Source organism: Plectropomus leopardus, chromosome 21, assembly GCF_008729295.1.
Source record: "Plectropomus leopardus isolate mb chromosome 21, YSFRI_Pleo_2.0, whole genome shotgun sequence".
Lineage (NCBI taxonomy): Eukaryota > Metazoa > Chordata > Actinopteri > Perciformes > Serranidae > Plectropomus > Plectropomus leopardus.
Window position 1 is genome coordinate 25,268,586 of NC_056483.1, and position 63,306 is coordinate 25,331,891.

A 63,306-nucleotide genomic window follows, 5' to 3' on the forward strand; every position below is an offset into this window, starting at 1 on the left:
AACCATTTATGTGTGATTAATGGGCGAGCCATAGCCCAGTGTGAGTAACCAGAGGTCAAAGTGACATCAAAACCTATGTAAATCACAGCTGTCTGTCCATGACCATGAGTCATCTGTGTCCTGGGATCCTGATTTCCAACCTAGTCAAGTTGGCATTTATATATTTTTACTTATGTTTTTTTTTTTGTCATTGTCAAAGAGTCCTCAGGGTCTGGCAGAGAACAAAACTGAGCTAATAGGAGACTGAATGTAAAGCTTTTATAATGTTTTCCTGTTGTTATAAGAATGGACTATGCCAAAGACTATACTAAAGACTGTGAAATGTCGATAATGAATTAGTAAGTGGACTATTATGCTTCTTCGCACTTGGCGCAGTGGTTCGATGTGATATACATGATCATGATAAATGATAACTATGCATCCACAGTTCTTCAACATATTTGTTAGTTGTGTCTAAACAGAGAGGAAGAGAAATAATCAGACACACACGCACGGACACACAAGCAAGCAGAGATAGCTCTTCATGTGATCAGAAAGACAGGAGGAGCAGAATTGCTTTCCAGTGTGGAGAAAGGTGTGTGCTGACGACAATTGTAGTATTGGGATTCTTTGTTAAGAGGTTAATTTTCTCTGTTAATAAGAACATCAACAGATATTGTAAACCATCAAATGATAACACCATCTCAGAGCTATGAGAATTCTAATACATGACAAAGAGCTACAATGTAAAGTTCATCATGACTGTATTGCCTTTCCTTGGGTATGTAATATTCTTAAAGGGACTCTAGAATATTCAGATTATTATTTCAGCAAACACCTATTTTCTATGTAAAAATATAGTGCATTAACACTATAAAATATAAAGGCAATAGAAATGCTGAACCTAAGATTTTGGAGAAAAAAAAAATTAAAACTGAACTAAATATCTGAAGCAGGCTTCAACATCTGAAATTTGTGCATGGCATTGTAGTGAGTTAAGTACAGCATAAGAAATAATAAATAAGCACACACACAGGTGCTTTCTGCTTGTTATGTTTTAGTCGCCACTTCTCCCCACTCATTTCCACCCCTTTGAACCCTTTGTTGTTCAAAGCCACGCCTCTAGTCCAGCCCACTTTCATGTGAAGGGGAATTGCAATAATTTGTCACTGTAATCTGCTGGATGGCACAGAGTTTGGGGGGGTGGGGGGAGTGTGAGAAGACAATCAAATAGGAGGAGGGACTTTGGAAAGAGAACAAGTCAAGGATTTTGATTCATCGCTTTGTCCGAACAACAGAGATTAATATTTGAATGTAATTATTACTTCCTTGGCCATTACTGACCATACTAAATGAAATCATCTGTGTAAGAGAGAGATTGAGTAAAACACATGGATTTCATTAAAGCTTCGACAGAAGTGAAGGCGGTGGTATCACTTACAGGCCAAATGAAAGAATGATTGGATATGTTGATCGGTTGAGGACAAGGTGGTCCTGAGCATCCTAATGAGGACACATGTCATTATCTGGAGCAGGTGCTCTGCCTGTGATTCATTCGACCACTCTGCTATCATTTGGCTAACATCAAATGAGCTATAAAGTAATGGCAAAGTGGAAGATTGTTTTGTGTGATTGAATTGGATTTAATATAATCACTTCAATCACTTCCTGGGCTCAAATCAAATCCAAATGATGTCAAAGTGAAAATGTGTCAGTCGATTGTTCTGAGAAATCTTTTAAATTTGTGAAGCAATTTACAATGTTGTAGACAAACACAAAGCTATTCAGTTTTGCCACGTACAACTGCCAAGTACAGTTATGCTCCTAAACGCATACACCCCTGACAGAATTTGTCCAGATCCAAAATATAAGAGACCAAGCATTAGCCATTTATTTTTTTAAGGGATAGAGGTCAGATAATGCCATTTATTATATTATTATTGGTGTGCACTTTGTATGTCATAATGATAACTGCAATTACACAAATGACTCAAAAGTTTACCTACCCTTGAATGTTTGGCCTGATAATATACAAATAAGTTGACATGCAAGGTTAAATTGCTATTAAAGGGGGCCATTTTTTAGAGATTCATACATCTTATACCTGTAGTCTAAGACATGGTGTCTGATAAAGTTTAATGTTTTCAATCTAGTGTATCATTTTTACTATTTTATAACACATCCATACGTTGTCGGCTGTAAAGCCTGTAATGGGGACGTCTTACCGTGTCTGTATCAGAGATCGTATATACAGTCTACGGTCTGTATTCAAACTACCAGTTATCAATGAGCTGCGCGGAGCACTAGTGACAGTTACTGAAAGGTACTGAATGTAGTATTTACTTAAAGTTGAGCTGTGTAATAAATAACGGGGCAATATTACAAGGCACCACCTTTTATTACCTTTTTATGGTCACAACACATTCCGATTTTGTTAATTTGATTTCTCCGGTCGTGATTACGATATGTTCTCCGGTCGTGATTACAATATGGTTCCCTGATAAGTTGTATGCATATTTGTGTGTGTGTATGTGTGTGTGTGTGTATGTAGAGAGAGATAAATATACCATTATCTGATTATCATGTAAATATTAAAACCGACAGCACCGCTGTCGTTATACCGCCGTTTAGCTGCTGTTGCTAATAAGCTAAGCTACTACGAGAGGAATGCTCGTGAACGAGCGCTGTTGGCTTTGAGCACTCGCTCGGGTACAGTTGGTCACACTCGGCCGCGTTCGGCTGTCGTTAATCACTTCTAAGCATGCTCTATGGGCCAGTAGATCCAGGTATTTTACACTTTTCTAAACCGAGTTTTCTCTGCTTCATGCGCCACTGAGCAGCTCTCATAGGAATGAATGAGGCCCCGGCCCAACGGCTGTATCTAGATTTATAATAGATCCATGGTGCTTTGGGACAGAGGAGGGGCTCACAGCAGCATCCGGCACCCGCTACTTTTTGAGGACACTAACTGCAGAACATGTCAGAGTCGTAGGTGGAACTACCGTTTAAACAATAGTGCTCCATTTCAATTGATGGATAAGTAAACAAACCTGTGTAAACTTATTTGGTTTGTTCTGTTAGTCAAGCCCCTTGCATTTTCGCCATGGAGGGAGCTTTCACTAACCAGTGCCAGGTCCACGACCCTTTTTCTCCCTCCGTCTGTGATGATCGTGCCCCACCGGGAGAGTGTTGCCCCCCACTTTGAGAACCACTGGATTAGACCAATCACAGTACAGTTTGCTTCAGATGACGTGTGGCAATGTAAGCGGATACAAAGAGTCGGACGGTCTTCCGATTGGTGGACAAGACCAAAACATACCTCTGACCTCTCTCCAAAGGAACTATGGGAAACCAATATGGCGTTTAGCATCGATGCTAATGCACTTTTATCATCGAAATATGTATAAAATATGGACGGATGACAGCCAATATTGGATCTGTCATCATGGATTTATTGAACAACGTCCCGTAAAAACACCCAATTTCCAGGGCTGAATAGAAAAGGCCTCTAAAAGAGCTATGATGCATTGGAGACATCCCTCTGCATGGCGCAGCCGGCAGCTTTATACTGCTGAAAAAAGTTAGACGATCCAACCTACGGTCGCAGAGTGAGGGCAACTTACATAAGTGGAGCACATTTTAGTCGACTATGCCGGGCTCATGTGGTGTCAAAAAGATGTATCCATAATTAAGCATTCTTATTCGTAATTTTAACAATTTCTATGTCAAAAAAAGTTGTTTTACACAAAATTCTGGGAACTGGGATTAGAAGTTGGCCAGTGCTAAGTTATTTTCGTTAGTTAGCACTGAACTGCATGATATGAAACATATAACGTTACCCAAAACATAATGCACTGTCCCTATATGTTCATCACTACAGCATTAACAATCATGCCACATTTGGGATGAGTTAATGTGAACCAATAACTTTGTGATAACATGGAAGGCGTGAGAAGGTTGATATGAAGAAATTAACCCCGACATGGTGAATTATCCTGCTTATTACATTTAGTGAAATTATCAATTTGAGACATAATAATACATCTTTTTGACAGCTATCTTACACCATAGGCTCAGAGGGTTAAATCATAATGCTCCGTTTTAACTGATGGATCAGTAAACGAACCTGTGTAAGTTTATTTGGTTTCTTCGTGTCAGTCCAGCCTCTTGCATTTTCACCATGGAGGGAGCTTTCACTAACCAGTGACATCCATGACCCTTTTTCTCCCTCCGTCTGTGACATCGCGCCCCACCGGGAGGGTGTCCGCACCCCCCACTTTGAGAACCACTAATCTAATACATTCCAGTCACATTTTAGTGCTGCTTATGAATGTAAAACTACATCTTCCTTTGACACTAAAGGCTGTCATGAACAGAAATCACTGGTGCAGAAAAGTTGCAAATGAAACTACTTCATAGCATGCATGCATTAGTGGACGTTTTACATCCTGCATACAGAATCAGATGTTCCCAAAACAGAACAAACTGATGTAATGGTATTCATTCGTCTAGTGTCCAGCACAAGACTACTGTCATTCAAAAACACACACAAACACTAATGGCATCCACTGTGAACACAGAGGCAGTGACTGGGTCATCGTGGAACTTCATCCCTGTCTTCCTGCCATCCTCGGCTCAGCTCATGTTCTGTCAGGATTAATGAGCTTGTTGAGGGTTGAGTGATGGATCAGAGCTGTGCTGCAGGGATCCTGCTGGATCCAGCTCCACTGCTTAACAGCCACTAAAGGACTCTTGAATAATGAGCAGAGACTCAATTTCACAGTTTTGTGTTATACGAGCTGACTTCACACACTGTAAGTCCACCAAATGCAGACTTCACCAGTTTGATCCAACAGTTGCTCCTTTAGTGTTATCATAGTTGGTACTGTGGGGGGCATGAAAATGTTGCCAAACGTAATGCTGTGGCCATTTTTTTTTATTTTATTTTTATTTATGTTTTTGTTGTGTGTTGCTTTAAGACCAAAACTAATGTTGTAACCATTTGCAGTGTTTTTCTTTCTCTATGGTAGTGAGACGGGACCTGTTGCGTCCACATAACATACGCATGGGTGGTATCACTTGAGAACGCAATCAGACAGAACCTGTTGCATGTGAACAAAACATGATAGCAAGGTATCAGAATTAAACCTACATTATCCATAATGATGTGCTATAACGAGCGGAAGGGCACCCATAGGGCAAGCAAGAGGAATTTTGGACAGATCCAACAAATTCTGGACATTCACCAAAGAGTCTGTTGTTCACTTCCCGTCTAAATGTAATGCTTTTTTTCAACACCTTACCATGTGCCTTCTTTCCCCAATCCTAACCATCCATGACTTTGTCGCCTAATTGTAATAATCTGTTCCAGCATGTGCTTTTCTTGATGTCCTGGCATTGGTTGCTATGTGCTTTTGCTGCCTAAACATAACCACATGCAGCATCATGTGTTGTGTTGACCTCACGGAAGCAGCATCCTGGAACATAAAGAACAGATGCAGGGGAATACCTAGAGTATAATATGTGGAAGAAAAGTCCACTGCTATGGGACAAGGACAACTTGGGACAAGAACATGTTGCTCATATACAGTCACACACTTGTGACAGATACATGTATGCTTGTAGGCTACCATGCAAGATGCCACCTGCTATCCAGTATTTTAAATGGTAAATGGACTGTACTTGAATAGCGCTTTGCTCGTCTTTTTGACCACTCAAAGCCCTTCACACTACGTGTGACATTCACCCAGTCACACACACATTCACACACTGGTGGCCAAGGCTACCATACAAGGTGCCACCTTCTACTCAGTAACCATTCACACGCACTCACACTCCGATGACGCAGAATCGGGAGCAATTTGGGGTTCAGTATCTCACCCAAGAATACTTCGACATGTTTACTGGAGGAGCTTTCCGATTAGAGGACGACCTGCTCTACCTTTGAGCCACAGGCACCCCATTTTTCGCATGCAATCACAAACCAATGAAACAGCCATCAAAAGCAATTTGATGTTCAGTGTCTTGCCCAAGGATACTGACTGGAGGAGCTGGAAATCAAACCAGTTCCTACCTATTAGAGGACAACCTGCTCTACCTCTGAGCCACAATTTAGTACTATTGAAGATTAATACAAAATGTTCAATACATTTCACTCACTGCAGTTCATCTGAACGGGGTGTGTATGTTGTACATTACAATACGTTCTCACTCCAAACTCCTCACATGGTGCCACTCCGTCAGGACCTTCCACATAAACCTGAGGTATCCTGTGCATCAGCTGTTTACACTGCGGGATGCTGTCAAGGTGGTGTCAACAAATGCATATGGTGGGATAAAGCAGCATGATCCTTATATTTACACAACAGTGCAGACTGTCATAGTGGTTGGAATTAGGGAAGAAAGTCACAGATGGGTATGTTGAGGCAAAAGAAGCACATGGTAAGGTGTAGAAAAAAAACACAACACAAAACCACACAGGAAGTGAACTCTGAACTCCCACACAAAAGTCAGTTGTTTGTGGGACCTACCCACCTTCTCACTGTAGGGACAAGGGAATTCCACATATGATTCGTTCATTTGGACACTTGACACTGGGCATTTGTCACATGTCCTGTGAGTTCCTTCTTCAAAATTGCTACTGTTGTCTTCTTTGTTCCTCAAACAAAGAACAGCCATTTGAACTCCTAAAGTCCAGAGTGCCTGAGGCTCTGACACCTATGTGTTAGATTCTCCCAAGGATCTATCTTCAGACATGATTGGTCCACCACTGTGACCCCCTAGGATTTCACACAGCCAATAAGAGACACATCTGCTGATCTTCTGGCTCTCCCTCCCAAACCTTCTCCGAGGAAGGTTGTAGGTTCTGGAGGACCTGCGCTACCCTTCCCCCATCCACACCTAAGCTCTCAGCAGGAGTTGCAGTCTTGTCTCAGCTCTACTTTCCAAGTTTAAAGGGACTTTGCAGAAGTTAGAAAGCCACAGCTGACTTCCCAAGCCAAAGGAGAAAAGAACTTAGATAGCATTGAACTGTAAGGACTCTGTAAGGACACCAGGACTGGTCAGCCTCCTCCTGGATCCTGGGAACTGCACAGAAGTGAGTGAACCAGAACCTCTTTTCTTCAGCCAGCAACCCAAAGAACTCTTCTACCAATCCTGGATTGGCAAGTAACATCTGGACTTAGCGTTAGGACATAAATACAGGCAGGCTTGTATCACTCTGCTTCATAGCTGTTCAAAATCCCTTAATTAGTGTTAGAGTTAAAGTGGGATATGTTTTAAAAGTGGGATATGTTTATAGTATGATGTAAGCACAGGTTCAAACAGCTAGTTGGCGCTGTTTACGTAGCATTGGAGTTACTAAAAGTTATGAGGAAGCCTAGGAGGGGGCAGCTGTGACGGACGGGTTTTAGTAAACCGCCGTTCACTGGGGAAAACCAGCTGTCACAGATGTTACAAGAATGTGCACTGAGACAGGGACACACTCGTCGGACAATATCCACAGCCTGAGAGACACCGACACACACACACACGCTGTCTGATATGGGACTCGAGGTGACGGAGATCACAGCAGTGAGCGGACACACGCTGCAGAGATGAACTGTCTGATCAAACTAACTCATCTGAATCACACAAAGTGTCTGTTACCAGACTGATTTCACTGAAAACACAGAGATAAATGTTCATGATACTAAGCAGCTGGTCTGTTCATAACATGAAGACCGAGCTAACACAGATTAGCAAGCAGCGTGCAGGAAAATGTTTATGCATTGCTAGACAACGGCTGTCATTCAGCAGTTGCAATAATATTTGTGTTGGCCGGAGCCACAAAAATCATTAAATAAACAAATAAATCATAATCTGTTGTAGCTTGTTAATATTAACAAATAAAAGATGCTTGTTGAGCTGTTATACAAAAGCAATATCACACTCGAGGTAGTGCGTTGTGCTGTATATCATCACGGCTGTGATTCGGCCTCATGCCGAAGATAATCTCAGCCGTGATGATATACGAGCACAACATCACTCCGTCTCATGTGATATTGCTTTATTAGATCACATACATGCACTCAGAAATTGGCTCTCAACAGAAGCACACAGAAGAGGAACTTAAAGTTCATGCCTTTTCTTTGTTCCTTTGTCTGACCAATCACATGGTAAGCTAAGGCCTTCTCAGCTCTGCGCCCATCTTTGATCCAGCATCTTAAATTTCGTTCTCGTTGTAGCTTCTGTTGTTAGTCAGTCCACCTCTGCCTCTTGGTGTGTTCATGCTCACAGCAACACACACCTTCTTTTTGTCTCTCTCACACACACACACACACACACACACACACACATACACACACACAGACACACACACACACACACACACTTGTATATATACTCATATATATATTAGCTATTAGGATATATTGTGTGTTTTGTTTAGCATTGCTTTTCTTTTTGAATAAATGTTTTTGGAATCATACTTGCTGTCTGCTTAATGTTGTACAAAAGTGAGTAAATCGCCAACTACTGTGTCAAGAGCTCCGAAATCCTTCAGTCTTTACTATCAATATGGTAATTTTGGTTAGTTAATTAAGTAATTTACTTATTGATCAGAGTTCCAAATTGATCATTTAGTGTATTTTATGAGACTGTTCTTATTGATCGACTACATTCCGGGAATGGTGCCCCACAAGGTGATTTAATGTAAATTAAGTCACATTATTTAACATAATTAATAATTATTTTTAATTTTTAATAATAATCATTATCATTATTTCTGCTAGCCATACTTTAATAACTGGTGACCCTTGTGTGAGGCGTAATCACAGAAAGGGTTGACCCGTGTTAAAGCCAAAATCCCGACACCACCCAACCGCTCACCCTATGAGCTCACTTGCGCTACTTACATCACAGTGTCCTTCAGTGTTTTAGGTGCACATGACTGGTTTCATCCAGCTGTGTTGTCAAGTAACTCTGTCAGTGTGTGCTGCATGTGGGTGTGCCTGCTCCCCTCTGGCTATCCGCCATTGCATGATAACAACACCACTGTGTAGCGGTTATTAATAACTACGTTAGAATTTGGATTTTGCACTCGTTAAAGTAAAAGGGGCACCATTCTCCATTCAGGAGAAAATTAAATCTTAAATTGTGACAGTGTTAAGACATGTCATTACTTTAATCAATCTCATAATCTGGTTATTCTGTTTACATTGATCTTGTTTCTCTCATGAAATAATATCCACAGACAATGACTTGGCGATAAATGAGAATAATTTATTTAGACTAATAAAATGATGAGTAAATAGAGGAAATAGTATGACTATACAGGACAGTGAACACATGAAAGGGAACCTACGTGATGTATGTTCAGGTGATGTAAATAATTAATTATGGATGATAGTGGGTGGAAATACGTGACCATCTAAAGCGTGGATGTGCACTGAACGGTGACATAGAATTTAGAAATTTGGCATTAAAGTTTCGCTATACGACATCAACTCTGATCACTAGAAAATGTTATTCTGCCTACTTTTGCCGACTTGATTAGACTTCTCCGCGGAGGTCCAGTTCCTCGCATCACTCCAGGGAGAGCTGCGGCGCATCTTCCAGATGAGGTGACCCGCTGAATGGTGGCGGTGGCCGATCAGGTGGAGTCAGTGTGCGACGGTCTTTAACTGGCCTCGGTGTTCACCTCACGAACCGGTAAAAGTCTTTAAAACAAAGTCTTTAAGGGCAGGCAACTGATGCTGATAGTTTGTGCAGCAGGTGTTGCTTCTAGATCCGTGTGTGTCCTTCTTAATTAAAACTCGCAGAAATAATCAAAAGTAGTCCCATTGGTCTGAGGGAGTCACTTTAAATTACTGATTTGAGTTTACTTAAAAGGAATTACAAAAGTGTCTTGACTGACCAAAAACTGGTATAAAGAAAAGCATCAAAGAGATTTAAAAAGGAAATGGCTTCAAAAGTAAAGTTCAGCAAAGCTCTGGTGAGCTGTTGTGGCTTCGCTTATATAAAATTGAAGAAAAGAAAAAGTTGCGAGCGTGCGATGCATGAGAAGAGAGAAGACTTGAGAAGCCTTGAGAAGAGCGAAAACTTGAGAGAGAGGAGAGCTTGAGAAGCTCATTCAGTTTTTTATCTTTCGATTTGGGGATGCGGATGGAAGGCGGAGTTAGCGAACTTTTGCACCGAGCGATCGCACATCTGGAATTAGTTTCTAAAAGATCTAATGTAATTTAGGAGACATTTATGTCTCTGAACTTTATGACGAATTACGCGATCTAACCCCTGGTGTATAAATTCACGTATCTCATCACCACTATAGTCTCAACACAGTAACTTCAAATACATGTTAGGAGACCTACAGGTAATTTATAACGTAACACATCATTCTGAAGATCCTTTGCTCAATTCTGTTAAATGACCACACATAACATAACATTGTACCATGGATCCTAACAAAATTGGTGATTATTTAGATATAGGATTACTTTTTAACATTATACAATGAATGCAAAATAAGATGGAACTATAAAGTTGGTTACGAGATTAATGATAATTAAGGTCACAAGATGGCAATAGGGCTCCATCACAAAAAGGGAATAAAAAATGCTTTTACCTAAATCACTCAAATTAAATGATAAAAGAATGGGAGTTTGTCTATGTACTTCTTCATCAAAGTACATAGACAAACTCTTACCTACAAAGAGAAGGATTAGAGAATTAAGTTAAGCTTTAACTCACAACCTTGGTCCAAGCGATTCTGTCAGATGTTAGTCTCAACACAAGGATATATAATGACTTTACAACATGTCCTGCCTTTTGTCATCTCAGCAGGGAGGCAATGAATGATTGTTGCTTCATATGCCTGAGTGACCCCAGGAGGTCATTCAGATGTCTTACATCCTGTGGTATGCTGGATGTGGCCTCAAGAGTGCCTATCTCCCACGCATCTTGTGATGGAAAGGGCCAAGTACTTATACAAGTACTGACACTTTCTGTGGCTTAAAAGCAGAATGTGTTTGCAGATACCTACATGGAGTATCAGTTAAGTTAATAACAACCCTCTGTTGGATGTTTTGGGTTGTAAAACAGTGTCTCTTGACGTGTCCCCCACTTGTCCAGGGGACGTTGAGCTCTGGAGTTCCTCAGAGGTAAAATGTAATAACCACGCCAAGGCAGTCCACTACAACTGGTTCTGTCTGATCATGTCATTATCTGATGCTTCTGTGCATGTTGCAAGTGGATGCAGAAGGTGGCACTGACAGAGCAGTGCTTTTTGACAAGTTCAGAATGAGAATGGGTTGTACATAACCACTTTATATATATTTATATATATGTGTAAATATGAATAGACTTATGTGTAGAATATTCAGTAACATTATTGTTTTTTACTATTTGATATCTCTCATTACTTTTTGCACTCTCACTTTTTTTTTACTATTTGTATCTTGCTACAGTGAAAACACGTTCATGTATGTTTTGCCTTGTTCAGTGGCATAATGGCTGCTGCTGGAGGCCTTGACCACAGATTATACCTCACTAGCTCACAGCTCCATATTGCTGTAATATTTCTTGACAGAACACAAAAATATTTACTCTTTTTTTCACCCATTTCTATTTATCTCTCCCATGTTTCCTCAGGGCTCTGTGTATCCGTCTGGTTATTATGTCTGCAAAACATGGTTGCTCAAAAATAGACATTTGTAGAATAGGTGTCAGTGAAAACAGTCTGTTTTATCATCTGATTGCAGTAATTCTTTGAACATACATTTTTGTGTCTATTTGTTTTGGCTTCCTCTGTTTTTGTGATTTTCTCTGTGTGTTTCCTGCTCCTTCAACCAGCCACTGTTCTTGTCTTCCATATCAAACAAGTCAATGTCTATTCACTGTTGCAGGGCTGATTTATGGCCTGCTATTGTTGTTCCTCTCAGATATTGTTGAATACTGCAGACTGTGATTGCCTCTTCAGACCCCTTGCTACTCCGTACTCTGTACTGTCACCGCGGGGCCCCCCTGAGGACCTTACATACACTCTAATTGGTTTGGGAAGGATTTGGCAGCCTTTGAACTAAAGAGAGACAGAGAGGGAAGTAGAGAGTAAGGCAGAGAGATAGAAAGAAAGAGAAAGAGCAAGAAAAAGGGGAGAGGTGGAGAGTGTGTTTGTGTGGATGGGTGTGTATTTTGGGGGCAGTTCATTGTCCTTGTTCCTGTTGGGTGAAAAAAGCAAACAACAGAAACACATGCAGCGATAACACTGACATATTAAAACAGTATCCATTTTACTCTTGAATAAACAATATTGACATGCGCAGTAATGCCCAACGCATGCAAAGCAGCCCTCAAATTGGACAGATTGGGGTGGAGTGAAATGCATTCACATGCGGACACAGAAGGGGCAGATAAAACGTGTCAGTCAGACAGAAAACTGTCAATTAAAAATGATCTCTGAAAGCCGAAGCTATTTTGAAGTCAGACCTACTACTGCCCTCTCCCAATGTAAGTCTGATGAGTCAAGTTAGTTAGAAGGCAAGATTTCTGTTTTATCATTGGAACCTTTTAAAGTCATAACGTAAGAGAACATTATAGGAACATTAGCTGTACGCAGTTGCATGAGCATCTTTAGCTGAATGAAAAAGACTTGATTGTGATTACATTAACAGGATCCCCGACAGACATTTAAAGGGACAAGGCTGCTGAGATGCCACACCATCACGCTCACTCAGGGTGTGTCTCAGACAGTTCCCTGCTTCAGTGAGCAGTGAACTGGCCATTTCCTGAATGATCCAGTACCAAAATTATAGTGGATGTTCAGCCTTTGAGAGAATTTCCTGAATGCAGTGAGGATGTTTGGAAGAAAATCTAATGGAATTTTGTGAGCACTCCCATTTATCGCAAACAAGTTTTTACGCTCGCTTGGGGTGGTATTTCAGGTGATTCCAAAAGCCATAAAGCTCTGGATAACCAAACAATACATTCTAACAGCACTCCAAATTTAACCACGGTCCAGTTTGTGCGCTAAGACAGTGTGTGAGAGTGAGTGTTTCTGAATGCCTCCTATTGCAAGGAGGGTTGAGGGATTTCAGTTTGGCATATTAAATTAGTATCAGCTGACAGATGACTTTGAGTTTTTGATCGGCTTTATTCGTATTATTGTTCATATTGTAGAGAGCTTCTGTGCTGCCAAGGGGAAGATGTGTGTGAAGCATTCATGTTTTCACAGACATGGATTGAAACTGTGAGTGCAACTTGAGTGGTGCTTGGAAGCATACTACTGCATGTTGGTAATTCTAGTTTATTTTTTACAGTTAATATTCTCCCCAAAAAGATACAGAAATAAACATAAACATGACATACAGCAGTAAATACAAATTGTAGTAAAGATACAAAAAACAGCATCATCTGCCATTATGTGTCGACCTTAGTGCAGTGAGGTTAGTACATAAACAATACAGGGGATTACATGGCATTGCAATGACTATTAATAGTAATACCTAAATTATTATGCTATTTTATTATATATATATGTATATATATAGTATTATATATATATATATATATATATATATATAGAGAGAGAGAGAGAGAGAGAGAGAGAGAGAGAGAGAGAGAGAGAGAGAGAGATTTTTTGCATTGCATAATTATGGCCTTGCAGCCATTCTGTTATGACACAGTGAAGGTTGGGATGTTACAGGTGCCTGCCAGTCAGTAGCTCAGCCCTGAAAGAAGAGGCACCAAAGTCCACGTGCCTCCGCCACAGAGTGTATGTGTGTGTGTGTGTGTGTGTGGTGATGTGTGTGTGTGTGTGGCGGGGGGAAGCAAGTCTTAGTGATGGATGGCAAAGCCCAGCTGAGCATATTGCTCCCCTTAATAAAAGCTGGCCTGCAATCCACACGCAGCTATGGGTGTATTTTCTCTTGGTGGCTCCTCACTCCACCATCATTTTAAGAGCGAAAACTGGTTTAGGTGTCAGAAAGAATGATGCCCCTCGTCAGACTGCGACTCACCTCTGAGCGGTATCCACAGCTATATTCACACCAAGTGGCTCTCTGTGGTGTGTGCTGTTTTCTTTTTCACTCTTGTTTTTACCAAGGGCCCAGAACAAACAAGGAAGACAGAGGACATCATCAAACTTTCACCTGGTGACTTCAGAGCCAAAATGATGTTTCAGTCTTTATTTGGCTGTTAGCAGACAGACAGAACCACAGCTCAGCCATGACAATAATCCATGGTGAGCTGGTGGTCATGAACCAGGAAGATTGATAATCATTTCTAAACGGTGAAGCTGGGCCTTGTTTCTTCATGTACGCAGAACTAAATTCCACTTCGATTTGATTGTTAAACCTCCATGTGACCATGTTGCCTCAAGGTAATGTGCTCATTTTTGGCTGTTTACACTTGCACAATATATCATTTACTATGTTGCAATCCTTTTAACAAGAGCCAGGCCCTTAAAGAAACCAATAGCACAGATTATATTGTACCATGACTTTCAGGAGGCCATGTTGACTCCCTTTTCTGGGGCCTTCCTCACAATGTCAACTCAAATCTCCACATAAATGGCCTGAAAATGTCTTTTTTTCAGTCATTTTACAATGTGGGAAAGATTTGATTTACAATTGAAGCAACACCATATGTTTTAAAAAAATAACTTCTTTTTAATAAAATTGAAAAAAGGGGGTAGGAATTACTAAATCAAAAATAAATATTTAAATATTTTCATGTCAGTGCGTGACACAAACAATGAAAATTTGGTGTCAGGTGCTACGATGTCAATATGATTATCAAAAAAAAACATTTTTTAGTACCTATTTTTGCTAAAAACTGTGAGACTCCTCTCCAGATGTTCGACCAAAATTAGCATGTGAATCTTTTATATACCGATAAAACCCGAAAAAAAAAAAAATAGGTAATAGGCTGATGAATATGAATATGAAGATGAGTATGTTCTGTGTGTGTTCTTGGTGGAGCTTTTTGGTGTGTGTGTGTGTGTGTGTGTGTGTGTGTGTGTGTGTGTGTCATGTTAGACATCACTGACAGCCTGGAGAAGAGGTGAAACAGCAATAAGCAGCATGGACAGAGATCTGTGAGAACATCATGGTGGTAATGGTGGTTACTTCTCTTTATATCTCTTACTTATGCAGTCTGTCTTTCAAACAGTGCAGACTAATTTGGATTGGTGCTGTAGGATGTTGCTGAAGGAGATGGACAGTATTTAGTGTTGGCGTGTCATTGCATCTTACAGAGCCAATAAACACCTGTGACTACTGCAGAGTCATTTCATCTAGGTGTGAATGCAGATTAGCTTTCTCATTATATTAAAAGGCTAGAAATCAGCAAGTGCTTGCAGGTTTTTTGTGCAGTTCTGGATGACTTTAAGTAACACAAAGCAACATTAAGCATGCACCATTTTAGAAGATTAGATCATTGTTCCTCAAACATCCACACAGGTCAACAGTAACCAGAGTTCTGAGGAATCCCCACCTTAAAAAGCGTTTTAAAAGAAATTCCATTCAATTTACCTAAATCCCAATTGCATGTGAATGAGGGGCCCAGAACATCAAGGAAAGTATCTGTGCACAAAAACATCTGTGTACGTGGGATGTCCAGTAGCTCACCTGGTAGAGTTTGTGCCCATCTACAAAGGTTATGTCCTTGTCGCAGCGGCCACAAGTTTGAGTCCAGCCCTGGCCATTTGTTGCATGTCTTCCTCTCTCCCTCCCTCCACTTACTCTAATAGTCTGTCCTGTCCAAAACAAATTCTTAAAAGCCTTTGAAAATAATTAAATAAAATAAAATACCTGTATATGTATAGACAGGGCACAAGTCCCCATAATTACACTGTGTGTATGTACTCCTATCTGTTAGCTATTTAGGCAGATTTCATGTGATTGCTGGAATAGTGTTTGGTGTTGCTGAACTTGTATTTACTGAAAATTCATTAAAACTGTTTTTACTACACTGAATGTAGTAATGCAGTAATGTTTTAATCAATTTGTTGCATAAGGAAAACAGACACTGAACCATCAAATACAATAGTAGCAAACAGATACTGTCATGTTTCTTCCTCAGCCATTCAAAAAGAAGGAGCCGATCAAAAATTCTAAATTGTAAGTGATTACTCTTGATGTACCATAATGGTCTGTGGTCACCACCAATATTCAGTCAGTAGACAGTGCAGTTAGCAGTGGACCGTTGGGTGCAGAGGAAGTCACTGGTGATCTCTCTATAACCTTCAACTTCAGTTAGACCACTTCCTGTTAAATAAATAACAGGAGACACAGGTATGAGGAGCATCTGTACACAGATGAAGACAAGAACTGGCAGAGCTGTGCAAGAATGTGCATATACTGCATGTTTAAAAACTGGTTAATATTGTGTAAAGCGCTTCGCTAACAAAAACATGCAGGTTTTTGGGCAACATATGCTGCCATCCAGATGACTTCTTTTTCAGGGACATCCCTGCTTATTCAAGAAATACAATGTCAAGCTAGATTGTTGGTTGTCTGCATTCTGGACCTGTATCCCATTTAAAATATATGGTGTACAGAATACGACAATGGAGACAAGACTGTTGAGACACTGAAGTATAGTAGTGCTAGACGTAAGCAACAATGGGGAAAGTATTTCCATTTCAAAAAACTTCAACAACTAGTGTCCTCATTCCCAAACACTTGTAGACAAAGTACTAAGTTTTGCTAAAAGAAAAGGTGATGTGACACAGTGGTAAAACACCTTGTCATAATAAAACATACATGCTTGTGATTTAGACCCAGTGTTGGTGAAGCACACCCATGTATCATAAGTTATGATTTAGCCTGTTAGATATTTTGTTGTACATGCTCCTATCCAAACTAATTTGGAACTTTTGCAGGCATCATATACAGATGAAAAGTATATTTACAAAAAAAAAAAAAAATGCAGTTTATCAGTTTGAACATGAAATATCCGTATTCAATAGAACGTAGTTCAAAAAGAATTTGCAAATCATTGCATTCTGTTGTTTGTTATGTTTTCCTTAGTGTCTCACCTTTTCTGTAATTGGGGTTGTACTTAATGTGGAGTTCTTGGGTAACAAATTTTATAAAGGAGCTAATCAGTATTTAAAGTGATACGTTTTCAACTTTTCAACCCCAAACCTTGGTTCTTCATGTGATATTATTGTTGATGCCATTGTTGCAAAGACCAGCAGGATCACTTTCCGTTATCCTCAGAGTTTAGCAACTATCCACAGATGATTGACCAACACCAAACAACATCATCAACAATGAAGGGGTTAAGTTATCTTGTTTATATTTTAGATAGTAATATTTTATTTGTTTTAAAATGAAATATTGACAATTGTTTCATCGTCACACCCTTGTCTGATCTCACCTTCCATGAGGTTGTAGAGGTTGCAGTAGTTGGTGCCATGGTCTTTAATGGCATACCAGGTCTCAGAGATGGACATGGCCTACAGACAGAGTTCCAACAACAAAAGTAAAGACAAGGCTTCACAGAATCAGACCGAAAGAGACAGTAACATGAATAAGGACAGATACCAGGACCGGTAAAACTGTTGTTTGGTATGGGGACAGTGGTTAACTAGCTAGCTAGCTACAGCATAAAGCATACTCACTGCAGATTTCAAGGGCTGCAACAGTTTCTGTCCACCTCTGACACTGCAAGATCACCAGTCTTTGTGAAATCTAACTCTGTGGCTAAAAGCTCTCTGACACAGGGTCAAAATTCAGTCTTTTTAATTATAATATAATAATAATATTATACTTCTACTTATTATACTTATACAAACTTCTAGTTTGTAGCAAGTCAAGAGCATCCATAAGACCCTTGCCACTTATTAATCAATATAAGTCAAATCTATAATGGTTTATGACTATTGATATAGTGCATCAGTAAGCATTATATGTGTTTCTGATTGTTTTCATAAAGCATTATGAATACATTATAATTCACTATGAATGCCTTCATAATGCATTAAAGATTTGGTCTTCATAGAAAGTGTTACCAATGTTATTGTCCTATCTCAGTCATATGCCAACACACAGTGACAGACAATAATTTGCATTAGGGGAAGAAGGCACATGGTAAGGTGTGGGAAAAAAACATCACATCTACATAGAGAGCAAACACCAGACTCCTACATGAAAGTCCAGGGTTTGCTGAATCCATTTACTGCACCTCCTGCCTGCCCTAAGGCACCCTCACTCTTTTTTTTACGTTACATCATTATTGGTAGCAGTCCGGCCACATTCTCATCTGAAGATGCCCAGTGGTGTATCAGACAGCTGCAAAGGGTGGCTTTTGATGTTGGGATCCGATGCCAAAATCACTGCAGAAGTGGTGTTATTCAATGGTGGCTTCAGAATGAGGACGGGCTGGTGGTGTTAGATAAGTAGTGATCCCTCTTTCAAGCTCCACCAGTTAGACGAACAAAAAGTGATACAATGTACGATGAGGGTGGTATATGACCAGCGCATGGTGGTATTTTGTGTGTTGCCTCAGTGGGTGCAGACACTAACTTTGTTTTCCAGCTTTTTGGACCTTTGCCAATCACATGTCTGAACATTACAGTACAGAGGTTGAGACTGAAAGGAAATGCACTGTAAATGAAATAAAGAGAGGAAGAGGGCATATAAGGAGAGAGAAGAGAGGGTGGAACAGAAAGGACAGACACTCTGAGAGAACCATTATTTTCATTTGCAGTCGGTGGTTGAATGACAATGGACATTTAGCTAGTCTGCTTCTCCAGAAACTGTCATATAATGAATTAGAGGAAAGTGAAAGCCTACCGAAACGTGACAGCAAGTGAAGAAGTGATAGGAGGCCAGCCTGAAGTTTATGTTGTCCACATACTTCTTAAAGGGAGTGGTGTGTTTGGCTGCTATGAAGTGTACAGAGGCTGATTGCAGCTGCAGAGGGAACAGAACAAAATGGCTTTTATTTAAAGCCATAAAACATCACTGATGATTTCATTGTTGTTATTAATCAAACCCATCCTTACAAGGAACACAGAAATTATAGTTTCCGTTGGCTTTACTAAAACCCCTCAAATGAGCAGGCCTTGTTAAGACTCTCACCTTAAGTGACTCCTTTCTGACATCAGTCACTGAAAATACAAATATTACACCAACATTTACACCATGTTCTATATTCTAAATAACTTAAATAACTTCTTCTGATTCAAAACAGTCTATTTATCTATCTATACAGTGTATATATATATATATGTGTGTGTGTGTGTGTGTGTGTGCACCATTTAAAATTATTACAATTATTAACAACAAACAACAAAGGAAGACAGAAACAGAAGAAAAGTCAGTAGAATCACTAAAGTCAGCTGGACTGATTATCTGAAACATGAATGTATGCACAAAATTTCATTGAAATCCATCCATTAGTTTTTGTTTCAGAGTCTGGACCAAGATTGTGGGCTGACTTACAGACTGATTTTGCCATAGAGCCACCAGCAGGGCTGGAAACCTAAACAAGTTTACTACTGCTGGGTTCAAACATTTATTAATTTAAGTTAGTCAGCTGTCCCCCTGTCAGCTCAATTGCAGTCTGTGACAGTTTTATGAAGTGAGAGAAACAAACACACATACACACACACACACACACACACACACATAAGGGGTGGGGGGAGTAAAGCTTTCAATATTAGTGATTTGAGCTGCACCTTCATGAGGTGTCGCCAAAATTTTGGTCAGAAAAAAGTTCTAGTGACTCAACACAGTCTAAACAATGCGTGACACGCAAGAAGTTTATGGAATTTTTTACAATATATATTGATGAAGACCAATCCAATGCCCCTCATTGTAAAACAAATTGTATTCCAAAAAACATCTTGAGAGAATGGATTGTTCATAGCTGTTCACAGAATTGTCTTAATATAGAGGGATGAAACGATATTTTCAAAATTCTAATTTGGGGACAACTAAAATCAGGCCTCTTGCTGCGTTTCAATAGTAGTTTCACTCCTCTCAATCACTTCATCTGAGCCCTTGATATAGAGTGACTAGGGATGGTATTTTTTTGTAGTCTAACTCGAAAGCTAACTTAGTCCTCGTGGCCTCGGGACAGCCTTAAGGATTTTTCATTGGATTTAAGATCATAGCAGAAAATAAACTCTTTGGTAAACAAACCTTAACGCTAGGTTATGAATGGACTACACTACAGTGATGTCGCCGCAGTTACGAGACAGTTTGGCTTGATGACATTCTATAGTCTCTATCAGCCACTTGTTGGAAACTGTCTTTTTTAAGACACATACATGCTTCATAGTTCACAGTGGAGTATATACTGAAGTATTTGATGCCGCTGAACAAAACCAGAAAGTCTCTTGCCCTTGTGTTAACGACAGACCTTATTTGAGGCTTCTAACTAAAAACCCATTGACTTTGAGATGACTGGACTGGAGCTGCTGAAAGGCTAACTCATTTCCAGGTTTTGTCTGTGATGCATATACCATCTAACATCATTTTACATGTAATCTGCAGATTATCATCCATTCTGAACAGAACAGTGTAATCAGTGGGAATAATGGAAGAGAAAGTTCTATATATATATAAAATGCAACTATCAACATAAATGTAAACCCAAAAAGTCAATAAGATTAATTTCTCTCTCTCTCACACACACACACACACCGTGTACAGGCACCTCTGTCCCCCCATGCTGCAGCCAGCCATGGTTCTCCACTTCTTAATCTGTGAGACCAGAGATTCATAAACGTCTTGGCACGGGATCGCAAAGTACCTGCAGGAGAGCAGAGTCAATGAATGCGCACTCAGATCCATTTGACTTCACTGAGAGTCTGGAAACACTAAAGGTGCCATTATAAAGGAAAAGGTGCCATCTAGTGGGCATTAGCTGTGAGTGCTGTTCTTTCACTATGAGGTAGCATCTTGTTTTTCTGAGGCCTTTGAAAGGCTGCTGTTATAAAAGTGCTTCTACTGCAGAATTTTATAGACAATTGTATTTACTTTTTTGTGCTCAACATAATTCTATTTCTAATTTTCATAAATAAGATCAGATTCATGCAGATGCAGAAAAGCTGCATAATTCTATTATTTCCATTCACAAAGGAGCCTGTTTTTTCTCTTTCTTCTCTTTCAGCAGGACATCTAAAAAAATCATGTCAGGATGGTCTGAGACAAATAAAAAGTGTTTAAAAGTGAAATCAGTGCTTTAATGAATACTGCCTGTTGACGGCTTTAGCTCAACTGACAGGACTTTCGATTTTCAGAAGAAATCACATTGCAGCATCCTACTCAGTGATTCAACCAGCCAGATAAATTAATTACAGCTAATAAGACGATCATATGATTTCATGTTGTCTCCAAACATAGTCCAAAATGCAAGCTTTTGTTTTGGCTGTGAATGTTTTGAGTTGACAAAGAACCAAATGTACATGACTTAAATCTAATGCTGCGTAATACACAAGCAGACGTGAAGATTACAATGTTGTTTTTGTTAAGAGGGTGTCACAGAGGAGCTTATCTCACTCTAACATAATTAGAGTGTAACATCTGCACGCATGAGAATAATCAATTATAATAATAAATAATTTGTGTGTTTTGTGACTGATGTATTTTGCTCATGAGAGGAGATTTTGTGATAATACTCATGTGCTACAAATGACCTCAGATGCCTTTTGGAGGCACCAGCTTCCATCATGCATCAACAACAAGCATTATATAACAGAGTAATGTGTATAAAGCTACATGGAGAAGTGGAATTACAGTGATCACGTTCACACCCACACAATATTTGTTGAATATCACAGGTACCTGAGCCCCAACCTCTAACACACACACGCACTCACACACACACAAACACAAACACATCAAACACTCAACATTTCAAACTTGTCAAAGGCAGAATTTACTAGCAGTGAGCCACAGTAGTATTAACCCTCTGAACTTTGAGCAGATTTCTTTCAAAAACATTGGAGGAAGGAAACAAGCAATTTAACATGTGGCCCAAAAAATCAAAAGAAATCAGTAATGACTACTAATATATTTTTTTTTAAATGTCAAAACCAAAAACAAACAAGAAAATGACCTGGAAACAGTTCATTAAATCAAAACATGTATATGTGTACATATATTATATTACATTGTTAGTTAATGGATTCATTACCTTTTAATAATTTCTTGCAATTTTATGGGTAATTTATCTTTTTTCCTAATGTTTTTAAAACAAATCAAATCAATTTGCTCAAGTTTGAAAGGGTCAGATAGTTTTTGAAAGGCCTCTGAATGTAACACAAGAAAACTGATATGGAACCAAGTGTTAAAGGGTTAAATATAAACTCAACACTCTGGCAGAGAAACTACCTGTTCCATCCTGGCCACTGGAGTACAAAGTCATTGCAATTACATGAAGCACAACAGGAATACTTAGAGAAAGTTCATACTTAGTACATTTAATAAATGTTCATCTGTTTCTAGATACAATTTAATAAATAATGAATTAATTAATATAGTACAGATACAGTAACAGTTATGCAATTTTAAGTACTTTTTGCGATGAAAACTAAACCTCACACACATTTAATCAAAGTAAAGACTTGAATCATACCATTCTACACTGCACTGGGCATGCAGAGGTCCGCCACAGCAAAGCTCAGTGGCACCAGCTGTCAGGAGTACTGCAAAGAGCCAACGGACTGGATACATTTTGCTTCAAATTGTCTCAGCAAAGATCAGTTGGGATCAGATACTCACACTGACAGAAGCTCAGTGGAGTGAATGACAAAATCACAGGATGGTCATGCGCTTTTCTGAAAAGGAAATAGCCAAATTCAATTTACTTCACAGACAGACACAATAAACAGAGGACACAAATATATTTGATTTCCAGAGACACCTAGAGGCAGTCTTTGACAGAGCAGAAGAGACTCCACTTCCTGCCTCTGACTGTCCCTCCACTACTGCAACTAACACTGTACTGACCACCACCAACAGCATGTCAGCGTTGGTTGTTTTTTCTTTTTGTAAATCCTGATGGATTTTTACACTAAATGTTAGTACAGCTTGTCAACTTCTTTGACACAGACCTGTTACTTGATCAAAGAAATTAAGACATATGAAGTCATTTAGCCTGTTCCACCAATAAGCTCAGAGCAGAGCATACTGTACAACTTCATTTCTGCTCAAGACTCTTGACAGTCTTGTCTCACAAAAGACACATATTGATTTTCAGGATATACTAATGTTTCGATTTTTCTGTTCTTCTTTAAGGTAAAAAAAGAAAAACAATGTTAGAGTGGTCCCTAATTGCCCCAAGTGGGATCAAAAGAAGTCACTGATTAATAAAGTTTAAAATTGAAATCTTATCAAGATAAGAGAAAAACTTATCTTGTCTTGTCTTCACAGTTCACAAAGTGTGAGAAACATTAAAAAAAAATGCATGAATATAACTGAATCAAATTTAGATCATGTTTCAGAGTAATTATAATGATTGGATTATTAAATTTTAGGGCTAGATAAATAATACTATACTCGGTCTATTGATCCCAATGACTGTAATTTCAGTTGCTGTGTGTCCCTCAGTTGACAAGAGCTGTAATGTAACTAAGTACATTTACTCAAGTACTGTACATAAGTACAAATATGAAGAACTCTTGTTACTTGAGTATTTTAATTATATGCCACTTTCTACCTCTACTCCACTACACTTCAGAGGGAAATATTGTACTTTTTACTCCACTAATGTTATTAAATGATTACTTTACAAATTAAGATATTTGCGCACAAAACATATGAATGTATACAAGTGCAGCTGAAACAATAAGCCAATTTATTAGAAGATGAACTGGAAACTATTTTTTATAGTTGTTTAATTAATTCTTAATAAAAAAAAAAAAAAAAAAACATGCCATGTTCCTAGCTTGTCATATGCCCTGTATGTATAATGACTTGCTGCTTTTTCTTCTAATTGTTAATTATTATTAATTGCTTTCATTTATTAAATTTATTTAAACCTTTTTGCATGTTTACTTTTACTTTTAACACTTAAATACATTTCCCTGAAATCTCATGTACTGTGTTTAAGTTTATTTAACAGTGGGTCTACATCATTTTCATCTTCTTACAGCCTTTTTTTGGTGTCATCTCTTCAGTTTTGGCTATGTCCCAGACTATTTGCACACAGCACCACACCTGCCTTTATAGCATTTAGCATGCATTACTTATACTCATCGGTGACTTATAATCAAGTGGGTTTCATCAGTGAGGCAACATTGAATTTCGCCAAAGTTCAATTTTGAACAAAGATTTAAAACCCTATAACAGAATTTTTTACCAGATTTATTTCAAGACCGGTTGGAAAAGGTTCCCGAGGGAATCAAGAATTGCCAGCACATTCTCAACCCAACTCATCACATGGTGCCGCTCTGTCAGTGACCCTCTGTGTCAATTTATGACATCTTAGGTATCCTTCTGCATCAGCTTTTTATGCTCCAGGATGCCGTTGCTGTGATGTCAACAAATGCACATGGTGGGATAAAGCAGCATAGTCCTGATGTTCACACAACAGCACATGACAATCAACAAGGACTGTCACCTTGGTTAGGATTAGGCGACAAAGTGACAGATGGTCAGATGTAAGCAAAAGAGATACATGAAAAAAAAAAAAAAAAGAAAAACACATCCACATGGGAAGCAAGACCTAGACTCCTGCACAAAAATCAGCTGTTTGTGGGACCCATCCACCCTGTGAGCACAGTCATGCATCTTATATTATGTGGTTACTGGCAGCTTTATTGCCTGACGCTTTCCTTCAGCTTTTCATGTGCATGCGACCGGTTCTGTCTGGCTGCATTCTCAACTGATGCTGCCCGTGTGCATTGCATGTGGACGCAACTGGCACCTTCCGGCCGTCCGCTGATGTAGTGCCAACAGTTCTATCTGAGCGCGTTCTCATCTGAGGCCATCCAGTCACATTCCGGTAGGACCTGGAAAATGTCTTTTTTGCAGAAAGCATTGACACAGCAGCTCTAAAAACAGCCAAAAATTCCCAGAAGGTCCACACATTCTGCAATATGGGACAAATGCATCTTCTGAAATATGCACTGCCTGTCAGCTATATTTGTTTTAGTGCATGTAGCCTACTGTACAAACATGTCCCAACTCACCTTTCAGGGTTATCTGAAATATTGGTAAATATATGAACTTCAACTGCAATAATTCTCAAAGACCTCTTGTATTTATAATTTAACCTTTGAAAACGATTTCATCTGCCAGCAACCTGATTATAACCAAACATACCCCCAAAATACTAACTGTATACTAACTTAGTTACTTAGCTAAACTTAGTTATTGGAAGGTCGGCAGTTTGATCGCAGACTCCTTCAGTCAACATCAAATATTCCTGGACAAGATACTGGAATGAAAGTGCTCCAGATGGTTGTTCCTTGGGTTTGTGCAGGTCCATTGTGCTTTCCAAATTGATTAATCTTAAAACAGTGTGCTTAGACCTCCCATCCAGCTACAATTTTCTTTAATTCTATGTATTTAAGGTGAGATTGTGTTGGGCAGAAGAAAGTTGTATTTTTCTGTACCTTATTTTTAGTGCTGAGAAACCTTTTTCATATTTGTATTGCACTGTAATGTTGTGCGTAATGTTGTATATACCATTTTATTTATTTAACCATAGGATTAAACAGTGAAAGGCCATAATGTTGATGGGTCAGCTTCTCCTCATTAAAAACTGTCTGGTGGACAAAGACTGCCACTAAGCCATATGACAGAAAAGTTCACTTGCTGAAAATTGCTTATCTACCAAAAAATAAATGTCTGTGCCTGATATTAATGATATCATGTACCAATTTCTGAGCACCATCTTTCAGAGTGCATATTTCTATGTTTCGTTAGAGAGTTGTGTACTGACTAATGTATCACATCCAGCATTATTTCCAAAATTTTACCTATGGCATGTTCTCTCCATGGACAGCAGTGCAGCTGCAGTGCTGGACAAGACTAACTTTATCTACAGTTTAAATTAGCAACAAAGGATTAAGGGTGTTTCTGGGGCACATAGCATATTTATCATTTATTTACCCACTTGTTTTTATGTTATTTTGAATATATATTTACGTTTTTAATGATAAATAAGGATATTACGCTTTAATGTTAAGTTATGTTTGGTATCGGTTAATGTTACAATCACTAACGGGTTGCGCATCTTTGGGAATTTTAACTTTTATTTATTTTATTTCGACAATTTGGCCTGTAACAAAACACTAGTTAAGGTTTGGAGAATTGTAACAATTGTTAGATGTAATCAATTCGGTTTCAAAGTCTCAAATTATAATGTTGTGACTGATTGTTTAGCGATTGGGGTAAGATTAGCCCCAGTAGCTAAGACCTGTTGCCATAGCAACGATTAAAATCCAGGTCAGGACCTAGGCATGAGAGGAGAGGGCAGAAATTGTTTCATTGTAAATAGAAAGTTGATACATTGTATTTAGCATAACAATATGCTTAAATAGTAAAAGGAACATGTAGGAAATTATTATTTTAATCTGTAGCATTTACAGTTTAGTTTAGCATAATCCTTGAAATAATTTAATGATCTGTAAATAGCATGTATAATTGTAATTGAGTGCAGTCTTAGAATTTTAAAAGAATGTGTAAATAACTTTTGATATATTGATATTGATTTGGGCCTGATCAGTTGGCCATTGAACAGAGAGAGAGCAACTGAAGAACAGCAAGTGATTGTTTTTTTTAAATATATATTTCTGGATAAATCTTTGATGCTTGGATATATGTCTACCCTTAGTCTGAAGTGATTCTTGGGTGCAACATTTGGATACACAAAGATAGATAACCAATGCCATTACACATTGACATCAGTATAGCTGATGAAGTCATCTGTTCCATGAATCCCACTGATTACGCTGTTCTTTTCAGAATGCATTAGAATCTGCAGATTTAATGTAAGATGGTGTTAGATGGTATATGCATCACGGACAAAACCGGGAAATGACTTACCACCAGCACCTCTGGTCCCCTCGTCTCAAAGTCAATGGGTTTTTAGAATGGGTTTTTTGTTAGGGGCCTCAAATAAGGTCTGTGGTTAACACAAGGACCAGAGACTTTCCGGTTTTGTTCAGCGCCATCAAATACTTAGAAGCATGTATGTGTCTTAAAAAAGACAATTTCCAGTCCAAGTGGCTGATAAGACTATAGAACATCATCAAGCCAAACCGCCTTGTAACAGTGGCAACGTCACTGTGTTGTAGTCCATTCATAGCCTAACGTTAGATTTTTACTGGCGATTACATGTAGGCTTTAAAAATCCTGGAAGTAGAGTTAATTTGTGAAGATTATCTTGCTGAATAAAACATGCAAGTATCATAAAAGTTTGTTTACTACAGAGCTTATTGTCTGCAATGATACAAAATCAAAAAGAAAGAAAGTAATACACTGTTTAGTTGCATGTTTCCAGTTTTTTTTAACATTATTTCAGGCACAATGAGTTAGAACAACAAATTTTATTTTGTCTTTATTTTCAAACATCAAAACAAATATCTAGCTATTTGGGGCCCAGGTGTGTTGCTCAGGACCCAAAGTAGCGCAGTGTCAAGGGCAAAGGTGTTTATATGAGCAGTTCTTGAGAAAGCCACAGTAGCAAGGACCAAGCAATCAGCCGGTTCTGGGCAGGCATGTTTTGAACAGGCACTGTACAAGTCCACATGAAACAAAATTATAGGCACAAACAAGTTAAGGAGAAGTGTTCAATCTGTGTAAGAACCTTTGAACATAAAGACTGACACGGTTCAAAGCTGCCATACGAGACACACGAAAATGAAAGGAGACGGACAGGTGGATTACAGTTCTGAGAAGACACAAAAGGAGGGAGGCGGGGACGTAGAGAGGGGGTATAAACAAGCAGGTTGTGAAGGAGGAGGAGACTAATCAACTCGCTTTAACATAGATGTGAGTGAAGTTAGCCATATAGCAGACCACAGGGGAAAAAGAAATACGTCTCCTGCTGAGTCAGCTGTGAGGGATGGAGAGAGAAAAAGGAGAGCGACAGAGTGAAAGAGCTGCTATTGTGAGTGCTCCTGCAGGATCACAGTGGCCTTGAGGGATGAAAAGCAGGCAGGAGGAGGAGGAGGGGGTGACAGCATTCCTCCTGAACACGACTGCTGAAAGCTCGGCAGCACCACCAGCCTCCAGCGGGACTTCAGCACTACCAGGGATACAGGCACTCAGAGGGGACCAGCCTCTGGGTTCACTCTTCTCCTGGGAAACTGTGCTCTGCTCTCCACACTCAGCTGCTGACACAACAGAGAGCAGAGACGAGCACATCAAGAGCCACGATGACAGAAGCCACGTCTAAAAAACAGGGATTTAAAAAGTGTCGGAGTGCCACTTTCAGCATTGATGGCTTCAGCTTCACCATAGGTAAGAGACTCTTTGCTACAGAGTGGTAGGATTTCTATGTGTGTGTCTGTGTGTGTGTGTGTGTGTGCTTGATTATGGGTGTGTGAAAGAGAGGTTTTGTTTGGTACTGCTGTGTTGCTGAACAGGTGGCATTCTTTACTCAGGGTTTATTGTATTTGCATAACAGGTGCTTACTCTCCGGGTACATTCTCCCCTGTCTGTAACATGTACTCCAATGCTCATTATGTGGAGAACTTGTACCCCTGGTCAGTCTACATTTAGATTGACAAAAGCATAACTTGATGTTACCCTTATTTGAATGTGGAAATATATATGTTTATTATAACACCAATCTGGTTAGAGAAGATGTTGGTACTCAGCTTTGTACCGTGTGCCCCACATCATACACAGTCATGTATAATTATTACACCTGGGAGAAAGCAAAACAGTGATGTGTAACCATGGTTCCAGACTACTTAACATGGGAGTCGGGGACATCTGCAAGGTCTTCTTCTTATCTTAACCTCCAGACACCCAGAGCAAAGCCACATTAAGCACACCAAGGGTGAAGAAGCTTAAGATCTCCCAAAATACCAAACCAAGGCAATACACGTGCCATGCATTTGTCAAGTTCAGTAAATGTTTCTAGCAGATGGCTGACAGCTTTAACACAATCATTATTATTTCTACATGATCCAGTCTAAAGTGTAGTTATCCAAATCCATAACACAACTCCTTTAAATATTATGTTATGTTATTATGAATGTGAATCAGCCTATATTCTGGGACCCCTTAAAACTTTCTGCTGGTTTTGGCTCCTTGGTTCCAATGGAATTTCCAGCCTGTTCTCATTCTGAAGTCATCAAATACAGCCACTTTTGCAGTGCTTTTGGTGAGAGATCCTGCAGCCAAAAGCCAACTTTTGCCGCCGCCATAATGCTGTATGGCAACTGCCGTGACAGCATGATATTTGGAAGGTCTGCATCAGTATACAGTAGAATGTTGTTGGACAGAACTTCGTATGATATTGCACTGGACAGGGTCAGCTTGAAACACTGCATGAAGGACGTAGTATAAGGAACACCAATTTCCTTAGTGGGCAGGAAGGAGGGATGATGGATTCAACAAACCCTGGACCTTCATGCAAGATTCCGGTGAGTTTTTTTTTTTTTCTACACCTTACCAAGTGTCCCTTTTTCCTAAACCAAACCATATGTGCCAGCATGTGCTATTGGTGATGTCCTGGTGTTGGTTGCTGTGTGCTTTTGTTGCTTAAACATAACCACCTGTCATGTAATCCCACCATGTGCTTTTGTTGACACATGTTCCCATCCCAAGTTATAACATATTCCTGCTTTGCAGTGGACTTCCGCATCTACATATCATGCTCTAGGTATCCCTCTGTGTCTGCTCTTCATGTTCAGATGCTGCTACTGTGATACAAATCAATACAAGCACATAGTGGCCATGGTTATGTTTAGGCACAAACAGCCCATCACAACCAATGTCACAATGTCAACAAACACACATGCTGGCACAGATGATGAGGATTAGCTAACAAAGTCATGGATGGTTGGAATTAGGTGAGGGAAGCTTATGTTAAGGTATAGAAAAACCCCCATCACACTCACAAGAAGAATCATCAGACTCCCACTTGTAAGTTTGGGGTTGTTGGACCAATCCACTGCCCCTCCCACTTGCTCATTAAATTACATTGTTACCAGCAGTTGTTCAACCTGACACTGTTTTGTTCCATGTGGACGAGACAGGTCTTTCTAATATTGTAGAAAGCAATGGTCTTCTAACTTTGTGATATCAGTTTGTGTTTGCCCTTTCTTGTTTCAACATGACAGTGTCCCTGTACTCAAAGCCAGCTCCATACAGAAATTACTTCCCCAATAAGGTTTTGAAGATCTTGACTGGCCAACACAGAGACCTCAAACCCATCCAACACTTTTGAGATGTCAACTGTGAACCAGGCCTTATCACTCAACATCAGTGTTAGACCTCATTAATGTCATCATGATGCAAAAGGGTCCACTGGCGTTTCTGTCAGCTCCATTAAATTTGTGCTAAATTTAGGCCTTCATGTCTATTTTGCTTTGGTGTGGCTGTGAGTCTCCCATCAGGATAATTAAATTTACCAGGAAACTTACCAGGCTGTAAACTCTCCTTCTGACAACTTCTAGCTAGCTAGCTGCTTTTTTTCAAATGTAAACATCAAATATTGAGGAAAGATGGAGAAAATGGGCACCAGCTAAACTAGCATCCCTTGTGTGGGCGTTGGCTAATAAACTTCTTTCTCGCATCAGTTTCCAGGATATCAGGAACTGTAATATCCTTGGATTCAGTGAAATTCAGCAAAATACGTTATCATTTAAGCAGGTGGCTCCTTTTCTATTTGTCAATCTGAGTAAAGGACTCTGATGAGAGAAGGAGAGGCGGTGAGTGTTTTATCATGCAGATGCAAAAAAGTGGCTTTTTGTGCCAGGATTTCATGCCAAAAGCATTGCAAAAGTAAAGTTTTTTGATGACTTCAAAATAAGTGGGAAATAGCCACAAGGCTGACAATAGAAGGAATGCATACAAAAAACACAGACAGCTGTTTTGCACTTGCTTTCCCCAAATGTTACATTAGAAATGTTTTTCTCTGCTGCAGCTGTCTGTGCTATTTGACCTTTGAGAATGTGGAAAGCGGCAATAATCCCTAAATAAATGCCACCATACTGATACTAAATGGGACTTAGTCATTGTCTTACAAAATGACCCATCTGAGCATTCTCTGATAATGCCCTGCACATGTTAATACTTAAATGTGACTGCTGTGCAAGCAAATTTAATGATCCAAAGAGTGCCAGTAAAACAGCCAATCTTTCAGCCAAGCTTTCCTGGTTACAGTAAGTACATTTAAACCAAAGCTGTCCTTTTGTTTGATGAGACACACAATTAGAATGCAATATATACACAATATAGGATGATAATAATGCTAATGCTAATAGACTTTGATAATACAAAAAATATAATGCAGAATCAGTAACATGTTTTTATTCACATTAATAGAACAGAAGGTCATGTAATTTTACAGTGTGTGTGTGTGTGTGTGTGTTTACTGACTGCTGTCTCTATGGTAACAGGAAGAGATTGGGACATGACTGACATAATATTGACTGGTGCAAATAAATGTGTGTGTGTTGTCAGTTGTTAGGCAGCTGAGCTCAGGGAGTCACTATCACTAATGAAGTGGCTGTTCTTTATATCCTCCTCCTCTGCCTGATTCCAACCACGCACACACGCACGCACACACACACACACACACACACACACGCACACACACACACACACACACACACACACAGAGACACACACATTCAGTAATCCTCTGCTCTTTCTGAGTGGCTTCCATTAAAAACAGAAAGGGTCAGGTGTCCTCCTGGGTTGCACATTGTTCTATATTTATCCATGTATGGAACATATTTACTCACTCTCTTGTACCTATTTATGTACAAGGATGGGAATTAACTGAACACATATAATTAAGTTACACATCTAAAATACAAAATGTTAGTAACTTTGTTCAGTTAAAATTACAGTTTATATCAATTGTATTCTTAAAAATCCACTGTCTTAAAAAATAGATTACTTGCAGGGATTACTTTTTACTTTTATTTGTTCTAACATCGTGACCTAACTGAATTAAATGCAAGTGGGTGTCAGTCTAATTGTATTATTTTCTAAGAAAATGTTTCAACTGGGTGTAAGCGCCTTACAGTGTTGCCAGATTTTAAATGTTAAACTATTGTACAAGAGGCTAACTGTTGTATTTTGAGAAAAAATATCATACGCCAATCACAATCACAAGAACGAATGGGTTAAATTTCTATCTTTAGTAAACAAGTATTTAAATAACTTTTTGACACATCTACAAATCTACCCATACCAACTGCCTTACATTTCTCAGTCTACAGGGCTCAGCCCACAGCTGATGTCAGTTTTTTTTTTTTTTTTTTCCAGCATGCTGACCTAGTAGGACATCATGTGAGATGTCATGTTAACACAGATGTAGAAGCCAGGTAATAAATATATATATTAAAATGAGACGTATAAACTTAAGTGCTTATTTTTAGTGTCACAATGGTCAAATTATCGTACATTACAGCAATTTTGGAATTATTAATTGTCATACAAAGGGCAAAATTATTATAAAAATAATAATTATTGTGCATCTGGCAACACTGGTGCTGCAGCACTGCCATTCAAGCTGAACTTTTGTCAGTCGTCTGTTTCTATTTATTCCTGTTACTCACTTTGAAAGCTCTGGAATGGATCATGGATGGATTCAAAAAGTTGAAATGAGGAGCTGTCAGTATGATACCTCCTTATTTTACTACAAAAATCTAAATAAGGTGTCAGCTGGCTAGAGGGAGATCGCCAGGGACCTGAACATCTCTGGTAAATTTCAAATGCTCTTGACAAGGTACCTGGTGTTGGCTTATTGTTTGCCATTTTCAGTAAATATCACAGTGTAAAACCTGTGTTTTCTATTTAAAAAACAAACATGAAAAGACAGCAAGCACTCACTCATTTTGTAACTGGTTATGTCTCAAGCTGAACACAGTTGATATTTGGGTTTATGTGGTTTGTTTACATGACATAACAGTAGTGCATATTTAACAGATTCAGTTTGGACTAATAGTGACACTCGCTTGCTCACAGGACACAGTGTGAAATCCATATGAGGCATTCCTCAAAAACAGATATAAGGAAAAAAACGTTTGTGCATTGCAGCTGTAGCAAGACAATGACAAAGGAGATAAACTGCCAGTTGTGTTTTTTTGCATGAAAATATTAGACCCAGACCAAAGAGCTCAGCAAGACAATTTTGAATTTGATTATTTTTTTGCCTTTTTTATTGGATAGGACACTGTCATGTCAAGGAAATTATGTTAAGATGTTTTTTTTTGTCTTGTGATTTCCTGTTTTATTTTGAAATCCTAACTCTCCTCTCATTTCAGGTCACCCATGTCCTCCCTTTGTGTGTTTTCCCGCCAGTGTGATTGTCGGCCCTGTCCTGATTGTCTCCACCTGTTTCCCCTTACCTTGTGTATATATAGTCTGCGTCTCCCTTTGTTCTGTGCCAGTTTGTCTCGTCCAGTCTGCCAGTGAACCATCGCCTTACCTATGCCCAAGTCAAGTTTTTGTTGTTCCTTGCTCAATTGCATTGTTCAGGTTTGAAACCTATTTTCATTTGATACTTTGTTGAACTCTTTTTTTCTTGTACCTCATTTGAGTGATTTTTTGTTGATACTTTGTTTCCTCTTCCAAGTGATTTTGAGTTTTGCTTCTGCCTTTGTGAAAACTTTGCTGCTGCCTTTAAAAATAAAGTGTTTTTGACTTTTTGATACCTGGTGTCGTGCATTTGGGTTCAATTCCAGTTCCGTCTTGTCAGACAGTATGAGTGTGAAAGGGGGGGAGAGAGGGGAAGGCATGCAGCAAAGGGTCACAGGTTGGATTAAAAACCAACAGCTGCTGCAGCAAGGACAAAGCCTTTGTACATGGGGTGCTTGCTCTGCCAAGTGAGCTTGGGTGCCCAAAGATTATTTTGTATTAAGTAATTTGTGGTGGAATATGCTTTCAAAGTAATCCTCCCAACATTGTTGCTGTATGTTGCATGTGCGACGTAATTTTAGTTACTTAATTAGTCTTAATTTGGTTGGAGACCAGCAAGGTTAATAAATTAAGTACATGAAACCTTTTATATTTGTTTTTGGTTAGTGTTTGGAGTTGCCAACAGGCACATTTACAGAGTGTAGCTTCACACAGTCCTGCACACTCATGTGGGTGTTAACATGCACTGTAGCTGATTTCACCTCTGCTCAGGTTGCTTGATGCATTGAGGTTCATGGCTGTATGAGGCATTTAAATGTCTGACTTGTATTACTAATGACAATGTAAAATTAAAATATGCTGATTCTTCAATATACAGTTGCCAATGAGGCGGGGGAAAGCAACCGCCATCGACTCGCAGGCTTTGCACGTGAGTTCACCAAAGTTATTTTTTTTCCCTACAACACCAGGATGCTGTGTAAAATATAAATAATAACACATTGTCCGCTTTGCAAATGTTTTCGCAAGCATGAAATTCTGAATAAATGCATTATTTGCAAAAAATGTTTATATATATATATATATATATATATCAGCTTTAAGAATAAATGTGCTGTCTATGGACTGTATTTGACTGAATATAGTTGAAAAGAATTTTCCAATCATTGCATTTTTTTTATTTTTTATTTTTTTTACAGTTTTACAAAGAATCCCAAAATATTTGGAATTGGTGTTGTATTTCAACTCACTATCCTGAGGTGTGCAATAGAGATGTTACGTGGTGGTATGGTTAAAGATACAAAGAAAAGCAGGCAAAAGATGTTTGTTTGAAATTTTTTTAGGCTCACAGTCCCAGAATGCACTCTGTACTGCTGTCACAGCTGCCTTGGCATCACTGAACACAAAGGGATTCTGGTTGACCCACGCAGCGCTGAGGAAATCCTGGCTGATGAGCTGCCGCTGCCTGACGGCCTTGGTGCCATGGAAAAGACTGCTATCAGGTCTGACACACACACACACACACGAACAACACTTACAGAAACTCAAACAATCACGATGTACAAAGGCATCATTTCTAGAGTATCCATAGCAAATTTTCATGCAAGTCTGTAGCTGACAGATGAAGATACACATTGGTCCTTGGATCCTGGCTGTTTGGGTCTGATTATTGAATCCGCCAAGTTCTGGAAGTTTTAAAACATCTCAGTATTTTCATCTGCAGTGAGGTGGGAGATGCATCATTTGGACATTTGGCAAGACTGACGCTGTTTAAACCTGGTACTGGCATGCATTTTTGGTGATCCAAACCCAAGTAGACAGCAGAGAAACATCACCGTTCATACCCAATCCGAAACATGCGTCTTCAGCTGACCAGTTGTGTTCAGATTTCATTTCAGTTCCGCACACAGTTATTACATCCGCACTTTTCCTAGCTGCTTTTTGTAGTAGCCATTCAGTGCACCGCACACAGTTACATCCCGACATACGCTGCTTTGTAGCTGCTCGCTGCAGGCAGGTGTGTCAGTACAGCTGGAGATATTCAGTGTTTAGTGGAATTCGACACATCTCCTGTCGGGCAAAACAAGGGCAACACTTTGTCCAACACAACATGAAATAGGTAAGTTAAAAAACGTGCTGTCTTCATAATAACCACCATGTCTTGCACTGATGACATATTTCTCGACGGAGACGGATCATGACAGTGTTAGCATTCATACTACAATAGACATGCTCAAATGTGTGGCAGACCACCTCAGCAAGTGGTTTAAGTCAGTGGTTCTCAAATGGGGGTACGAGTACCCCTGGGGGTACGTGGAGGTACTGGGGGAAAATTATTTTGTAAAAAGTACGATAAAATATAAATGTGTGTTCATGCACTGAATTTTATATTCAATATTTAGTTTCAATATCCTTTAAAATAAAACTGCCCCCCCCCCCCACCAAGTTAGTTTGACCCACTGACCCAGCGCACTCGTCAACGACCTGTCGTTACCGGATAACACTGTTACTATGGAGACGTGGCTAAAGCGCAGCAGCAATGCTGCTGAAAGTACGGATAAACAAGTGAAAAAGAAGGCAAAACCAGAGCCGACGAAGTACAGAAAGTACATGGAAGAGTATGTTTTAATGGGATTTACGTCCACGAGCTCTGACCCACCCCAGGCACTGTGTTTTTTTTTTGCGGGGAGAAATTAGCCAACGCTAGCATGAAGCCGGCACATCTCCAGCGGCATCTCACCACAAAACATGGATGTCACGTTGGTAAGCCACCAGAGTTCTTCAGGAGAAAACTTTCTGACTTCAAGTCATCCCAAGCCACAATGCGAAAAGCCTCCACTACATCAGCCAAAGCCCTGGAGGCTTCTTACGCGGTGTCTTTGCTCGTTGCTAAAGCCAAAAAACCGTTCACCATAGCGGAAGACCTACTGCTCCCCGCCGCTGTTGTATTGGCCGAAACTATGCTGGACAAAAAATCAGCGGATACATTAAAAACTGTGCCTCTGTCTAATGACACCGTTTGCCGCAGAATAGATAACATGGGCACGGACATTGTCGAATAAGTTGTGGGGAAACTTGGCGACTCATTTTCACTGCAGCTGGATGAATCCACAGATGTGAGTGGAATGCGCAACTTGTTGCATTTGTAAGATACGTTGACACGGACGACATCTGTGAACACATTCTATTCTGCAAAGAAATGGAGGGGCGAACAACCGGAGAGGACATTTTTAATGTCGTTAACATGTTTTTCACCGAAAACGCTATCAGCGGGAAATCCTGCAGCAGCGTCTGCACAGATGCGGCTGCATCAATGACGGGCAGCGCGAAAGGGCTCATAGCGCGGATTAAAAAAGAAAACCCCGACATCAAGTGGACGCACTGTGTGATACACAGGGAAGCGCTAGCGTCCAAGAAAATGAGCCCTGTGTTGCACGATGTTTTGAACGACAGCATTAAAGTTATAAACTTCATCAAGTCAAGGCCACTTAACGCACGTTTGTTCCGCAGCCTCTGTGAAAATACGGGAGCTGAACACACAGAACTGCTCCTGCATACTGAAGTGCGCTGGCTGTCTCGTGGAAGAATACTGAACAGGCTGTTTGAGTTGCGAGCTGAAGTGCACACCTTCCTGACAGAGCACGGATCTCCCCATGCCACCTTGTTTGAGAACACGGACTGGCTTGCAAAGCTTTGCTATCTGGCAGATATATTCAGGAAACTGAATGAACTGAATATGTCCCTGCAGGGCAAGGACACCAGCATCCTGAACCTGTATGACAAGGTGGGTGGTTTCCTGAAGAAAGCAGAGATGTGGAAAAGGGCATGTGATCAGGAGGATTTCACCTTCACCTGCTTTCCTCAACTGGATGCTTTTCTCTCCAATGAGGATGTGGCGACAGCTCTGGTGAAGTTAGTCATAGTGGGACATTTGGCTAACTTGATCAGTGGTTTTCACTCCTACTTTGCTGACATGGATGAGAAATCTGCACAGCTGGATTGGGTGAGAAACCCATTTCTCTTGTATGAAGCAAACAGAAGCAAGCTTCCTGTCACTCATCAGGAAAAACTGATGGAAGTAGCATCTGACCGTGGCCTGCAGATGAAGTTTGGTGCATCCACTCTCACACAGTTTTGGGTGTGTGTGAGGCAGGAGCACCCTGAGCTGGGACAGAAAGCTTTGGAGCAGCTGCTACCCTTTGCATCCACATATTTATGTGAGGCCTCCTTCTCAGCAATGATGCTGATCAAAACAAAGCAAAGAAACAGACTGTGCCTGGAGAAGAGCTTGATCACTGCAGTTGCCTCCCTGCCACCAAGAATGACAAAGATCCTCAGTGAGGTGCAAGCCCATATTTCTCACTAAAATGTACTGAGTACATTTTTTTCCTGTTCATAAATCACTGCGTTACATGCTGTTCAAATCAAATCAAATGTTCAATGCAAAGTGATTAAAGTGCAGTCTTCTTTTTTTGATCCTAAAAGAGGTAACGTTAATTATGTTTTGTGAGCAAATCTTTATTTATTAAGTTAATTTATTTTTTAAACAAAATATTATTTATTTATAATTAAGTTATAGATGTATTTCTGTGAACACATTTTTGTTATTTATGTATATTTTTTATTTTGTACCATTACAGAGACCAATATAAATTAGCAGCGTTTTGCATATTTGAGTTTTGACGGTGACCACCTTCCTGGTGGTCACCGTCTTCTGTTTTTCTTTTTTGTTTCTACATGCAATGTTTGCAATATGAATGTATTTGTCAGGTTCACTGACATAAGTTGTTTGGCTTTAATAAATCAGACACTGATTTTACAGCACTGTACCTCTTTTTTCTTCCAAAAATGTTTTGCCCGTGTCAGGGGGTACTTGACTAAAAATATATTTCTAAGGGGGTACATCACTGAAAAAAGTTTGAGAACCACTGGTTTAAGTGATCAGATCAGAAAAGTGTCTTTGTGGCTTTTAACACCTGCATTTCATGCTGTCCACTTCTGATCAGATCACCTGAGATGCATCTTAATGCCATGTCTTCACAGGGTGTTTGTTTTAATAATCCCAAATTTTGCTTGGAAGGTGGCCTCTGAAACAGACTGTAGAAATGAGTTCAATTTTAAAGGATGCTTTTTAATTTAAAGGTTAACAACTACACAAGAGTGTCATCAGCCGTCAAAATCTTCACATCATGAATGAGTGAGTAAGTTGTAATGCTGCTGTGTGTCTGGTATATTTTCTCCTCTTACCCTGACCTCTAATTCTATGCCTATGTATGCCCGGGCAGGTGTTGGTGTGACGGTTCTGTGTTGCAGGTTGCGATGTCTTGTAAAGCAGCTGGAGAGGGGGGAGGCGTCTGTGGTGGATCTGAAGAAAAACCTGGAGTATGCTGCCTCAGTCCTTGAATCTCTGTACATTGAGGAAACCAGGCAAGAGATTTCAGCTCAGTACTGCTTTTATCACACCAGACTTATGCATGCACTGTGTCATACCAAAAGTTCATTTTTGTTTTACAACAAGTGGATACTTGTTGAAAAAAGGCTGAATAATGCTTCTACCTGTCCGAATTGATTTACTGATTAATTGTCTTTTGAGCAGTGGTGTGAGAAGTGCTACTATATTAAGACTTTTCAATACAATATAAGTACTTAAATTTGGATTAAATCATTCCTATACAAAAATTGTCATCAAGTAGTCTGCTTAGAGTGTTCATTTTGGGTCTTTTCACACATGACAACATCTAGACAGATCATTTCAAACTCATGAATTCTTTGCAGCTAATGACCGTGTGATTGGCTCACTACCACCGCAGCTATCAGCTATAGTCAGTTTCTGTATCACTTTTAAGGGTACTAGTATTGGTACTAGTAACAACACTAACCTGAATATGTTCAAAAAATATAGTTTTTTGCTGGATCACCTGTATTCACCTTCTGCCTGAAATGTTCCATTGTAGTGCCTGTCGTTTAAGCTGTCCTCCCAAAAAAGCCTGCTTTAATTGGTCAGCATGTCGGGGTCTTCCACATCTGCACTTTGCGTGATTCTGCACCATCATTGAAGTGGGGAAATGACAATACCAGAGACCAGCAGCACAATCTACTGTGAAAAATCACCAATAAAAGCATCTAAACCAAAATCTTCACAATATCATCTGAAATTAGGGAAAAATTAACATTTGCAACCAGATAACATGTTTTCCCGATATTAACATGTAGCTACATGTAGCAGTGTATGTAATGTAAACACTTGCAGTAGCCTGTCTGGTGCACATGACCATATCAAGAAATCCCTCATGAACTGACATCAGCTTGTCAATGCAAATGTAAAAATAACAGTTGGAAACAGAGTATTCAGAATGATGTTTACATCGCGATATGAAACTCTGGCCACATCAAATATTTAACATCTGACAATGTAACTTTTTATGTATGACAGAAAATAAGAAAAGCATAGTAGGTCCTCTTCAAAGGATAGTAATGATACTGAGCAAACACTTGCAGGACTGGGATACCATAACCCTCCCCATGAATGTGTACATTTGGGACACAGAAGAGCAAGGGAGACTGGAAAAAAATAAAAAATGAATAAACAGTTGTTTAAGAAACGATTGTTGACCTAAAGCTTTGGGCTGTGCAGCTTTAATCAGCATTAATGACAATATATTTATGACCACATGATGATTTATGATATAATCAAAGTTCACAGATCCCGTAGAGCTACAAAATGTATAAAAAGTAGAAAAAACAAATCATTCACAGTTTTGAAAAAGACCTGGAGAGAAGTGGACCGAGTAACTGGCTGTACTGTTGTCATTACTTAGCAATACTGCTGGTAGGGTTTTGAACACTTAAATACTGCATGCTCAATTACTCTTTGAAAAACCTAAAGTCATGTGAAAAGTGTCATGTGAATGCCACGTCAATTCCAATAGTTGACAATTCCATACTAAAAGACAGGTGTAATACAATAACGGCTATCTACTTTGAATTAAGTTTAATTTTTTTGCTCCCACAACATTGGCAAACATTATCTAAAAGTTGGAATAATGTTTTAAAGAACATTACATTAATATTATTTAAAGAACATTTTAATCTAATGCTCAAAGAATGTTTTCAGGATGTTAGTTATTTTAAATAATGTTCCTACAAGGTTAAATGCTGACTAAGATGTCACGTTTTGGAACATTCTGAAGATGTTTTGTTGATGTTAAGAGGTGACAGGTCATAGAATGTAAAACATTGTCATAATGTTACATGACAACAAAAAAAGGACATTTTCAAAGTAACATTTAGAACATGTTTTTTATGGAAATGCAATGTAATATGGTATGTTAACAAATATATATATATATATATATATATATATATATATATATATATATATATATATATATTATATATATATATATATATATATATATATATAAATAAATGAAATTGTTATCCTAACTTTAAGGAGAACATTCTGGGAACTAAAAGAAAACTTGCTGCTTAAAACATTGCATTGGTTGCATTGCATTTTTAGAATGTTAGAATGAAACATTGCTAGCTTACAACAGACAGAAACCATCTACTTTTCTGAAAAAGTAAAGTCATCAATTACCAGCTGTGGAGAGAGAGAGTGTGTGTTCAATAAACATTAATAGAGCAACTGCGAAGTCATAAATAGTATGTTGAAGTTGTACATCATTTAAGTTTGTGTTGTTTTGTGAATGTGTGCCGCCCTGCAGGCGGCTGGTGGATCCAGAGGATGAGCTGAGTAACATCCAGTCGGACTCAGTGCCATCAGAGGTTCGGGACTGGCTGGCTTCCACTTTCACCCGGCAGAGAGGTCTGCGCCGTAACGAAGATAAGCCACGCTTCCGCAGCATCGTCCATGCCGTGCAGGCGGGCATCTTTGTGGAGAGGTTTGGTTTGTTGGGTCTGCGCTGTTAAAATGTTTCTGGTTTAAACCTACTGTGTAATTATTCAATGATAAGCTTGGAAGTGGAGCCAGTGTGACATTGTTAACAGTCTGAAGTGCACACATAAGTGTTTACATTTATGATAGGGTTTCATTCACATAAGTTCATATTCAGTTCAACATCCACACTGACCTGCAACAACAGAAAACTAACTGATGCTTGACTACTTATTTGGTGTTTCATGACAGCTGTTCACACAGTGGGGTAGTTGGCATTTCATTCTGTTATCGGTCATCAGGTGACTGACTGTACATGAATAAAAATAGTCACAAGAGTCTCAATTTGGCAACAGAATACACTACATCTCTATACAAGCTGGACAAGCGACCACTTGTAATCATACTTGAGTTTCCTGTGGAAACATACTTGCACATAATTAGTGCACTTGTGCATCACCCTCCTTCTAATATTTCTCCTGGGCTTTGATAGATACTATGTAAAAAAAAACAGCATGTTTCAGAAAACACAGACTCTTCAGAAACACTATAGTTTATTCACCTAATTTTATGTAACTGGCGTCCATCTAGAATTTTGGCTAGAATGTCTGCCATGATGCAAGTCATTGTTTTTAAAATGCTTTCTAACTTATGTTTTAACTGAGGATCCCTCCGCTGCTGGAACAGTGACGTGCAATGCAAAAGTCATTGAATGAACATATGACTGAATGGTAATCCTCTACAAGCATATTCACCTTCATGCTCCTTACATTGATTCCATCTGGCCACGTCTGATGATGCAGGAGCCCTCTGGTGGTCCAGGGGCATATATTAAAAACACAACCTGTTTGGTTCGCAACCCTATTTTCAACTGCTGCTATCCAGGGATATCATGTGCACACAAACATGCCTTTTGGTGTTGCGACTGTATATCAGAAGCTCTGTCGAAGCAGTGGTATTTGATGAGCTCTGAATGAGAACGGGCTGATATTATTATCCCTAGGTTGTGGTGTCACCAGCTAGACTCACTGCCAACTGATAACCTATAGTGAATGTAGAAACTAGAAGAACTGCATCTTCTTTTCTCTGTAAGTTGATAAGAACATATGATCGGCAATTTTAAAAAACAAAAGGAAAAAGAAAAAAACACTAGTCAGTGTAGCATTCAGTGTGTTTTGGCTTGTTTTGTGCTGTGGTTTATGTCCATGAGTATATTTCAGGATGTACAGACGAACCTCCAACATGGCTGGTCTTACGTATCCCCCAGATGTCATCACTGTGCTCAAGGTATTAATATTTGAATGTCTATCTGTGTATGGTGAAAACCTTGTACTAGATTCATTTGCAAATTGAGGCAATAGTTCAGGGATCACACCACAACATGCAAATTCTATGCATTTTTAAAATACAAGGCACTGCGAAAAATAAAGGGAACACTTAAATCACACATCCCAGATCTCGATGAATGAAATATTCCATTTCAAAATCTTTATTGATAACATAGTGTAATTCATTGTAACTGCTTGACCTCGTAAGGGTTGCGGGGGCGCTGGAGCCAATCCCAGCTGTCATCGGGCGGAAGGCAGGGCACACCCTGGACTGGTCGGCATACTATCGCAGGGCTGACACATATAGACAGACAACCTTTCACGCTCACAGTCACACCTAAGGGCAATTTAGAGTCACCAATTAACCTGAGCTGCAAGTCTTTGGACTGTGGGAGGAAGCTGGAGACCCCAGAACCCACGAAGATACAGGGAGAACATGCAAACTCTGCACAGAAGGGCCCCCGCCCACGGACCAAACCCCGTTCCAACCCTCTTGCTGTGAAGCAACAGTGCTAACCACGACGCCAACGTGCCGCCCAACATTGTGAACAAAATAATGTACGAACGATCAATGGAAACCCAAATCATTAACCCAATGAGGACTGGATTCAGAATCATACTCAAAATCAAAGGGGAAAAATGAGATCACAGGCTAATCCAACTTCTGTGAATTTCCTCAAGACAACTCATAATGTGGCTCAGTAGTGTGTATGGCCTCCGCGTGCCTGTATGCACTACCTACATCTGGGCATGCTCCTGATGGATGGTCTCTTGGGGGATCTCCTCCCAGACCTGGATCAGGGCATCAGTCAGCTCCTGGACAGTCTGTGGCGTTACGTGGCAGTGGTGGATGCCACGATAAATGATGTCTCAGATGTGCTCCATTGGATTCAGGTCTGGGGAACGCACAGGCTCTAGTCAGTAGTATCAATGCCTTCGTCATCCAGGAACTGCTGACACTCCAGCCACATGAGGCCAGGCATTGTCATGCACCAGAAGGAACCCAGGGCCCATTGCACCACCATATGGTCTGACATGGGTCTGAGGATCTCATCCCGATACCTAACAGCAGTCAGGGTACCTCTGGCTAGCACGTGGAGGTCTGTGCGGCCCTTCATGGATATGCCTCCACAGACCATCAGTGACCCACCCCCAAAGCGGTCATGCTGGAGGATGTTCCAGGCAGCAGAATGTTCTCCACGACGTCTGCAGACTGTCTCACATCTGTCACGTGTTCAGTGTGAACCTGCTCTCATCTGTGAAGAGAACAGGGCGCCAATGGAAAAGCTGCCAATTCTGGTGTTCTCTGGCAAATGCCGTTTGGGCTGCACAGTGCCAGGCTGTGAGCACAGGCCCCACTTGTGGACGTCGGCCCCTGATTCATGGAGTCTGATTTTGACAGTTGCGCACGAATGGCCTGCTGTAGGTCATTTTGTAGGGCTCTGGCAGTGCTCCTCCTGTTCCTCCTTGCACAAAGAAGCAGATAGCGGTCTTGGTGCTGGGTTGTTGCCCTCCTACGGCCCTCTCCACCTCTCCTGGTGTACTGGCCTGTCTCCTGGTATCTCCTCCACGCTCTTGACCCTGTGCTGAGGGACAACCCAAACCATCTGGCCACGGTGCATATGGATGTGCCATTCTGGAGGAGCTGCACTACCTGAGCAACTTCTGTGGTCTGCAGATACTGCCTCATATTACCACTAGTGGCGAGTGCACTGGAAAAATGCAAAACTAGCCAAGAATCAGCTAGAAAGGATAAGGAGAGGGAAATGGTCTGTGGCAACCACCTGCAAAACCATTCCTTAATAGGGGTTATTTTGCTAATTGCCTCTCCTTTCCACCTGATGTCTGTCCCATTTGCACAACAGCACGTGAAACTGATTCAAAATTATTATTGCTTTCTAACTGGACAGGTTGACATCCCGGAAGTGTGATTGACATGGAGTTACACTGTGATGATTATACTGTATGTTCCCTTTATTTTTTGAGCAGTGTGTATTCTGTAGATAAGGTTTGCTGCTAGGCTAATTCTGATTCTAAGTGCTTTATCATAGGCACCTTGCCTTGCTTGAATTTCTTGAAGATGTTTCACCTCTTATCTGAGAGGCTTCTTCAATTCTCTTACAGAAGCCTCTTACAACCCTTTCCACCAACATGGAATAAGTTCAGTTCTGGTTCCCACATCTAATTTTGTACTGTTTAAAGCATTTTGACCAAAAATATACTGGGAACTGGAAAATTGGTTTTCATGTGAAACTAAAAAATGGTAAGTTTTCCTTAAACCGAAGCACAAACTATGACATCAGTGGGTGTGTCATGTTGTACATGTTGGAAAGAGAGAGGCAACAAAGGAGCAGTTGAGTGAGAGATCATCACAAAGGAAGAAGAGCATGCAGTTTCATAAAAGCTGGTTCATGCTTTTAATTTTTAATTTATTTATTTATTATCATTGTTATTTTGTGTGGTTTATGGGATCAGATAGGAAATGCATCAAAACCTATATGTAGAACTGTCCAGTTGAGATCAGATTACTCAATAACCCCACTCCAGGTCTAAACAGGGGGTCATACAAAGAATTCTTTTTTTAGTTTTTTTTTTTTTAAATAAAGGGTTCCTCAGAAGCAAACAGTTCTGGATAGAACCTCAGCCCTTTAGGATGAACCCTTATACAACCTTTATTTCTAAGAGTGTTGGAGCAGGGGTGTGAGAGTGAGGCAACATGTAATGGGTGTTTTCTATGTTTTCTTATCTTTTAAATAACAAAAAAATGTAGCAATGCAAATATGAACAGGTGTATTGATATTCATGTGCTGATCAAACTTGTTTGTCTGGATCTGTTGTAGCACGTGGACACATGGTCCTTTGATGTGTTTGCACTGAATGATGCGAGTGGAGACCATGCTCTGAAATTTGTCATCTACGAGCTGCTCACCAGATATGACTTGATAAATCGTTTCAAGGTATGCGCACCAATCAGCTTACAGACGTGTGCACTGTACTCTCACCTTGGTTTCCAATTGAGCATTCCATCTCTCTGCTCTGTTACAATCTGCAATTAATATAAGATAATACAAACATTAAAGGGATTTTCCACTGATTTTTACACAGCAGATTCTGTTCACAGGTCTTCGGAAGTATTACTGCATCTGTCAAAAAAGTTGTATGTGCTATTGGGTTCAGGCTACATTAGCTGCTACTAGCATGACCAACATGTTCTTAACCCAAATCGTCACATGTTGCTGCCTCGCAGTGGACTTCCACATCAACATAGTATGCTCTAGGTATCCTTCTGCTGTCAACATTCTGGGTTTGCAGTTTGCAAATGAATTCATAGTCTTGTCCCACAAAATTTGGAATAATCTGGGGTTATTCTTCAAGCTGGTAGTTGGTTGACATTAATGCAGGAGTCTTTCTGTTCATGCTTCACCATTGTGTGTCCTCCTCTGCAGGTCCCTATTTCTGCTCTCATTTCATTTTTGGAGTCGTTGGAGGTGGGCTACAGCAAACACAAGAATCCCTACCACAACCTGATACATGCTGCTGATGTCACTCAGACCATCCATTACCTGCTCCTCAACACTGGCATGGTGGTTAGTCATGTATTGGGATAATGCTTCATGCAAACTGGGACATTTTTTTCACAAGTGAAGGCAGATTTTCTCAGTGAATCCTATAAGTCACTCAGCACACAGAACTTTTCATACCTCACAACTCAAAGTCAAGGAAATGGAGTGCCCCTTGAAATCAGTTTGCACTTCACCACCTGTGGTTCCTGTGTATCAGAGTCAATGGGTTTTTGGTTAATCCTGAAATAAGGTCTGTGGTTAACACTAGCTTCAGAGACTTTCACGTTTTGTTAAGCAATATGAAATACATCAGTAAATACACTACTGTGAACTTTGAGGCTTTTAATTGAAAAAAGACAGCTGCTAACAAGTGGTTTAATGAGACTACAGAATATCATCACGCCAAATACAGCTTTACAGCCTCGTTGTGGTGGTGACGTTATGTCATGCGTCCATACCAAAACCGTGGTTTGTTTATAACGTAATATTAGCTTTTATTTCTGGTGATTGCATTGAAGCTTCAAATATCCAAACACACACACATACTTTACTACTCTACTACTTCTACTCTATTATATCTTGGGAATTAGCTGGCAGTAGGCTAGCTGTCTGTGTCTCTCGGTGCACACAGGGATGATATGGTGAAATTTGATGTTAAAATGGGGCTCAGACACTGATCATAAACGTAGATATTTTTATAATTAAATACAAACTTTAGCTAACATTCAGTGAAGGTGCTTTGTGGTAAGTAGCAGGTACACACAAGCACAATTATGACACTCGCCCAGTGTAGCTGGGCATGTTGTTGCTGTGTCGCTTATGGTCTAAACCCAAATTAGCTGGCTTCAAAACGGCCACCAAAAAAAAAAATATCAGTTTAAGTATGCGCTATATCAAGAATATTTTCACTGCTTTACTTTGCTGTCAGACAGCCTTTTCAAACAGGGAAAGGAAACTGTGATCTCAAAGCTGCCAGACTCTGTTGACCAAAACATTTATTTTACTCAGCAGAACAGTGACAGCTAACCTCTATCAGTTACTGTGTAAGGTAAAGTGAAGCAAATATTCAAACATAGTGTACAATTACAATAATACTGATATTTTTAGATGGCTAAAACACAATTTTGCTGCGGCCCCGTTCATAGCAGTGCATTGTTGATAGATGCTGATAGATGTGGTTTATCAAAGATGCTCGCAAAGCAACAAACCCCCTAAAACAAGTGGCATGGGTTGGATAATTGTGGTTAACTCTGGTTAACTCTCAAACTGGTATGCAAGTTTGTGGATTTTACATATCAGCAAAACAATTGCCAGTTGTCTACCCAGAAATGATTGCTGTTGTTAGCTCGACCAATGTCACAGTGATCAGGTCTATGGAATGACTGAAGCAGCATGTTTCAGTGACCTTTTTTTTTTTTTTTTGAGTTTCTAATTTTTGCTCTCTCTCTCTCGCTTTCTCTCTCTCTCTCGCTCTCTCTCGCTCTCTTTCACAGCACTGGCTAACAGAGTTGGAGATCTTTGCCATAATTTTTGCAGCTGCCATCCATGACTATGAACATACAGGGACCACCAATAACTTCCATATTCAGACCAGGTTAACTTGCCTAAGGCATCATTTGTATCATTGCAGTCAATAAGCTTCTATGGGTGAGGAGACATGTAGATGGTAAATACTTAAGTGCTGCTCATTCTGCACATTAATCAATCAATTATTCAATCAATCATTCAATTGATCAATCAAGCACATTTACAAAAATGAGTAATACGATAACATCTTTTGTAATTCTTATTACTGTTATTATTATTAATATTATTATTATTATGATTGTGTTGGCATTTTTTAGGTCAGACACAGCCATGTTGTACAATGACCGAGCTGTTCTCGAGAACTACCACATCAGTGCTGCCTATCGCCTTCTACACAGTGATGATGACATGAACATTCTGTCGAATCTTTCCAAAGACGAATGGAGGTGAGAGAAGACAGCTGATTTTGATGTGTCATTAATTTTATTTATCTAAATCTGATAATACTTGCTCTCAAAATATTGTAAGAAAATTTGGGGACACTCCACATGAAGCGCAGGATTTACAGAGTAATTTTGTTGTGTGAATCAGCACATATAAACATTTACCAGTTCTTCTGGACATACTGATAGGCTTCCAAGTTTCAACCAAGCAGCAGCCTCTGAAAAATGAAACTGACATGGAAGTGCCATGAGCTGCAGTTCCTCTAATGTCCACTTGAGGCTAGGTCCAGGAGTGAGTCAATCCCAATAGACCCCCAAATTAAAATGCCTCTACAGCCTTTACCCTACAGAAATAAGCGTGTTGACAGCCTGGTACAAAAAAAATGGTTTTGGTCTCTGTATAACTCACCTTTACATTTTATTAATTCTTAAAGTTAGACATAAGTAACCTCAAACTGCTGGAGTTGACAGGCCTGATCCTACAAAGCTCCATTTGTCCAAATGGCCCCAGCAAGGTCAGTCCATCCAGTGCAACAGCCTGATGCGGGATGTCAGGAGATGACCACGTCTCTGTGAAGATTTGCATTCCCAGATCTCCTGTTGCTGAGTGAGCCAAAATCACATCTCATCCACTTCACTATCCTGCGATAAGACACCAGACAGAAGAAGGCTTGGTAGAGAACAGCTCCTGCTCTTAATAAGGCCAGCCTTACCATGATACCGACTCTTCTTCCACTTTTCGTCTGGCACTTTTGGTTTCATTTCTCCCCTCTGGTCTGTGTGGTTGTCACTTCTGGCTCCAAAAAAAAACCAAAAAAAACAAAAACATGGTAAAGACCAAATTTCAGCATTTTGGTCGTCGTCGTTTTTGTTGTTTTTTTTTATTATCAAGGTTTCAAAACGGCAGTCCACAAACCAATAGACTGACATAACAATGGCTATGTCCATTACTTTATACAGTCCATGTTTTCAGCTTTGCATCATCACAATGTTAGGCAATAATTGTAAGTGAACTGTAGTAAATGTTCATTTGTGCTACCACCACCCAGACATCCCTGTTTATTTGCCAAATAAATTTGGGTGGATTTTTGCTGACTTGCAGGCTGTTGCTGTTAAAATTGTTGAAATGTAAATTGTGTAGGAAAGATGATGATTTTCTGGACCAAATTTAGCTGCGCTTCATTTCATTCACTGTGAGGGGAACATCAGTGTTCATGGCCATCCATCCAATGGTTGTTGAGATATTTCCCTGTCACTAACTGTTTCAGAGAGCTGCGGGCCCTGGTGGTGGAGATGGTGCTGGCCACAGACATGTCGTGCCACTTCCAGCAGATCAAAGCCATGAAAAGCTTTCTGCAGCAGCCTGAGGCGTGAGTCACCTCTGAGTCACTGTCAGTTCTGTGGGCATTCAGCCACTTTATAAGCCAGCCTCAGGTCCTTCATGAGGCAAAGTTAGCTTTAACACCTTCATAATTATTTCAGATATCACAACAGTTAGACTCTACTGTGGTGTCCCAATTGAATATCTATGTCTTGGTATTATTTTAGCTGAATACAGCCTGAGTCAACTTACACTGACTTTTTCCACAATATGAGTGAAAATTCCAGCTAGTTTTTATTCCGAAGTCATTAGTTGCAGAGTAAGATCCAAACTCCAAAAGCCATCTTTCGTGTCTACATGATACGCTGCAAGATGGTATCAGCTGAGAACATCCACTTAGTTTCCCTGAGACCCACCCAGTGGATCACCTGTGGGTCCTACAGACTCACTGTAGAGGGTCCCAGTGATGAGTCCCAAATAAAAGTTTGCATTTCAGCATAGACTGACTATACCGTTTTTTCAGGATTGACAAAGCAAAGGCCTTATCCCTGCTGCTGCACACAGCTGATATCAGCCACCCCGCCAAACGTTGGGACCTCCATCATCGTTGGACTACATCTCTGCTGGAGGAGTTCTTCAGACAGGTAGTAACCAAAAAAAACATCTCCCTTTCTTCCTTCTTTAGTGGCCCGTGGCCTGTTAAACGGATTTTTCACCAATTTTCAATCAACTTTGTATCAAAACAGTGTGTGCAGATAAACTGTGGTAAACTTCCATCCATCTTACCAGTGCCGGTATATCCCTCCTCCTCCCGCAGCAACAGCCAGAGTGCCAGTAGAACTTCATTTGAGCAGTTTTACTGCTGTCAGGCTGTTACTCCAACTATAGTCCTTTTGCAAAAGTATAGAACTGGAAGAAAAGACTTAACAGCACCTTTCTCTTCCGAAAACCTATCAAACACTAAAACTGGGCATTCCTGATTAAATATGAATCAAGATAATGTTACCGCACTGCCTTTCTCAAAAAAATATTTTAACGCCCTGTTTAGCAGTAATAGCGTGAGTTTGCAAAAAGGAAGTGGGCGCGAAGATTCTGTGACAGTGTTGCATATTTCTCACCTCAAGATATGGCTAAAAACATGTTTTAGCTTACCATTTAACTGTAACACGAGATCCAGACAGTTGCCATTGTTTCCCACGGGTCAAACCACATTACATCATCCACCAACGGAAGCGTTTATTGGTTTTACAGTCTTATTGGCTTTACATAGTGAAATATGGGGCTGTGGCTCAGATCTGGAGCGGGTTGCCCTCTAAATGAAATGTTGGTGGTCCCCAGCTTCTCCAGTCAAAGTGTCCTTGGACAAGGAACACCAGAGTGCATGTGAATGGATGAAAGCTGAGTAGCAGGTAGCACCTTGTATGGTAGCCTCAGCCACCAGTGTGTGAATGTGACTTATAGTGTGAAAACACTTTGCGTGTTCAAACAACAAGAAAAGCATTATACAAGCACTTTAAAGCAACCATAAAGCTAACTGTGTTTGTGTTACTTAAGGCTTACTCTTATCACAACACTGGCTCACCAGCTGGCTTTAACTTGAGCTATATTGTAACTTGCTGACCAGACCATCCTCCCCGCAAAAAACAAAGAATAGGTCATCTACTCAAGCAGTTTATAATGACCCAAATTTAAGTTTGTTTAGCGGTGGCCTTAATTGGCCATAGTAATTATGACAGAAGCAAAGGAAGAAATCAGGTGTTTTTGCCTATGTAACTAAAGTTTTTGGAGCCACTGGCAAATGACCTATTCTGTAATTTTCAAAAGACGTAAGCTTCTGACCATTCAACTCACACAGTTCTATATACAGTCATGTCATATGCAAAAGTGGTAATTTGCAGTTTCAACTGGGTTTTATCTGGAGCAATCCATATATAGCCATGTCTTGTTCTATTCTAACCAATGATACATTTATTACTGCTATAAATAATATTGATATAAAACAGAAAGCTTATGAAATGAAATTATGTGTGGGTGAACCTGTCCAAATGACCTCATGCTGACTGTGCCATGTCATGCTGAATTTGTTTTCAGGGTGATAAAGAAGCAGAGTTGGGTCTACCGTTCTCTCCTCTCTGTGACCGCAAATCCACCATGGTGGCCCAGTCCCAGATTGGTAAGGTACACAAATAAAACCTCACAAAAATAACAAATTTACACTGAACAAACTCACTCACTGCACTCAATATATTTGTCTCTCAAATTTTGGACAGAGAAAATTTGAGAGACAAGAACAGTTGGGATAAGTGCAGTATAATCTATCCACCAGACAGGTGTGGCATATGAAGATGAAACAGCATCATTACCACAAAGGGGAACCTTTGTCTGATCCCAATAAAAGGACATTCTAAAATATGCAGCTTGATCACACAACACAGGTTTAGAGGAAGTGTGAAATTGGAATGCTGACCGCGAGAATGTCCACCAGAGCTTTTTGCCACAGAACTGAAGGTTCATTTCACTAGCGTAAAATGTCTCCATTGTTGTTTCCATGAATTTGACATTACATCCAACCGGCCTCACAACAGACCAAAAAGCACAACAGCTGTCTACTTGAACCATCCAAAATGTTTTTAATATTGTTGAAACGCAGAGAAATCTGTAATTTCACTGTGGTTCATTTGGTCCCCTTCCCCTCTAGTTGCTCTAACTTCAGGAAACAGTAGATGATACTGTGAATTATATAATGTCAAAGAGTACATACTAGTACATATATTCAATCGTAAATTTTCTTGAGTAAGAGTCAAAGTTTTCTGCAAAACTATTGGTCTCAGGAAAAAAACATTTGTGTGTTTTGAAATTTGTGATGGATTTGTTTGTGTACTTATATTTTTTGACTGTGTTAGACCATAGCATTAACATGTACAAATGTTTAAAAAATGGCAGAGTTCCCCTTTAATCCATTTTCATAGTGCTCATTCTTGCCATTCAAGTCATATCAGACAGATTTTCATCAATAATGGTGTCATTAACTTTAAAGACAACAAGTCCCATGATCCTACTCTTCTTCACAACATCTTTAATGTCTGACTTTTGTAATTCTTAAGATGGAGACACCTCTAGAGGCAGAAATGACATATTGTGTGTTTGTGTGAGATTTCTGAATGTTAATCGGGCATGGCTACTGTTTCCTGCAGGATTCATTGACTTCATCGTGGAGCCGACATTCACCGTGTTGTCAGAAATGATCGAGAAGATTGTGACCCCACTTATTAAGGAGGCATCTCGCTCTGGACTGGCCAGTCTCAGACGCTCTAGGTGACATACAAAAGACCCTTGAATTCAACATGACACTCCCGATAGTATGTAAGGTAACACTGACATCATCCTGTCAAAAAGAGACAAGCCTTGACTCATCTGATATGTTAGATCTCTCTATGATGATGCTGCATCACAGTGTCATTTTGGTCAGGTAAATGATAGAACTATGTTATTGGTAAACACAGAGTCAAACCAACTAAATCTTTTGTGTTATACTACTTGGGGTGTATCAGTACTAAGAAGTCATGGTTCGGTTTATTCCTCACTTTAGAGGGCGCAATTTAGTGCAAATTCAGAACACTTGAAATAAAACAAATGGATCTTTTCAGTCTTGTCATTTAACAAAAACAGACAGTGTAATCCAGGCTCTCCATCATGCATCAAAAGATGCTTTGCTCACCAATTAGTTTAGATAAATGTCTTAGTGTTTGTGTTAAAAACATTATTGAATTGGTAGCCTTTCAGGCCATACAAATGCCAAGTTTTTTTTAAATGATATTAATAACACATTAATGCACTTGTGGCATATTTAAGCAAAGATATTACAGTGATCTCTTGACCTTAGCTTAGCTAAACATTAAACAGTAAACTTTTGTCGTGGTTTGGCCTTTTGTTCACATGACATGTTTAGGGGGCCTGAAAATGCTAACTTTTTGAAACCCAGTCCCATAGTGTTATCCTGTGAAAACGCCACCCCTTCTGTCGCCGTGTAAACTGGCAATGTGTGGATCTCCTGTAAGAACGGTGACGTCGCAGCCACATACATGCGCATGGTGTTCTTTTATGATGTCTCATTACAGAGTTACATCACCAACTACTGGCCTGACATGCATCCAGCTTTTTTAGTTGTTGTCATAATGTTATCATATGAATGCAGATTTTTTTTTAAATGCAAAAGAAAGACTTTTTAGTAGGGCTGTTCCTCTAAATATGGCCTTATGCACCTTTAAAATTACAGTGAATGTCTTTGACACACAGCAATATTATCATTCATTTGGTCATGTCCATCTTCTGATTGTAAGTCCAGTATTCACTTTCATTTTAACTCAATTTGGTCTCCACCAGCTCCCCATAAAACAATAGATCTTGTGCTGCTTAAAAATGTAGAGCAGAGGGAACTGCAGGAGAGAATTCTCAAAATGAGTGACCAACTTATGTGATTTAACAATTGGCTTTGTCAGGACACCCAATGTTAAGGTAAAGATGTTTAATCGTGCAGCTTTTAAGTAAAAACAGATATTAAGGATTTTTTTTCCCTTTATGTTTATTTGGTGAGCTACATTAATCCTTTCTCCATCCAGTGCGTGCAATTTATCAGCAGTTCTGTATGACCATGCTGTTGTATGTCAGCATGCCCATATTCTCTTATAATATTGCTGATCACAGCATTGAGTGCAATATGAAATGTGTCACTCAGACTGACATAAGATGCTAGCTCTGCTGAGCCTCTATTATTCCACCATTTTAACAGGTGGCGTACATGTGCACATGTATGACTGAGTGTCTGTTTGTGTGCGTTTGTGTGGGCACATGCACGTCACCACAGTGTCAACAGTATCTGCGGTAGCGATGGGAAGCATTCCAGTGTGAAGAGTACAGGCTCGGAAGGCAGCTGCTCTCTGACCACAGTGGACTTCAAGATCTTCAAGGTCACATGGAACCAAGAGATTCATCACAACAGGGAGACGTGGAAGGACCAGGCAGCCAAAGGTAGACATGCTGACCTCTCAGTACCTATGTCACTCAAATAAGTTTATCTCGACATGGCTCTTTCCAGTATTTGCTTGGGATCAGCAATTTCAAATTCAAATCTTAGAACTAGCTCCACACATGTTAGGTCTGAGCAGACACCCTGCAATGTGTATCACATGTTGGTAGCACTGGTTCTCCTCTAAGGCACTGAAGGTGTGTTATGGTGGCTTACAAAATATGCACCACAAGTTTGTAAAGGAAATATTATATGATAGATAGTGAAGACATTATTATAGCGTGATATTAAAATGGACAAATACAGGAACAATGTGTTTGTCATCTTAGTATAAAATCTTCCAAAAGGTGTTCACTTCCCGTCTGACTATGATTTTTTTTCTTTTACACCATACTATGTGCCAGGGATGGCCCTTGGCATAGGCCATATAGGCAATAATGTAGAGCGCCACATGCTGGAGGGGGGTGCTGGTCACACACACACAAAAAAAGAAAGATAATACTTTGCTGTGCCAGTTAGTTCCCTGTCTTCATGTTCTACCTTGAAAATAACAAATGGACACATGAAGACAGATATAATAAACTCAGCATCCCTGTTGTTTCTCATCATTTGACCTGGACCTGACCCTGCCTGTAAATCACAATCTCACCTAGGGCACCGAAATGGCTAGAGCCGGCCCTGCCATGTGCCTCCTTCCTCTGATCCTAACCATGCATGCCCTTATTGCCTAATCCTAACTGTCAGTGCCATCATGTGCGTTTGTTGAAGTCCTGGTGTTGGTTGTCATTTGGGTCTACAAGTGCTGAGAGGCTGATGCTGCTGTCACTTGACTAGTCACTGAAAGTCTCTAAATCATTTACCATGTTCTTTTTACATGATACTGTAGAACATTCCTTAAAAACTGGAAGTAAACTCTGTAACAGCCTCAATTTGAAAGTTATTGTGTGCTTGTTTAATGCGCAGTTAGATCAGATAGCCAGACAGCAAAAATGTTAGACATAGGAGTGGACAGAGTTTTAACCTCTAGTTATAAAGTGGCTTAGACACCGCATCAATTCTCTGTCTTCATAAAACAACTTCACTCACCGCTCACCACTAGCATTGACAGCATGGACACTAAAACACAAGCTGCCCAAGCTGACCAGTCAACAGCAGTTTCCGTTGAAGAAATGCATGTTAGCTATGCAGCAGCTACAGCAAGAAGGCTGCATGCAGATGCCCCACTGGTTTGTCATCAGCCTGAATATAATCAATAAAACATATGCATCACAGCAATGCTTTCACAGAGACAAAGGCATCAAGACAAGCATAGGGACAAAGCATCAGAATGTGTCAGCGTCTACAATATTAATGCTCTGTGTGCGTGTCTGTGTGTGCGTGTGCGTGCGTGCGTGCATGCGCTGGTAGACATAGAGGAAAAGAGGGAGACGGAAGACGGCAGCCAGGAAGAAAAGGACACTGAGGGGGAGGAAGAGTCCAAGAGAACTGCTGACTTACCCAAAACAGGACAGCAGGATCCGAAAACAGATGTGGAGGAACAGGAGGAGGGGGAGGACAGAGGGCAGCAGGAGGAGAAAAAGCCTCCAGAGAAAGGAGAAAGAAATGGAAATGGAGATGGAGCTGCAGAATTGGGATCAGGCCCAAATGACACAGACAAGAAGAAGCCTGTTGGCCACACAGAGAAGCAGCAGCAGCAGAATGGTGCGCATCACAACATGTTTTTCATATCGAGTCCTGCTGTGGGAATTATCACACACTATTTGGCACATAAACAGTCGTGACTAGTTACTGACCAAATTAAGATTTAACATTTACAATTGCATTTTGTAATAATACTTCTGTGGTTCTCCCGTAGACAAATTTTGAATGAAAGGTGTTTCAGTTTTCAAGTTTTTTTTATTGTCATGTGCACAACAATCACAGAGAAGCAGCCATTACTAATGAAATATGTGAATAAATATGTGAAAAAAATGGAACTCGAAGACATAAAATATATAGAGGCTAAAATATAGGGGTAAAATATAACAAAAATTATAAACTAATACAACTTTTTGTGGCAAAAGAGGTTTGCAGTAATGCAAAATGAATAAACCGAGTGTAAATAGAAATGTAGTAGATTTAGGCTATATGAATAATGAGCAGTACTGTTGTTCAGGATATTATTACATAGAATGACAGTTGGAATATATGGAGAGACCCCTCGAATATATAGAAAAAAAGTTTGAATATATGGAATTCCATTTTGAATATATGGAATCACAGTCGGATTATATGGAACCTAGATGATCCACCCAAGATGCATGACATGTACATGAGGTATAAGAGATTTTGTATTTTTTTAGAAGGCTAAACAAGTTATAAAAAGCTGTCACAGTTCAAATGAGACTTGATATATCACAATTTACACACAGACACACAATGCAAAGCTCAAAGTACGTATGTGACTCCATACTAACTTAAAATGTGCTGTCCCTGCAGGCCCTCAACCTTACTGCAAGAGAGCCAGCAACTCTGCTGGCTCCCACCGACTGGTCAGGTCAAAGGTGACTGAGATGCGGCCCATTGATGCCAGGGGGAAAGCCAGGAAACTGCAGCGCATCTCACTGCGCCGCCGAAAGTGATCTTACAGTACAGGGTGCAACATCAGCGTGATGTCACACCACAGGACACAAGCACATGACAATCAGTCTTAGTTTATATTGCAGCTTTGTATTCAGCTGATCCTCTGCTTTATTTCAGCTTGTAGAGGTGACTGTTGCTGCCTTATCACATCTCCATTATCTTCTACTGATGTGGACCCACCACCTCTTTTAAATCTCAAACTCTTTTTACAGCATGCATTTTTATCCATCATTTCTTAGTTCTAATTTTTTTTTGGTTATTCTAAGTTTAGAGGTTTAAATAATAATAAAAAAAGTTTAGCGGTTGTACTGTACATTTTATTGTGTCTAAAGGTTTCCCCTTTGTTTCCACTGCTTGTCCTCCATTTCCTTTGTCCAACTGGGAGCATTTATGTATTTTTTAATGTAGCTGTACTGATGTTTTTACAGCTCATTATCATTGTGTGTGTTTTTGGCTATATGTTCTTTTTAGTGTTGACAAGACATGTCAAGGCACTGCTGTACCTATCTTTGTTTTTACCCATCTCAGTCAGCAATGCACTTGTCATTACAACTCCTCACAGTGTTGCTGGTATGACACATGCAGCGTTGGCATTTTCTGCAAAAAGTGGGCAGCTGATAAACAGTTAAAGTGTGGAACTGAAACACACCTGAACTGATGATGTGGTAACCTGCGAACTGCTATAGTGGCAGTATGGTAGCATCTGACTGCTGATCAATTAATTGAGGTTTGAGGTGGTTAGTATTATATTTTGAAATTTTTAGAGATGTTCTATATTCAATTCAAAGAGTATCGTACAAGATTGACATCAGGTTCTATAAGGAAGATGTCCCAAGTCGTCACATATTGCCACTTTGTAGTGGACTTTTGCATCTACATATTACATTCCAAGTATCCTGTATCTGCTGCTGATGTACTGAGGTGCTGCTATTGTGATATCAACATAAGCATATTGTGAGAGGGTGCTACATCTGGTTATGTTTAAGCAACAAAAGCACATGTTAGCACAGATGGTTAAGATTAGGCAAAAGAGGGACATTCTAAAGTGAAAAACAACCCCATCACATTCAGGCAGGAAGTGAACACTGGACTCCCACAAAGAAATCCGCAATTCGTTGGATCAATCCACCACCCCTACTGCTTGCTCTATAGGAACCTTTGTGTTCTTTATAATATGTTGTTGCCAGCAGTGTTTCTACCTGATGCTGTCCAGCAGTGTATTATGCGGATGTGACTGGTACCGTCCTCATGCGTCCTCAACTGCCACTGCTCGTCTGTGTATGATGCTGCTGCAGGTTTTGTCTGGCCATATAAAAACACTATGAACAACACTGTATGCTAAAATCACTGCAAAATTAGCGGTATGTGACGACTTTGGAATGAGAGTGGGCTGGAATAAGCCACAGCTTGTCCAGGTGATCTGCGGCACAGAGGCAGGTGAGCTGCAGGTGAGCTCTCCCTGGTGTTATATTAAAATGTCTGACTGTTTGTGAGCTGATAAAAAATTAATAAATAAAAAGATAAGTTTTAAGTGGGCTGTAATATAAGTTAAGGTTTGGTGCTGCTTCATTCGCCTCATGTTTCTTCTCAGTAACAGGGCTCCAACCATCACATATCCAACCTTTACATTAAACATTTAACAAAACAAGACACACTTCTCAGATGACATACTTCTGAAATGTTAAAAGTTTAAACACAAACAGGAACTTTGCTAATTAAAATGCAAAATACAGTGTGAAATATCTCATGCTGCATTAAGTAATAATGTTAATTCAAGTAGTTTGACTAGAGCAGACGTTAGACATTTAATGCCAGCTGGCACCAGACAGTTTCTGCTGCAGACCAGAGGTGCAAGTCCTCTTTTCAGAGAAATAAAGAGGGTAACTCTTTTTTTTCCATATGCACAGACATACATGCGTAAATAGTGTGACTGATCGATCATTCAGGGCCGTTCCCAAACCACCTCATACACACTCTCTCTACCCACTCACACTCAGTTTGTACTCTCACACTGTGTGTCCCACCAAGTGTCCCAAACCATCAGGGAGTGGAAGTGAGTAAACCCTCTGAAAGCGAGCTGCACTGATGTCGACTTATTGACCACAACACTGCAACACTGTACTGTGTTCCTTATGAACAAGTAAAGTTCTGTGCAACTATCCTTAGGAATTTGAACTGCTCAAACTAAGACAGACATTAAACACTGTTTTATAGATGCTAACATCTTAAATGCTACATTGTTTTTGTGATCAAATACACCCTTCTCTATAGTCTAAACAAAACAAGTTGTGTTTATTTTATTATTAAGACTTACAGAAAAAAATGAGCAGCTTCTAAATATCAGAGTGAAAATGAGAAGATGTTTATAAAAGAAATAAGTGTCACCAGCGTATCTTGAGATTATTATTTGGCAGCAATTAATTTTTTTAATTAACTGCGTTAAAATATTTGACGCATTTAACGCATGCGCAGATGACCCGCTCCATGAATCCCATACTTCCACTCACTCAACTCACCGCATCCCTCAACAATGGAGCAAGAACAGGTTGGCCCTCTGAATGGGGAATTTGAGTTTCAAAAGAACAAAGATGGAACTATAAACAAATAGTAATTTGCACACACTGCAATAAGGAGTTTCAGTTTCACCGAAGCTGTTCAAGCTTAAAGTATCATCTCAACCCTAAGCATGTGTGGCGAGGAGGGGGTGAGTGAATATAAGAATAATATTACCAAAAAAAAAAGGGGCTCGACAACGCCACCCTGGGAATTTCACCCAGAGAATTAATTTTATAACTTAAGGCACACAGGTTCGTTAACTCAAAAAGCAGGAGGTGTGGTTCCAAAAATTAAAACACATTTTATTAAATAATTCTTGTTATAAGCACTGGTCAACTATTCACACAGTAAGGGGGGAGGGAGAAAAACTTAATCGGGGCTGAGGCCTAGTGGATGAACGAGAGCTAGTGCAGGGGAGGGATCCACCAAAAAAAAAAAAATAAAATAAAGGGAATCAACTTACATCACCAGGCACATGTGACAGACACACTCTCAGTGAAGAAACCCACTCCCAGGGACACAGCAGACAGGGGAGACCACCACCAACACCAGCACCGCCACCACGGGCCTTCAGCAACTGAAAACAAGGGAAATTAAACAAATTAGTGGGGTTACCACAGAAACAAAAGAACAAATAAAAACAAAGAAATAATAAATCAGAATCTAACAAAAATTATAATTAAAGGGGCAGGTCGCAAGCTTAAACTTAACAAAATATATCAATCAATAACTGCCCAAGCAGAACTTAAACAAATATAACCAATAATAAACAAAAGGAAAGCTAAAGAAAAGAAAAGAAAAGAAAACCCAAACCCAACAATGACCGAATTACATATAGAAAATCTTTCAATTTAACCTAATTAACAAATTAATTACATCAGTAGCCAAAATCAGGATTAATCAAAAGAAAAAAAATACAAATTAACCCATACAACTAATCCAAAAGTAACAGAACGTAACCCGCTCGTTTACACACTCACTTGTACATACAATATTTAAAATTGTGCTTCGCCTGTGGCGTGTGGCCGAGCAGCCGTCACGCACAGGACCTTTGAACAAGCAATTAAGCCTTCACGCCGTGCCTTGGAAGCCAAGCAGCAGCAGGGCAAAGCAGAAGCGTTGGAGACGAGCAGCAGCGGGGACAAAAACAGCAGCGGCCCCGATCAGCTGGTTACATTGACACCTAGCCAAGAAAAAATACTAGCATGGCTAAATGACTGAACATGATGCGCTGCGCACTAAGAGACACACATACCTTTTCGGTCACAGCCGGCACACACACAGACACACACGAGAGGAGGGAGGGAGAGAGAGGACTCCGGGCAGCGACCAGCGTTTACCTGTGACCACACTAGCATTAGCCAATTAATAGCATCAACCATACCGCAGAGAGAGAGAAGACACTTGCCACGGCCAACAAATGCAGCAGCACCTACACGAGGCACGCAGCAGCGCACAGGCAATCGCCCTACAACACAACACCAATGCCATAAGCACACAAACAGACACAAACAACCTGCGAGGAGAAGCAGCGTGCAGCCATACCTGTCGGCCAAGCGACCTCCGGCACGGAAGTGACGCGCCGGTGATGACGGAGGGAGGCGCAAAAGGAAGAACTGGTGGGAGGAAGGCCGCTTTTATATCAGCCCACCTCATCACGGCCACCAGCAGCGCTCATTACCAGCAGCGGCAAATGACAGTGGATAAACACCTCTATGCTGCTACACATGCATTTGTTGGGGCTTCCAGTGCAACACCTGGCTTACGTCAGACCACCCTGAATGAACGCAGGCCATTAAGCAAGTCCTCCTCGGTTAGCATCGTTGAAGACAAGGGCTTCGCTGATGTTTTGAAAGTTTCGTCCCTTGACACGTCCCACAAGCCACCAACAAAAGGCACGATAATGACTAGAATCCACGAACTGTATGAAACCGAAAAAAAGAAAAAAGAAGAGGTTTTAGCTCAAGCAGAATATGTCGCCCTGACAGGAGACCACTGGACGTCAGTGAGTAATGACAATTACCTGGGAGTAACTGCACATCGAATCACTGAAGCATGGGAATTGACGTCCTTTGCACTAACTATAATGAAAACAGAAGAACGTCACTTTGCGGAGGCATGTGCAGAACAGTTCCAAACTGTAGTACGCAAGTGGGGAATTGAAGAAAAGGTTACAGCAGTAGGGACTGACAGTGCACGCAATATGATCGCTGCGACTCGTATTCTACCATTCGATCACATGCCCTGTATCGCTCACATCTTACAGAGAAGCATCACTGTGAGTCTCGCTGACAGCGGATTTGTCAGTGCGTTGGCCAAGTGTCGCAAAATTGTGGGCCATTTCAAGCAAAGCCCAGCAAACATAGCTGAATGCAGAGCAACTGTCACTCGGACCGAAGCAGGAGCCACTTATACAGGACGTTCCAACGCTGTGGAATTCCACATTGGAAATGGTCAAGCGCTTGATCCACAATCAAGCAGCAATAACAGCCACCCTGGATAAACAAAAGCATAAACTTGTTATGCTGACGCCACCAGAATGGGACAAACTCCAGAGACTGGAGACCCTTCTAGAGCCCTGCCGGTAAGCCCGTCATCATAGTGTGGCCATTCATTGTAGGCTGAAATTAAATTTATCAAATGAATATTAAAGGTTAATCTGTTATTAAATGTAACAACTTGTGTTCAAGTAATTTACTTGTCTTTCCTTTTCTCTCTCTCTCTCTCTCTCTCTCTCTCTCTCTCTGTGTGTCCCTCTGTGTGTGTCTGTGGGTGTGTGTGTGTGTGTGTGTGTGTGTGTGTGTGTGTTTGTTCCACTGCAGATATTTAACAGGGATTCTGGGTGGGGAGGCCTACGTCTCCTGCTCTGTGGTACTACCTGCCCTCTGCCACTTGCGTTGTGTATGGAAGTCTCTGATGAGGACCCTGCATATGTGGTGAGATTTAGAGATTTAGACCTAGCCTCTCGCCAGGAACACACCAACAATGCATTGCTCAAGATTGCAACAGCCCTGGATCCACATTTTAAAGACTTAAAGAGTGTGCCCAAGAGAGAGAATCAGAATCAGAATCAGAATCAGAAAAAGATTTATTGCCAGGTATAGTTAACACAATACGAGGAATTTGTTCTGGTGGGTTGGTGCAACATAAATATAGAAAAAAAAACAGATAAAATAGAAGATACAAATATAAAATAATAAATATTTGTTCTGGTGGGTTGGTGCAACATAAATATAAAAAAAAACAGATAAAATAGAAGATACAAAGTATAAAATATAAAATATAAAAAGTACGAGTCTAGCAGTGCCAAAACAAAACAAGTAACACAAGTAACAGTGTAACAGTGCAAGAAACAGAACCATGGAATTAAAGTTATATACAAGAATGGTTGGAGTGCAAGATTGCTGGCATGCTGCGTGAAGAATCACCCAGAAGACCTCCACACACTTCTGAAGATGGGCCACCCAAGAAGAAAATGAGACTTCTCCTGCAGATGGACTCAGATTCTGAATCAGAGGAAGTGGTACAGCCTGACAGAGCCATACAAAGGTACAGG

General features: G+C 40.1%; 2 protein-coding genes across 2 annotated transcripts; one reads left to right on the forward strand and one right to left on the reverse strand.

Annotated features, from left to right (window-relative positions):
- Positions 1–16,058: 16,058 nt before the first annotated feature.
- Positions 16,059–22,674, reverse strand: LOC121960425. Its single transcript, XM_042510098.1, has 5 exons — positions 22,549–22,674; positions 20,613–20,721; positions 18,756–18,875; positions 17,338–17,416; positions 16,059–16,220 (listed from the first exon to the last, which is right to left on the reverse strand). Exons 1-5 carry the CDS (start codon positions 22,644–22,646, stop codon positions 16,129–16,131), a joined length of 498 nt encoding a protein of 165 aa, XP_042366032.1. The 5' UTR covers positions 22,647–22,674; the 3' UTR covers positions 16,059–16,128.
- A 5,338-nt stretch (positions 22,675–28,012) lies between these two features.
- On the forward strand, positions 28,013–58,726 carry pde1ca (phosphodiesterase 1C, calmodulin-dependent a). Its single transcript, XM_042510765.1, is given in 19 exon segments — positions 28,013–28,263; positions 28,265–28,385; positions 34,348–34,398; positions 34,811–34,855; positions 34,858–34,969; positions 38,781–38,894; positions 41,195–41,371; positions 42,585–42,651; positions 45,533–45,649; positions 46,139–46,279; positions 47,749–47,849; positions 48,100–48,228; positions 49,494–49,595; positions 50,070–50,190; positions 51,638–51,719; positions 52,741–52,861; positions 54,411–54,574; positions 55,980–56,273; positions 57,051–58,726. Coding segments are annotated over 19 exon segments (2,397 nt in total). The 5' UTR covers positions 28,013–28,068; the 3' UTR covers positions 57,194–58,726.
- The last annotated feature ends 4,580 nt before the right edge of the window (positions 58,727–63,306 follow it).

Coding starts and splice junctions, on each gene's coding strand:
- LOC121960425 (XM_042510098.1), bottom strand. CDS start 22,646: ATGTATCCAGTCCGTTGGCTCTTTGCAGTACTCCTGACAGCTGGTGCC. Junction 20,722..22,548: donor GCCCAGTGCAGTGTAGAATG/GTATGATTCAAG, acceptor GCTCTCCTGCAG/GTACTTTGCGATCCCGTGCC. Junction 18,876..20,612: donor GACAGAGGTGCCTGTACACG/GTGTGTGTGTGT, acceptor TTCCCTCTGCAG/CTGCAATCAGCCTCTGTACA.